Source organism: Physcomitrium patens, chromosome 18 (assembly GCF_059467195.1).
Source record: "Physcomitrium patens ecotype Gransden chromosome 18, ASM5946719v1, whole genome shotgun sequence".
Taxonomy (NCBI): Eukaryota; Viridiplantae; Streptophyta; class Bryopsida; order Funariales; family Funariaceae; genus Physcomitrium; species Physcomitrium patens.
The window spans coordinates 2,214,349-2,285,613 of NC_143427.1; the positions used below are offsets into that span (position 1 = coordinate 2,214,349).

The following is a 71,265-nucleotide window of genomic DNA, read 5'->3' on the forward strand; positions in this document are numbered from 1 at the left end:
TTATGAAGATTGATCTATGAGGTGCTTATAATTTGGTATGCATTAAAGAAGGAGATGAATGAAAGATAGCATTTCACACTAGGTATGGACATTTTGAATACAATATCATGGCTTTTGGACTTACCAATGTACCAGTCATATTCCAATATTTAATGAATGTCATATTTTGCAAGCATCTCAATGACTTTTTTGTGATCTATTTGGATGATATTCTAATCTTTTCCAAGAATCTGAAAGACCACAAAAAACATTTCCGTCTTATGCTGAAAAAGCTATAAAATATTGGACTATATGTAAAATTGGAGAAGTATGTATTTTATGTATCTCAAGTCAAATTTATTGGATATATTATTTCTAAAAAAAGCCTTTTTATAGATCCAAAGAAGGTACAAGCAATCATCAATTGGGAAAAGCCAAAAATTGTAAGTGATAGCCAATGCTTTCTTAGATTTGTAAACTTCTACATGATTTTTGTTAGAAATTACTCCAAAATTACTACTCTATTTATGCGTTTAACATACAAAGACAAGCTCAATTGGAGCCCCAAAGCAAAGAAAGCTTTTTAAAGCTTAAAAGATGCTTTCACAACAACTCTAATTTTGATACATTAAGATTTCAATAAGCCCTATTTTATAGAGATTGATGCCTCAGATTTTTGCATTAAGAGCAATATAATTGCAATATGGAAAAGATGACAAAATTCATCTAATTGCATTCCATTCTAAAAAAAATTCAATTTCAGAAAATAATTACAAAATCCACAATAAGAGTTGCCTATTATTATAGATTCTTTCCAAGAATGGTGCCACTTTTTTGAAAGTACCTTTCATCAAGTGATTGTATATACACATCACAAGAATCTTGAATACTTCATCTTAACTTGAGTCTTGAACTATCATCAAGTGCGTTGGAGTATATCTTTATATCACAATTTAACTTTTGTATCTCGTATGGATCCGAGAGTCAAGAAAGGTTATCACATGTATTATCAAGATATTCCTACCTTACACCAAAAGAAGGCAAGGCAACATATGTTCAATAATGGATAATCTTGTTAAAATCTATGAAATTTCATCTTCAAGCAACCAATGTATCAATGCTTGTGGATTTATCATTTTTTGATCGAGTTCTTAAAGCCTCAAATATGAATATTCTTGTTCTTAATATCAAGTGTCTTATCAAAAATCTTCATGAAGAATCTTCTAAATTCAAGTATGAAGACAACCTCTTATTCTTTGAAGAACATTTGTTCATTTCTGAAGAACCAACTCGCTTGCGTGTTCTTCAAACATGCTATGATTTCCTTGCAATCGGACATTTCAGATTCAACAAGACCTTGGAACTTCTATCTAAAGATTTTTGGTGGTTTAAAATATGGAAGGACATTAAGGAATTTGTACTATCATATGATACTTATTCAAGATCAAAGAATCTTCAACATCGGCCATTTAAACTTCTTCAACCCCTTCTTATTCCAAGACAACCATCATCATCTATCTCTATGGATTTCATTACAGATTTTCCACCATCAAGCTCATTTCATACCATCTTCATACTTAATGATCAATTGACCAAGATGGCACATTTTATACCTTACAAGAAGTCAATTACTTGTGAAGAGATGGCAAGACTTTTTATTGACAATGTCTATTGTTATCATAAATTACCAGATGAAATTATGTCAAATCATGGACCATAATTTATATTAAGATTTTAGAAGATACTTTTGATGATTCTTAAGGTTGATATCAACCTTTTTTTTGCCTTCCATCCTCAAATTGATGGCCAAATGGAGCAGGTCAATAAAATTCTTGGGCAATATTTGAGGTGCATCATCAACTATCAACAAGATGATTCGACTTCCTACTTTTCATTGGCAGAGTTTACATATAACAATACAATCTATGCATCTATACAGCAAACACCATTCTATTCAAACTACAATCATTATTCAAAGTTGGATATGATAGAGCTTTCAAAGTTGACAAATCTAGAAGCAGGGAAATTTGCTATGAAGATGGCTAAACTTCAAGCAACCATGAAAACTCACCTAAAAAGGGCTCAACAATGTTATAAGCTATTGGTAGATGAATTGAGGAAAGAACATCCTCCATTCCAATTTGGTGACAAAGTGTGTCTTCTTTGACACAATATAAAAACCAACAGGGCATGTGATAAGTTGGACTACCAAAGGTTGGGACCATTTATAATTCAAAAATAAATTAATAACATAACTTATTGCTTGGAATTACCTTCATCCTTGAAGATTCATCCAGTCTTTTATATTTCACTTTTGGAAAGGTATAAAGAATCGAATATATCAAGTCAAAGACAACCTCCACTTCTTATGGTTGAAATCAATGATCATATTGAATTTGAGATAGAAGATGTATTAGATTCAAAGATAAGACATGGAAGGCTTAAATATCTAGTCCATTGGCATGGATATGATATCAACAATTGCATGTGGGAATCAACTAACAACCTTATAAATAGACAAATGAAGATTCAAAGGTTCCATCAACAACATCCATCTAGACCAAAAGCGGCAAAATGAAGAATAGTAGCTTGGTAAGATGGCTTCACCATGAAGATTCTTAGTTCTTAGCGTCATAAAGAAGGAGAGGAGGGTTGAAAACAAAGCAAGTCTAAGATCCTTCTTCCGCAACTTCTTAAATCATCCAAAGCCTCTAAAAACCTTCTAGGATCTCCTATGACCTTTTAGAACTTTTTTAGAATCTACTTGAATCTTTTAGAATCTTTTTAGAATCCATTAGAATCTTTTGGAATCATTTAGAATCTTCTAGAACCTCTTAGAATTTTTTGGAGCCTTCTCAAACCTTCTTTAGTTGGATGTCTATGACATCACCTCTTCTTCTTGCTTTGAGGTCTCCGAGAAGTAATGTTGTAGCAAATTAGTATATGCGCAAGAAATTGAAGATCTGTTGTATAATATCCATTATATATTTCAGTTGTTTTTTGCAAGATAAATGATTCACAGGCCCTTGTAGCCATCGATAGTAGCCCAAGCCTTCTTCTCATTATAAAAAAGCTTAACAAAATGAAGAGTGCAATGGCACAAATACAAGAATAATTGAAAGAATTAATACTTATTGTGTATCAACTAAATTTACCACCACAAAGAAAAACAAGAATGATAGAAAAAAGAGATATAAAAATGATTAGAGTTGCTTCAACATCTACACCAAATCATATACCAACTCTTATAGTGGAATATCATTGAAGCACTAAAAAATCAAGAATTGCCTTATTTGAGAAGTTTAATAGTATAAGATTAAAGTTTTGAGGATTTATCAATCAAGTACAACTAGCAATTGAACTTCAATTCCAAAGTTATCTAAGTCTAGGATCACAAATCATATTTATTAGAACACTAATTTTTAGTTTTGCATTATCATGGTTTTCATTTTTTTTTAAATGACATGATCCAATATTGGACAATTTGGAAGCTTTGTTGGTAAAGTTTTGATCTATGTATAGAAAACATAATATAATTCATGTTACAACAAATAAGATCCGTATTTTGCAAAAAAAAATCAATCAATAATATTATATGCTTTACGAATTCAAAAACTCATAATTAATATTAACTAAGATGATGCAGCACTCATTAATCAATTTCTTTATAAATTACAATATGAAGTAAAGAATTTGATACTCAATTTATTTGATCCTCAAGTCAAGTACTTAATTTTGCTGTAAAGTATGACAATCAACTTCTTGAATTTTGCTCTAAGAATTACATAAGGATTAATATTAAGTAGGATGATGTTGCACTCATTAGCTAATTTTTTTATGGACTATAATATAAAATAAAGAAATTAATATTCAATTTTTAAATATTAAATTAAATAATTGATTTTATTATTAAGTATAACAATCAACTTTTTGAATTTTGATCTAAGAATTATATAAATAGACCTCAATATTATTATAATTCAATGGCAACATTAATATCTTTTTAACACATATCTTTAAAAATAGAAGATATATAAATTTATGTCTTATATTTTAAATTTTTATTCAACAAGAAAAGACTTGTCATTGTCAAAAAGGATTGTATTTATATTATGGAAAATTAAACTACATTGCTCAATATCATTCAAAAAAGTGTCACAATCATAAAATAAAAAGTATAATTGTCAAAAAAGATAATATGTCAGAAGGTGAGTTTGTCTAGCTACAATAGAGACTTTGCAATTGGAACCTTGCACAACACCTCATGAAGGTCATATCTTTTCTTCAAAATCCTTTCTCTATTTTATAATAGATATTAGTTTAAGACCTAAACATCTCAAAGTCTCTATCTTGTTAGATTTAAGAGTCTTAACTTGTTTTTTATATAAAGAGTTTGTTAAAAGATATAATATACTTTTAATTATATATATATATATATATATATATATATATATATATATATATATATATATAGAAGTCATAGATGGTTGTTTGTTATCTTTTGGAAATATTATTCATGAAACATATATTCTAAAAATAATGACTAATGATCATAGTAGCTTTGTGGTATTTAATATCATTGGATTTTTTTCTAATCTAATCATTCTAGGTTTATTATAGTTAAAAATATATAATCTTCAAATAGATTAGATTTTATAAAGTCTTGATGTTTTTAAAAGAATAACTAAGAGTATAATTAATCAAGTACAAAGTCATAAGTTTAGTACAATCAAACTTCTATTTGTAGATACAAGAGCTTTCTTATATATTGCAAAAGAAGGATCACCATGTGTCATTTATGCTACATGTGTTTCTAATGGTAGAAAGACTTCAAATGGCATTCCTACTGATATCAAAATTTTCAAGATGTATTTGAGAAGAAAAATACAAATATTCTTCTAAAACATCATCCTTATAACTACTCAATTGACTTTTAAAAAGAAATTCAACTACCATTTGAATCAATCTATAGTTTATCACAAAACTCAAGGAATATAATGAAGAAAATTTGGCTAAAAACTTCATCAGATATTCCAAATCTCTAATAGAAGCTCCAATTTTTTTGTAAAAAAAAAAAAGATTGATCATTGCAGATGTATGTCAATTATTGAGGACTTAACAAGGTTACCATCAAGAATAAGTACTCTCCATCTTTGATATTTGGACTTCAAAATCAATTGAATAAAACTAAGAATTATATAAAAATAGATCTATGAAAGATATACAATTTGGTACACATCAAAGAAGAAGATGAATGAAAGACTACATTTTAAATCATATACAAATATTTTGAATATAATATTATGCCTTTTGGACTTATAAATACACTAGTAGCTTTTCAACATGTAATGAATGATATCTTTTGAGAGTTTTTAGATAATTTTGTTGTCTATTATTTAGACAATATCTTAATCTATTCTAAAAAGACAAAAAAATATAATCTTCATGTTTGTCATATATTAAAAAAATTAAGAAATATAGGAATCTATGCCAAGTTAAAATATATATATATATATATATATATATATATATATATATATATATATATATATTTCATACTATTCAAGTTAACTTCTTAAAATATTTGATTTCAAATGATAGACTTATGATGGATCTTAAGAAAGTTCAAACTCTTGTAGATTGAAAGATCTCAAAAATAATTATAGATGTCCAATGTTTTTTGAAATTTTTCAACTATTATCAAATCTTTATCAAAGACTTCTTTCAAGTTACAGCTTGACTTATATATTTCACTTATAAAGACAAACTTCAATGGAATTCAGAAGCAGAAGTAATATTTGAAGCTTTAAAGACAACCTTTGTTATTATACAAATCTTCTATTGTCTCAAATCTTCTATCTACGACAAAAAACTTCTTATAATCATGGATTTGTTTCAAAAATAGTACTATTATTTAAAAGATATTTTTAGTATAATCACTATATATACAAATTATAAGAATCTTGAGTATTTTATGTCAATATTCATTTTGAATTATTACAAAGTCTACTAAAGCATGTCCTTATCAAGATTCAAACTCAAGATTACTTATTGACCAAAAAAATAATAAGCTTTGCTGGATGCACTCTCTAGATGATTATATCAAATGAAAGAGATGCCGCTTTTGATGAATAATGGCCAATTTTCTTGAAACTAGAGCATCTTTAATTTTAAGCAATAAAATCAATAATAACTATTGATTCAATTTTTATTTTCTAATAATCTTTTTAAAAATATATTATAAAATTAATCTACTTTTATTTGCTTGTATCTAATCATTTAGATAATTAATGGAATAAATATATATGTCTATGATATAAATCAATCGAAAAATATTTTCTACTATAAATATGAGGCATATAAGGATTAATATATTTAAAACATTTGATGAAACAAAGTCAAAATTATAAGTATTTCTTCAATAAGTTAAGTTTTATCTAAGGTTATATTATTTTTCATGTCTTGATGGATTTACTTAAGTTGGATTTATATACACACTCTTATGTAAAAATATTCTCTCTTGGTTTGTATCTTTCATAGAAAAGGATTCATGACTCTTATATAATGTCAAAGACATAAATCTTGAAGAAAGAGAATCCTCAATACACTCTTTTATCACTAAAGAAAACTAGAAAGTCACTCAAAAGGTGATATAATATTAACTAGAATGGCTATTGCTAAAAATAAGAAGACTAGAAAGACTTGAAACAAGATTAAGACTAGAAAGGCGTTGACAAGAGTGAAGAAGGCTTCATTCTTGCCTCCATATATACTATCTAATTAAGAGTCATGTGGCAATGTTCTATAGGACCTCCAACATGTCTTGACTTTGCTAGCCAGATGTCTTATCTTACAAGGCAAGTTATCTATGTATGTGCCACATAGTTGACTTGTTCCACAAGCTACTACATGGAGGTAACTTGTTCCACAAGCTACCAATATATGGTTAGCTTTTTGGCCAAGTTTTTAACCTACAAACACATCTAAAGTCAAAATCATATCTATGAAGCTTCTAGGAAGCTTCTCTAAAAGACTTTATGAAATTATTCTACTTTACCTACTTCTACTTAATCATATAAGTAACTATTGAGATAAATATATATGTCCATGATATTACCCCCCCCCCTTCTAAGGATGAGTTCCACGAAGAGCGGTCTTCATATGTTGAAGAAGTCCAAGATGCAACGAATTATATTTGCTACATACTCTTATCTTTGCTCTCTTTGAAGATAGTTGATAGGTCCTCTCAACCATCTATAGTGTCCCATACCAAGGCGAAAAGACCATCCTATTATTTGGTCATTGTTAAGGCCTTCATAACTTCCTTCAAATAAAACATTTGGAACACCATCAAGACTTCTTCTTACTTCTAATAAAATCACTAAACATCGGGATTCTCTTCCAAGGTCATGATATCAAACACGTTGTATCTTGCCATCTATTCGAAGAAGGACATGTCATTCTTGAGGATCTTCATCTCGATTTTGTCGTCTTGAAGGTTGTGACAATCACAATGTCTCATCTAGTAAGTCCGCAAATGAAAGATAGAAGGTATAATATTATTTTCCTTTGATCTTGTTTCTTTTATAGCAAAAGTTTGTTATTTTTCATCTTCGTTTTGATGGATGTCGTTGATGAAAGACTTGAACTTTCTTTCTTGCATTTGCAAGATCCTTTGATGGCTCTCATGTGCGTTCACTAATATCATATCCATGCCAATGAACAATATATTCCAACCTATTTTGGCACCACCTTGAGTCTAAGACTTCTTCCACCTCAAACTGTTGGTTATTATCCACTTCTATAGGAGGAGGTGGCATTTGTCTTCTTCCTAAGATATTCACTGTCTTATACAATTTCAAAAGAGACACATAAAATACAAGGTGGATCTTCATAGACTCCAGTAGATGTAATCAATAGGCAACACGATTGATTTATTCACAAATAGGAAAAGGTCCCACCCTACGATAATCTAATTTATCACAAGGACGGGTAGTCTTGATATTACGACGAAGTAACCATACCTTGTCACCCATATTATATTATGGTTGTTACTTGTGATAGGCATCTGCATTGGTCCTTTGTCGTTCTTGAGCTTCCTTTAATTGTATCTTCATTGTTATATATAGGTCTAACAAGCGATTTTTTAAATCTTTCGTCATACGATTATCAACTTTAGAAAATTCAAAAGTATCAAGACATGGATGATAACCATAATTGACAAAGAAAGGTGTTTGTTGAGTGGAAGAATGTACCGAATTATTATATGTAAACTCTTCTAATGGTAAAAAAGTTGTCCAATCATCTTAATGATAGTTGATGGTTCATCTCAAATATTGCTCCAAAACTTGATTTACCCGTTCTGTTTGTCCATCAATTTGAAGATGAAAAGCTGAAGAAAGTTTTATATCCATCTTTAGAATCTTGAATATGGTTCTCCAAAATCTTCATACAAATTGAGTCCCCCTATCTAATATAATATCCTTTGGCAATCCATGATAGCAATAGATATTGTTAATGAAAAGCTTAGCTATTTTTTTACTTGTGATAAATTTTGTACATAGTACAAAATGTGCCATCTTAGTAAAACGATCTAATATCATGAATATAGAGTCATAAGAATCAGAGATTAGAAGATCCGCGATGAAATCCATAGAAACAGAAGACCATGGTTGTTCTGAAATGGGTAATGGTTGAAGAAGTCCATAAGGTCGATGATGAGGAGTTTTTGATCTTGAGCAAATATCACAAGATTATACAAAAACTTTGACTGCCTTTCACATTTGCGACTACCAAAAATCCTTGGATATTAGTTCCAAAGTTTTATTATACCCAAAATGTCTTGCTGTTGGAAAGTCATAATAAGCTTGAAAAATACGTAATTGAGTTTCATCTTCTAGAACATATAGGCGTCCTTCAAAATATAATAAATTATTCTTTAATTCAAACTTAGAAATATCATGGAACTTAGAGGGAGTATCCTTGATATCCCAAACAAGAGGATCAGAGGACATGCTTGATTGAATTTGCTTCACAAATGTTGATTTTATAGCTCGAAGATGAAAATGCTCAAACTTCAAGAGAATTGATCTTTGTTGATCAAAAGATGCATCTCCTTTTTTTGGTGCAAGATAAGAACATCTAGAAAAAGCATCCAATAGACCTTGTTGTTTTTTGAATTGATAAATGATCTTGAAATTGAATCTAGATAAAGACATACTTCAACGGCCTTGATAATAATTCAAGACACATGCTAACATAAAGTACTCAAGGTTCTTATGGTCTGTATATACAGTAACTAGACTTGAGGTGTTTTTTAGATAATGATGCCATTCTTGAAATAAATCCATGATTGCAAGGAGCTCTTTGTCATGGATTTTATAATTAATCTTTGCTACTGAAAATTTCCTTGAATGGAAAGCTATTGGATGGAATTTGTCATCTGTTCCTATTTATGATAAGACAGCACCTATAGCAAAATCTGACGCGTTTGTTTCCATAAAAAATACCTTGGAGAAGTCAATGGAATATAAGATTGGTGCAGAAATAAATTTCTTTTTTAAAGCATCAAATGATACTTCTGCTTCTTTATTCCACTCAAGTTTGTCTTCACAAGTCAAACATACAAGTGGAGCTGCAACTTGAAAAAAATTCTTGATGAAGATTTGATAGTAATTAGCAAAGCTCAAAAAGCATTGTACATCTCCTATTGTTCTTGGATTCTTCTAAACTATGATAGTTTGAACCTTCTTGGGATCCATCATAAGGCCTTCGTTGGAAATGATGTATCCTAAGAAATCAACTGGAGTAGTGTGGAATATATACTATTCTAATTTGGTATATAATCCTACATCTCTAAGTTTCTATAACACGCAACGAATATGAAGCTCATGTTCTTCTGTTTTCTTAGAGTAGATTAGAATGTCGTCTAAATAGCAAACAACAAAATCATCTAAAAACTCACGAAAAACATCATTCATAAGATATTGAGAAGCGGCTAGTGCATTTGTGAGTCCAAAAGATATGACATTATATTCAAAACGTCCATACCTAGTTCGAAAAGTAATCTTCCATTCATCTCCTTCTTTGATACGAACTAAGTTGTATGCTCCTAATAGATCTATTTTGGTATAGATCTTTGCTTGATTGAGATAGTCAAGAAGTCTTGAAATCAAAGGCAAAGGATAACTATTTTTGATGGTAATCTTGTTGAGTCCTCGATAATCCACACACATTCGTAGAGATTCGTCTTTCTTCTTTACAAATAAGATAGGAACCCCGGCTAGAGATTTAGAATGGCGTATGAAGTTTTTTGCCAAATTCTCATCAATGTACTCCTTTAATGCAGCCAATTCATTTTGCGATAAGCTACAGATCAATCCAAATGGTGGTTGAGCTCCTTCTTGCAGATCAATTGAACAATCATAAGGTCAATGTTCGGAAAGAATATCTCCATTCTTCTTTTCAAAAATATCTTGGAATTCTTGATATTGCTTAGGAATACTACTCGATGTTGTTTCACCATTAGAAATGGATGTAGCATATATAGCAAAAGATGATCCTTCTTTTGCAGCATGCATGAAAGCTTTTGCACCTACTAGTAAAGATTTGGATGTACTGGACTTACATACTTCTACTTTGCTAATGCAATCTTTGATTATAATATCATGAAAATTAAGGTTACGGGAAATCCAATCTATTTGAGGATTATATTTTTCTAGCCATGATAATCCTAAAATAACCGGATTAGAGGGAGATTTTATTACATTAAATACTACTACGCTGTTATGATCTTTAATTGCTATATCTAAAGGAATAGTTTCATAGATAACATTTCCAAAAGACAACGAACGACCATCTATGACTTCTACATGTACGGATTTAATTTTCTTCACTAAAGGTATTTTTTTATTTTTGGTAAAATCTTCGTCTATGAAATATGTTGAGGCTCCTGAATCTAGTAAGGCAAAGACTTTGTGATTATTAGGTCCTAAATATACTTCTATTATAAAACAAGGTGAGGGATCTGAGGAGAGGATAGGACCTTTACTAGGTGTTGCACATGATTCCAGCCGCACAGTCCCTATTGTAGTTGGAGAAACTTGTTTTCTGACACACTATCTTCTTTGGTAATTGTATTCTTCATTTTGTAATTATATTGCTTCTTTGGACAATATTAAGCAGTGTGCTTAGCTTCTCCACAATATAAATATAATCCCTCTTGGTGACGTCGAGTCTTTTCTTGCTTCGTGAGAGGTTTAAAACATATCATATCAATTTACATTGGTTCCAACTTTGACGAATACGTTTCAGAAAACTGAGGAGCTGCTACCATTACGTGATTTGTTTCTCTTCAGCTAAATCTTTGTTCTTGATGCCTTTTAAATAAATGATTATCACATGCAATGGCTTGAGTAATAAATTGTTCCAAAGATTCTACTTTCGGCATTGTTAATAACAAATCTTTGATGCTATCTTTCAATCCATATCGAAATTAGTTGATAAGTGCTTTGTCGTTCCAGTCCACATCACAAGCAAGATTTTGGAATTTGCTAGTATATGTAGTGGCTGATCATGATCCTTGCCGTAAGGATAGAAGCTTAGTCTCTGTTATTCATTCTTGATCACTTTCTCCAAATGTAGCCGTAAACACTTCTGGAAATGAATTCAAATTGTAAAGGAGTCGTGAATCTTTTTCCATAAAAGGTGCAAACCAAGAGAGAGCACATCCTGATAGTAGTGCGCCTATAAATCTGACTTGGATAAATCTATCAAGATATTGGAAAGGGTGCAACATTAGATAGAGCTTGACTTGTTATAAAAATCCTCAAAATTTTGACCTTGTTCCATCAAACTTCTCAAGCATATTAATCATTGTCTCTGTCATACTTGTAGAAGCAAAATTCCCTGGATTTGGTTGTGATGTTGATCTACTTGCTTCTTTCAACTGCACAACTTCTTGTCGCAAACTCTAAACTTCTTCTATTGGCGTAGGTATAGTACTTCTATGATTTACATTGAAAATACGTGACATTTTTACTCTTAGAGTATTGACGAGCTCATGAAGATCTGCTACAGTTGTAAATCCATTCTCACTTCCATTGAGAGTAGCATCCACAATCTTTCCTTCCATAGACAACTCAAATGAATTCAAAAGTTAAATTAGAGGAAGATAATCCGCAACCTCTAAAAACAAATCCCATAAAGATGGATAATCCACTCTCTTTAAAGAATAGATCAATATTTAAAAATAAGATTTTTTGTTTAAAGGTGAATAGACTGCAATCTTCAAAATATAGTAATAGAAGTGGAGTAATCCACTCACTTCTACAACAAGATAGAAATAATATGTTAGCACTCTTATCAAACTATCAAGGACATAAATCTCAAAGAAAGAGAATCCTCAATACACTCTTCTATCACTGAAAAAAACTAGAAAGTCACTCAAAAGGTGATGTAATATTAACTAGAATGGTTATTGCCAAAAACAAGAAGACTAGAAAGACTTGAAACAAGATTAAGACTAGAAAGGCGTTGACAAGAGTGAAGAAGGCTTCATTCTTGCCTCCATATATACTATCTAACTAAGAGCCATGTGGCAATGTTCTATAGGACCTCCAACATGTGTTGACTTTGGTAGCCACATGTCTTATCTTACAAGGCAAGTTATCTATGTATGCGCCACGTAGTTGGCTTGTTCCACAAGCTACTACATGGAGGTAACTTGTTCCACAAGCTATCAATACATGGTTAGCTTTTTGGCCAAGTTTTTAATCTACAAACACATCTAAAGTCAAAACTGCGTCTATAAAGCTTCTAGGAAGCTTCTCTAGAAGACTTTATGAAATTATTCTATTTTACCTACTTCTACTTAATCATATAAGTAACTATTGAGGTAAATATATATGTCCGTGACATATAATTTAAATTCATTCTTAGAAGTATTTACAACTACATTTGAAAAAATGATCTTAAAAGAATAATAGAAATAAAATTCATATCTTTACAACAAAGATTATAATTAGCTATCATATACATTGTTGAATTTGAAAAGCTTATTTGTAGCATGAATTAAAAGAATAAAGCTCCTATCAATTAATTTTCATATGAATCAAAAGATAATGTTAAAAAGTTATTATTAATAATATCAAAAATAAATTCATTGGAATAATTTATTTCTCAAGTCACTTCATGTGATAATTAATTTTTTAAAAGATGCTAAGAATCAAGATTTGATTGGAGAGAAATAAGTCAAGTTATAATGTCAACTTTTAAGAAGTAAAAAATGATAAAGACTTTGAGATAGAAGAAGACTTAAACTTAAGGCATCACCAAAATAGATTAGAATATCTTGTCCATTGGCACAATTATCATATTAGTGAATAGACATGAAAGCTATCAAGGAATCTTATAAATATAATAGAAAAAGTTGATATTTTTTTTATTAATAATATCTATTAAAATCAAGATAAAGAATCAAGCAATTTTTTGTTATAAATCAAATAAGATTTAATGAAGATTGAATTATATCTTTTATAATCATTTTTTATTTCTATACATTTGTAGCATTAAAAAAATAGAGATTTAATAACTTATAAATTTAACTTAAAAGCTATTATTTGTTGACTTATTAAACAAGGTATTGAAATTGTCACAACCCTCAAGACAACACAATAGAGATAAAGATCCTTAAAAATAACATATTATTTTTTAAATAGATGGTAAAATACATCCCATTTGGTATCACACTCTTACAAGAGACTGTCAATGTTTGGTGATATTATTGAAAATAAGAACCATTCTTGGTGTTATTTCAAATGTTTTATTTGAAGAAAGTTTAGAAGGTCTTAGCAATGATCAAATAACATGGTCATCTTCTTATTATAGTATAAAATATTATCAATGATTAAAAGAACCTATTAATTACCTTCAAAAAAAATAAAGATTAAAGTATGCAGTAAATATAATTTATTGAATCCTAGACATTTTTAATATATGATCATTGTTCATTGTAGAACTTATCTCCAAAAGGAAGGAAAGAGGGAGGAAATAATATCACAAACATAATCAATATCATTAATTACCTAGATAAGAAGAATTAAATAAAAATAAATAAAAGTGGATAAAGTTGATAATATCTTTTGGTGAAGCTTTTATAAATTTGGAATTGACATCATACATTTTTATAGGTGATTGGTAGGTTAAAAATTTAGCAAACAAGTTTGCCACGTATTACATATATTGATAACTTGTGATATAAGTTGGTCATATGGCAAAAATATAATAAATAAATAGAATATATAATCAGATTTATTTTATTTTATAAAAAATTTATTTATTTTTAAAAATAAATAAATACATATTATTTTGTCTTATATATTTAATGTGTATTATTTTATATCTCTTTTCTTTAATACATTACTAGGTTGCTCACTAACTTATTATAAATCTTATTATTACTTAATAATTGTATGGATCCATCACTTTTCCTCAAAAATTTCTATGTATATATCCTCTTTAATTATGTTATTTAAAAATATTATTGCAACATTCATTTGTTTAAATTTCTATTTATTTTAGGTCTTGCCAATAACTACATGGTTTCTTTGATTTCTACTCTTTTAATTCTAAAGATTCACTTTGCATTGATGGTTTCTACCAAAACAAATTTTTTTATTTCCTATGTTTTCTCTTTTAATACCAAATTCTTTTCTTTGTCTATTGCTTCAAACAACCTTTTTTTTCAATTGCATTTAGATAATTGAATGATTTTTCTAAAATTTTGGACATTAAAATCCAATAATCACAAAGTATAGTTGACATGTGTCTATTGCAATAAACATATCTATTATTAATTGGACTTGATCACTTATAAGGTAATAAAAGAATTATTTAGCTATATTATAGAGATATTGTTTCTTAAAATAAAAAATATGATTCTAATCTTTATCATATTTGAATGAGTGTCCTAATGTTATATGCTATAGACATTGATTCTTATAGATATAAAAAATTATTCTCAACATTACTTTTGCAAAGTTTGATTTATGATAAATTATAGGACATACATAGTTCTGCACAGAAAAGTCGCAAATGATGTAAACTGATTGGTTCCACGCCATACCGACATTGACGAGCAATTTTGTAATGAAAAACTCAAGTGCATGAACAGAATCCATTATTATGAGCGTTTTTGTCAACATGTCAAATTTCAGGGAAATCTAATTCAGATAAAATCACATATGCAACCACAAGTCATGATTCTGTGAGTTGGTGAAGATGGAGATCGAGCAGGAAAAAGAGCAACCGAGTATAAGAATCCTTACCACGTCGTATTCGATTAAAGCTGGGAATCCGTGGCCGGCGAGTAAACTCAACAACTACATTGAAGATCTTGCAGCACAGAATGAAGTTGCCTCCAGAGTTTGTGGGGGGAGATGGGAGGGGAGGAATAATGAACACGAAGAAAAAAACAAGTGGCGTCCTGTTTGCTGGTTTTGACATCACTTAAACAAACGTTTTCAGGTGAGTTGTGCGTCGATCAACTTGCTGCTCAGTAACTTCTCCGCGATACAACTTGACTGATGCCAAGTTGTACTGTGTAAGGTCCATTGCGGGCTATTTCAGTTCAGACATTCACAGGCATTCGCATGTGGAATCAAGATGCCGTGGCAGATTGATAAGTCTACAACTTCCTCTTATAAGAGAAGCAATCCTTTTAAATTTGTGGTAACATCTCCAGTTGTAACCAGACCACCTGTAAAGTAAGCAGAACTTATATACAAGGTCTACATAGAGCGTGTAATATCCACTTTGAAGAATTTATGACGATCCACTTGTAATCCGTTTTAACTGCCCTTTTCACACTAACAAAAGTACTTGTTCACAATGTACATGTGAACTTTTAATTGCTTGACTACACCGACAGTGATTCATGTAGCTCTAAATAATGAGACGAAAACCCTTGGAGGACGATCAAAGAGAAAGTTCTTCGAAAGAAGTGGCGCCAATTAGAGAAATAGAATGTAGGAATGATTCCATGCAACTCTTTAATGCATCAGATTCCTAGCTCAAATTATGCTCATTGCGGTGCAAGGAATCTGATGCATTAAAACATGTTCAGCTGTGGGCCCCGACGGAATGAGAAGCGTAGGGATATACAGAAATGAGAACAGTAATTTAGGACTTTCCGCACCAGTTAGTCCAATTCATAACTGGGTATATCTAATGGGACCAGAGCTCTCCCCACTTCAAGCTTCTCCTGGACGTATGTTCTCCTGCGTAAATTAGGAAAGACACTGATTAGTATAGCTTTTAAGCCATCAAAACGAGCCCACACTAATCAACACAGGGTACATGTCAGTAGCTCTTTCTTGAGATGACCAAAGCTCAGGGGATTCAGCTTCTACAGCAGCCAGGAGAAACCACTCAGCTCTCGCTTGCCAATGCGGTACTCTGAAAATTTACTGCAATGCGTGATTTGCATGCACTGAGAACAAGGTTAACTTAAAAACCATCAAGTCAGAAGGAGCGTTCTAAACAATTTCTCTACATCCCGTGCTGTCGTCCACTCGTGCAGGTTGGCTTTTACAGAGCCAATGTTCGCCTTCAAGAATTTCAAGAGAGGAAACCTGCAGAAGATTAAGGAAGAATTAGCTATACATGCGAAAGTGCCCAAGGAAGCTCTTATTCTCCCGGGGAAAAACATGTAGGCTCAGAGTACTAGAGGTTTACCCGTGTCTGGCTAGAATATGGTCTCCATGTATCAGTTTCAAGGAAGGACAATAGTCTCCACCGCCGTCCCCAATGTAAATTACCCGTTTGTTCAGGTTTTCCGACGATCCCAGTCTCACGCTGTCTAAAATCAAACCCTACATAATCAAGCATAGGGGAAATAAGGAGCATAAAAAAGAACAAATGATTCCGGACTCATCTTGATTTCTAAACCAACAAGGCAGAAGGGAAAAAAAGAAAAAAGAAAAAAGAAAGACGGTACTGAATGCATTGTATTGCACGCCTCGGATGCTCAATAAAATACGTTATGGATCGGCAAATTTTGTTCAAGCAGGTTAGGCTCCGTAAAAACCCCGAAGACAAACCTTAGATTTCCCCGTGAAAGGCTTCTCAACGATCATTAAAATTCAACTTGTAATCTGCTAAATCAGAATACATGGACGGGCACCATACCTTACACATATTGGGTGGACAGAGTTTGCACCCGTGCGGTGGGTTGTTTTCCGGATGAGAAGGGAGAACACGCAGCGCTCCATTCTCAGCTACAAGCGCTGGGTTGGTATGAACCTTCGTGAAATACGATTGCAGGCAATGCTTCTCCAAGATCACTTTGATAAAGTGAGAATTAGCGTCACTAATGATTTGGAGTTCGCACCTATAAAATCACCATCTTATTTCAGTGTAAGCCCTAATGCACGTAAAATTCAACAACCTAGAGGAAGCAAGAAAAAACTTTAAACCATACATAACAAAACCATAAATAAATAAAAATGTTAACGCTGTGGAAGATGCAACAGTAATGGAGGAAGAATAAAAAACAAAACCTCCAAGTCGCTCACAAATCTGGTGGGCACGAGAATCACCCAAGTTCAGCTGCAAATTTGACACTCGTCACCATTTCTTGCTCCATTGGGGCCATTTGCAGGCACATATCAATATCCTTCAGTGTTCGTCCGTCGCTATACAGCTCCATCATCATCGTGTCCTACACGCGACACGGTCATGAAGCAATTGCCAAACGAACCAGAGGGGCATAGCAAAAGAACTTCAACTCCATTTCCACGTTGGTAGTAATTCCGCTGAGCCTCACACTCAAATGGAATATACACAGCCAAAACACCAAGCCTTAAAATAATCCTAAGATAACCCAACATAAACACACCACAAGTCCTAGATGCAAACCCCACACTGATACTTCTCCATCAAGGGAAAACGAGGATTGCGGAAACCCGATTGAAGGATTACCATGAGTTGAGTCCAAGGAAGAACCTCCATCAACGGCTTCATACGCTCCATTGCCCCCAGCTTGTCAACCACCCATGTATCGCTATTGCAATCGATCAAGCTCCAATCGAAGTCGAATATAATGAGAGTATCCATGGCAGGGTTCAACGCAGTGACCTAACCCGAGACACTCGTGAAATTACAGATGATCGTGACGGAGATCCTACACAAAACCATGGCCACGTCGAATTTCTTCCAGCAATCGTGCATCTCCTAGAATTGCTGCAGCACCTGCTAACTGTGTCGCCCTTCAACTCCAAATTTCAAGTTCCCACAGAAGATGAATGTCGTTGGACGAAATACCATGGCATTGCCGATGTCGTTGTCGAAAACCCTCCCAAGCAGGTTTCCAGAATCTTCCGGAGATTCGGTTAATCCACCTCTTTTAGACTGCTGCACCTCCTCATCACTGCTCCCCAAATCGCTGGAAGAGTTGACAACGATCGCAGTGTGTGCTTCCGGCATAGTATTCTCACTCCACTGAATATCAGAACCCAATATCTGCAATCTGCAATCGGGTTAAGTGGGTTAGTTCAAGTGGGATTAGGGTTAAGGGGCGAGGGAGGGGGGAGGCTTGGGTTTTAACTACAATGTGAAAGTAGCCATTTCCTAGGTGCATTTGTACGAGGAGAAAGGCAGCTCTTGCATCACTGTGCCCCTTGCGAGGATGTGAGAGGTTTCAGTGATGCCTGCGCACAAGTACTACTGCGATTACTGCGACAAGCAATTCTACGACACTCCTGCATCGCGCAAGCGCCACTTGCAGGGAATCGCGCACCAGCGGGCCAAGAAACAATGGTTTGATTCCTTCAGAGGTGAGTTCAGTGTCTCTCTTCGTTGCCAATCGTGAGAGTGGGATACCGAAACTGATCAACGCTGTGTTTATGAAACACTACACTCGTGGTCTCAGGTTCGACAGAACAAGAGCCAATTGTTCAAATGATTACAGAAGTTCATTTACGTCAGATATTGCTCTCGATGGTTTCGTTACGCTGAATCGAAGGATAGGGAAGTTTGGGTCCTGACAATGATTCTCCATGATGCATTTCTGTTGACGCAAAGTCTGCTATGTTCAGACCAGGAATCTGGATTACCCCAGGATGCGAAACGACCGCCGTGCACATTCTTCTTGCGCACGGTAAGCCTAGCATTTTCTTTTTATCCTGCGAATCGAAGACCACGGGTTCCTGTCTTTTTGGTTTTCGAAAACTTTCGAATATCTGGTGACGTGATTCAACTATATTGAATTTTTCTCTGTTGACAGGGAACATGTCAATACGGAAGTGAATGTAGATTCGAGCACCCGGTGCAACCACCAGCTCCATCAGCGCCTGGTCCTTTCGGTGAGTGCACAGAAGGTTTTCTTCATTAGAATTTGTGTATTTCTTTGTGAAGAGGGAGATTCCGGTTGGGATTGATGTTTTTCTTTGCAATGGAAAAACTGAGTGGTGCTCTCGTTGTGGCAGAGGCTTTGAACGTGGCACCTGAATCATCAGCACTGCCAAACTTACTCATGAAGGATCTGCCACTCTCTCTTCGCCCCCCACCAGAAGGGGGTTATCCTCCACTCCCCCCTGTAGAATGGGGATGAGCATCCTTGTCAAAGGGTATTAGTTGCATTATTCACCTCCTCATTATTGATGTCGTGTGATAGCAATACTTGCATAATGATGAAGTGTGAGAAGAAATTGGACACTTATTGACATCCAACCACGTACAGAAACAGTCATCGTTTGAAATCAACCCGGCATTTTAGCCTATTATTTTAGCATGTAGATATTGCTGTTATCTAATAATTGACGGATTCGACGACTACCTGTTGCAAAACAACTTTGGGAATTTTAATAGGGCACTGAAACAATCGTATGTTAGCACTTTTCACTTCTTCGGCAGAACAGGTATGGGCCAATGGCGGCAAGCAACCCTATGCATCAGGTTAGAGCCACGAGATTATCAGATCATTGAACATGGCTCTACGAATTCATCTCCATATTGATTTCATTCGGACGTGATAATAGAGAAGAAAACCATCTTGGAAGAAGACAGCATATCGTATACATGGTTCAACACTCATCTACCTCCTCTCTGTAACGAATTTTGCTAATCAAACACATGATGCCCCAAATTCTGTTCCAGAGACAACACCCTTGCGTGAATCTATACATCCATTCATCTAAGATGGATTCGTGAAGTAGTGATCAAAACTGGGAGACAACACATTATAAAACCTCGTAGAGTTATGAGCTTTGAATAGGTGGGCACTTGTAAAGTATAGAACATGATACATATACAGTGAGCATATTCATACTTCATCAACGCATGAGAGTTTAGTCATTCCAACAATACTTTAAAGAATGCAAACTCTAAATGTTACCAAAGCCCTGAAGTTATGGATGTGTTTGGCGACTGTCACAAGCATTTTGGTGTCCGTACGTAAAATTAACGCATACAGTACAAAAAGTGAGGTCAATTACAATTAACAGTACAGTACAGTGCATTTGCCCAGAAAGGGGGAAAAAAAAGGCCAGACCTACCAGCAGTTTTATTTCGCTTTGCTTTAGTTCATGTAAAGTAGCGGGTTCTGGTAGACACAATGATAATGCACATAAACACTGAATGTGTTATCAGAGGTACGACTGAGAAAGGATACAATGTAGTTCTCTCGTAATTAAAACCAATGGAATAAGCTTATTGGTTGGGGAAAAAGAAAAGGTAACGCAGTACGAACCAAGGTATGCTATGTTCCAGAACACAAAAAGCCCTCTTCAAACCAACGAATACACTAGCCCTTGACCCCTCGTATTCTTCACATGCTCTGAGCTGGTGAACCTCATGTAATAAACAATTTCAAGACTGGAAAGCTACAGGATTAAGATTCAGTGCCCTCACAGTACTCTATCAGCTGTCAAGAAAACTACGCGAGTCATTTGATGTGCAAGAAAACTTCGAATGTTCCTCTCTCCGGAGATGCCAGGCTCCAACTTGTTTCAGCGATGCTTAGCCTGCAATTCAAAGGAACCCACGGACGCTGACTACCATAAGGTATGATTCCGTGTAAGAAAGGAACGCAAACCCATACCCACGCACGCAAGCACACACGTAGATAGAGAGATAGATAGATAGATAGAGTGTGCTTTCCACCCAGACAAAGTAAAGCCAAAATCACAAAAAATAACTAGCTCCACTACCCGAATATATTTGCAACCTCAGGAGAAAAGGACAGCTCACCTCTTCATGTTCATTGTGTCCACCGTGCCCATGACCCTCCCAAGGATGACGCCATCCCTGAAAATATGAAATCAAGTCAGAATATCCTTCTGATAAAGTAATAACAAGCTCATTCATTCATAGTCCCTCCAAAGAATAAATCAGAGCTTCACCACAGGCAAAAACCACAATGACGATCGCGTGAAAGGATTAATTATACTCATACTTCATCTTTTACTTGTGTCAACAATGTCCTTCAAGTAAGAACTCGTACCATCAACACTGCACCGTCTTGTTTCGCTCTGTACAAAACCCAGAGCCTGAACCAGCAACGAACCCCACAAATACCTCAAATTAGTACTCAAAAACACCATATATAAACCACATTAAACTTCCACCATAATTTTGCCAACGCAAAAGAAATGATTCAATCCATCTGACAACAGATTTCAACCCTAAGAGCAAATCTCTCCAATACTTTACACAACTAGAGGAATTTCAACACGATACGCACAACCTTACTGTCGAGTCACCCAATTCGCAACAAGTCTTAAAGAAACACAGTCCAAATGAAATCCAGGAGGGAACGAAACCCTAATTCGGTGCGATTCACATTCTATCAAAATTAGCTCAACAGGGACAGAACCGAACAAATCTAGACAAGCTGCCTAGAAACGGAAATGAAAACTCGAAAAAACCGAACTGCATTAAACCCCACCGCGATACAAAAAGCTAGCAAATATGCAGAGTAGCAGAGCAGAGACCCGAGGATTTACCACATGACGGCGCACATGCCTTGGCCGACGCGCGAATGCCATCCTTTCGTGGCGTGGAGGGACAGTCCACCGTGAGTGATGTTGTGAGCGCCGTGCCCTCCTCCTCCTGCCATGGCTCCCGAATTGGCTCCAACCGCTCCCCTGATTTCCAACCCAATGCACCAGGAACACAATGCAAAAGTGCCGAGGCAACCTCGTCGGAGAACCGTCGAGCTGTGTTGCAAGCGAGAGGGAGAGAGACGCTGCCCTTCTAAAACTTTCTCGCCTGCCCGACCTGTACTGCCCGTCATGCCCAAAACAAAACAAATATATATGTATATCGTGCTAGATTTGGGATGCTATATAATGGTATATTCGGGTAAATTCGTTATACTCAGTTCATATTCCGCACATTATATAATACATTGTACAGTTACGGGCTTGAGATTCATTATTTAAGATTGGGTATGTTCGTAATTTAAATTTTATGATTAATCAAATGATTTTATTTTCATTTTTCTACGTTCCTTATGATTTGCTTCGATATATATTATATTTTTCCTTATTTATTTATTTATTTATTTATTTATTTTTATGGTGTATTATTATAATTTATTCATGTATTCTTGTTTAACCAAACGAACAAATTAATGATTAAATTGATAATTAATTTTAAATATTTTAGCACTATATGAAGTCTATAAATAGAATTGAGTGAATTGTTGGTGCTGATTTGGAATGAAAACCTCATACACAATAATGTACTGAATATCTGTGACATTCAATACAATTCATGTGTATGTATGTATGTATGTATGTATGTATGTGTGGGTGTATGTATGTATCTGTGTGCCTTTTTTTATCTTGTGTATTATTAAAATTTAGGAATCTTATCTTTACTTGTCAATGTGGACAATCTCATTCTTTCACAGACGTTAAAACAATTGTTCTTTGTTAAATATTTCTGTAGGGAAATGGGTACAATTTAAAATGCAGGGTATGAGATATGCTTATTGATTGGACCAATATATTTTCAATTTGTATACAATTGAAAATAACAATAACAACATTAAAACTACTTCACTTTACACTCAAAAAGTCAAACTCATCATAGCAATTAAATTAAGAAAGGACCAACATAAATCCTTGTTATGTAAATGTATAAATCATTTAAAGGAAACTGCAAAACAAGTGTTACTTAAATTGTCTTTTGTTTGTTCCACCACATTTTAAAGTAGTTTGTAAACATTTATATTAACTTAAATCACCCTGTGATGACTAAAATCAGATTTTGCACTATTTCTTTCTATCTTTATTTATATTTAAAACCTGTAAATGATAATTTGTGCATCTTAACTGACTTGCATTTTCCACTGCCTACACTATATTCTCCATGAAAGAACAAAACGATTGTCAGTATGATCTTAATGGACTTTCACATGGACATAGAAAACTACCTTAAGAACAAATAATTATTAGAAAAATTCATAGCTTAAATGAGTACATTGGTAAGTATCAGGCTTTGAATTTAGAAAGTTTTAAAACAGTTATGTTCATACAAGACTTTGGATATGAAATGTGACTCTATTACAACTCCTTTTTTTCTTTATTATTCACAGAATATAAATTAATAAGTAAAATTAAGAAAATAATCAATTTCAGTAGGAAATAAATTCTAAGCATGCGCATCACCAAATTACAAAATGAAAAGATATATGGCAACACTGAAGAGTGTGTGTGAATATATATATATATATATATATATATTATAATTATCTTCTGTGATATTTTTAAATACATCTATAGTTTTCTACTATGCAACTTATATGTTTGATGATATATATATATATATATATATATATATATAATGATGGATTTGCACATTTGGTGGTATCTCCTACTTCTTCTTTAAAATAATTAATCAATCACACGTATTTATTAATATTTATTTTCTAAGAGTACCATATGTTTATGTAAAATGAATTTTGGTTTAGCTAGATTTCATCTGTTTATTATGGCTATCATTTTTCAATCTCTCAAAAACAAAAACATTATGTTTTCTACTTGGAGAATGCCCTAAATGACCAACACAAGAGGAGTTTATTCCCTTTTTTGTAGAAGTTTTATTTTTTAATGATATGAGGTAGTCTTCTAAGACAACCATTGTGTGGGACATTTCCTGCAAGTGAATTGCATAAGTACATTGTTAAATTTAACATAAAGTAAATTCACTGTAGTTGTTGGATTGGTCTACATCAATTATCCACTTTGTATTTTCTCCACTAATGGATCCATCAGCATCTTTTTGACATCTTTTTCAGGTTTTCTGTGCCCCCCGGGCGATGGAGAAAGCCTCAGATGCTCTTCCTGCATTTTCTCTCAATCGATTCCGGTAACGTACAAACCGAGTCAGTCTAATTTGCATGGAACCAAAGCCTTGCTTTCTGTAAGACATTCTAGCTTTAAAACTTTAGAGACAACCATTGTGTTGTGTGCAAAATATATGAAAAACAAAAAAACAAAAAACAATGGACGTTGTTATCTCGCTTACATGGAGAGTCAGTAGCGGTTTGACCTTCGAGGAGTTTGATAAGCTCAAAAAAATGAGAGTTGGTTGGCACAGAAAAATTGGCTCCGTGTTGGTGCCGAGAGATTGAAGAGATTGAAAAGAAATCATCCTCACATCTCAATACGAGTCAGTGATCGGAATAACGAACCCGTCCACAATCATGTGAGCGATTCCTCACAGTACCTCACAATCGTTTGTTAAAGTTGTCGTCTTTAATTGTGGGTTTCATGGTGACGCCCTCCCTTGGCCTTGAATCACCCCTGTCGCTCATTTTCATTCAAATCCTCGATCTGGATCCTTCCTTTTTTTCTCTCCAACTAGTAAAAGGCCCAGTCTCATTAATTGGTCTGAAATCATGGCGTCTGTCTCGCCATTGCTGTTTATTTGCTTTCACAGAATATGGTAGAACGTGTCACAGAATTGATTTAATAATTCGGCTGAATTGAATACACCTCCTGAATTTACACTTCGGTGAAGAAGGAAATGTCACGAACATCACAAGGGTGTAGTTCTCTGCGTTACAGAAATCATGCCTCAAAAGCAGAGATCCATGGGATTATCCTATTTTGTGCCTGCATTGCAGAGGAGCTGAAGAGGTGTCCCACTAAATGCCAATTGGGAGGAACATTTAAGGTTTAGCAAGTTGGAACTCTGCGCGGTGTTTACTTGCTCAACGCCTACAATAGCACAGGCTGAGTGGATAAGGACCATGACTCTGTTGTGCTCAGATTTCGTTTCAGCAGGGCAGGCCAGTTATATCTGGCTTGATGATCAAATCGAACAGCCATACTCCAAAGTAGAATAATTCAACCAAAAGTGAAAATGCTCCATAACTTCTATCCCTTTGCTGAGCTTTACAACCATTAATTGCATGAAATACATCATCCATGAAGATGAGAAGAAGTCCAACAGACGTGGAAAACATGGTCACCTCCCAAAATGTGACATTATTAGTGTTCTCTCCAAATAGCCGGCCCACATGCAACGAATACGAAATAGACGGCGACATATGTTCGTGACATTAAGTTCAGGCAGAAAATTGACTGACACACAACGAACCAGATAGATACACCTCTACGCTTCTCTTTCCTGGCTATAGCGTCCTTTGTCTTGAACCCCGGAGTAGGGTTACTGTGCCTGGTCTAATGCAAGGGCAAGGCAATGCAGAATCCGGCCCCGGTCGGTGCCTCCACCACGATTATGCAGCAACTCTGCTGCTCATGCCGAAAACCAGCCTTCAGCTATTCTGGAAAAGTACCCCACCCCAGGTAAACACTAAACCTAAATCTATCATGGGTACACCCGGCATGCTTCTGTTCTCGTCGCTAATATCTCTGTGCAATAGCTTCAAAATTTTAGTTTGAATTTGATGCATGCTTCAGCATTTCATGCTCCATTGATATCTTTAGCCATCAATGTTGTACTGAGAATTGTGCTGCTTCAACTTGCAATGTAAAAACAGCTAATTTACATATATTGTAGTATGCTAGATTTTGATGATTGCATGCATATATATATATATATATATATGTTATAACACAATGAATCCCAATAGAATGGAAATATTTTTCTTACTGTAGGAAGGGAATATGAAGGGAGTACAAATGTGAGCTGTGTTTTTTTTCCTCCCCCAGTGATTATTTTTATAATGAAAATAGGGATTGCATCATAGTTACTTGATTTATCGTTATAACTATTATAAGCACAAAGTTAATGATAAATAGTTTGTGATGAAATGCATTAAGATAGAAGAGTACAAATTTAGTGGTGTAGATGCTAGGATGCTAACTAAATCCAGGATAGATGCTAGATGACTCTTTTTATTACGAGGATTAACCTCCCCTTATTTCTGTAGGAAGCAGCATTTTTATGAGAATAGTTATTTGATGCTAAAAAGGTTTATGAAAGTTTATTCTCCAAGATTTGAATGTGCAATGCAAGGGCCTTAAAAAGAATGGATTCCACAATTGAGTCTTGTTGTAGTGTAAGATAGTTAGGTGACAGTTGTTATGTGATATATAGAATGAGTTATATGGTGGTGCAATAGAGGCATTATAAAATTGTATAAATTAAATTATAAGATTATGTAATGGTATCCCATATCCTTAAATTGTATCCCTAATACAGTAAATACAACAGGAACGGTGTCCTGAAAAATTTAGAAGTTATGCCATTTTCTTTAGTAAAATGAATAAATTCTTTCAAAATTAATCTGTGCCTCAACGATGGTGTTTATTAAAATGTTGTTATAATTAAATGGAATAAGTATATTTTTTATAATACACAGTGTAGAAGTGATAATTACATTAAATCACGAATTTTATTTTTGTGGTTTTTGTAAGCTAACATTTACAAACCTAAATTGTGTCATTGATGAACATTGACTACCAAAAAACTGACTGTTATGCACATATTATAATGTTATTAAAAAACATAGGTTGTTATTATATTATATCCTCAACCGGAACTGTAAAAATTCCAAGCAACTCAATCCGATTTCCCCCCCCCCTTTATTGAAGATTCACTGTTGTTTCTTCGAGGCCGCGGCGTGATTTGAAGGTGTGGCGATGGCGTGGCCCGACCGCCCGAGACGAGTTAACGACCTTCTTTAGGAATCAGCACTCACGCACACAAACACGCACACACGCACAACTCCTGCACAACACAAATTTGATGAGTGCGTGACACACTCTCCTTCGTCCTCCTCCGCAGTTCCAGGTGAATAATTGCGGTAAGAGAGTTGACGACGGGTCAATTCCTAATTTAGGAAGCTCGGGGACGTCACGCTTCAAGAATGTGTCAGAGAATTAACACGCCCATAACAATCCTAAAAGGTGATTTGCTTGCTTTCTAGTTCCATGACGGACCCAAAGGTCGTGACAACTGGACCCTCGGTGGCAAACCCACAACGGGCGCCCGTTGATCCTCGCCTTTGGTTTCAATAAGTGTTGCCAGTATCTCGCGAGGAGGGCGGAAACCCAATCAGTCTGTCAGAAAGGATAGGAAACAAAACACACGGCGTGGTCCGAGAGTTGCACGAGTTGGGCTGCAGAGAGAGTGAGCGTGTTTGACTTGTGGTGTACACTTTGCGTGTTATAGATCCTTCTGGAGCCGATAGAGTTGAGAGAGAGAGTTGTGAGTGTAGCTCGTCGTACTGCGTATCATCGTCTCAGGGTGGATTGTCAGGTGGATACCTCTCCAGGTGAGAGAGAGTCGAATGGTGCACTCACTTGGGTCCCACGTGACGTGCCGTGGTAGCGAAGCTATCAGTCAATTTCACAGGTTGTTGTTGTAGAGTCTGCTGTACGTCCATGTTGTAGCGAAAATGTTGGTGGTAGCAACACTTCAGGCATGTTTATCTGCCTGTGCTGTAAGGCTCGCGCGCATGTGAACCTCCTGGTGGGCTTCGGTGGCCCCATGACTGTGAACCAGTAATGTTGCCATGGGATGAATGAATGCTGTGTCAGTGTAGCTGGCTCAATGCCGATATTTCCCATGGATTGGAGGTGGAAGGTTGGAGGTGGGAGGTTGGAGGTGGGAGGTTGGAGGTGGTTGTGCCTGTTGTGGGTTGGTTCCGAAGATCATTTTAATTTTCGGTCGCAGCGAATTTCGTGTCTCGCAGTCTGTGTAGCCGTGAACCCCTTTGCCCCGCTATGGTTACCAGAATCTGTCGAGTGGAGTGAAAAGCTGAGTGAGTCTTCTGTGGCTTGGGTATTACCATGGTTCGGGTTGGGCTGCATTTGCGTTTGCTGTCAATACTCAGCATGATCAGCTTGTGTTATTTTGGTTGACAGGCTTTTAATGTGATCAATCGGATCATCTTCTTGGTGGACCGCTGTACAATACCTCGAACGCTGGTGAAAAGCACAAGTTTTAGAGTTGCAGAGATTGTAAGAGAACTAGGGGCGTAGTTGTAGCACATCAGTGGAAATACTCGGGAGACATACCCGTGCTCACGAAGTTATTCCATTGCACTTTTCCTTGGTCAACGGTTGGCCTACATCAAACAACGGAGAAGACACGGGGTTATTACTGGAGGTGTGAATTGTAGCCGGGAAGTTCAAATGAACGAATAGAGAGCTTTGCTTGGAAGTAGGAGGATAGATTAAGCTTGGATTCTTGAAATCCTGAAGTATGGCTCAGGTGTGTGCGAAATGGCTGAAACAGTCGCCGCCTGTGAATCAGATCTATCCCATTTACACGAACCCGGTACGCGTTTCATCTCCCGATACTCATCTTTCCTTGTGCATCACAGTTTCACCCACCCTTCATCAGAGCTGCAGCTTATCCGATTTCGCTCGGAAACGGAATTCTGCACTATGTGTCCTCGATGATGTGCATTCACCTACCGAAAGCACCAGTTACCATAGATTCCGCCCGCGCATTCCCTGGTCAAGAATACTGTCATTATTTGAACTTGCTTTGTTCCCGCCGCTGAACTGAATTCTTTGTGTTTTGAAAATAGTTGCAGCGGTTTTGAGAACACTGAATTCTGTTCCGAATTTGTTATTGATGATGGTGTCTTCTCGATGCTGCAGGCATCAGGGAAACAATTGGTCTTCAACCATAAGTTGCAGAAAATTTTCAGATGCACAAAGATCTTTTACCTGGCTGCAGTGCTGATTGGGTTTTCTTTCCTTGCCTGCGTTGTGATTTTCAATGAGAAAAGCTTCAGAAGAAGTTTTGTGGAGGTGATATCAGGACCTTTGGAAGTAAGTGTGAGCTGTTTCTCTGTTGTTAGGATGATGCACTGAAGATGTGATGTGTACGGCTAAACATTTTGCCAATCTTTTAGGTTTTCATTCCGTGTCACACTCATGTAATAGTTTGTGTTACTCTGATTTGTGGCTTTATTTTCTTGCACAGGTCGAAGCGTGTCGCTTAACCAAAACACACTGCAGCAGAGGTGGTGGCAAGGCTCTGCCGAAGGGAATAATTGTAGAGACAAGCGACTTGCATATGCGATCTCTTGGTTTTGAAGAAAAGGACAAGGTAACCCGTCTTACAGTACATGCCTTGGTTATTGTGCGGCAGTTCCGGGTGGCGACCCGTGTGGGTGCAATTGTATTTCTCTTTGGTGTGACCTTTTACCTGAATATTAATGACAAACTGTGGAGGTAGATACGAGCAAGCACAGTCTGACTATGTTCTTTGCTGTTCATGCACTTAAACTGAGGTTGTAATGTTTCGGTTTTTCCAGGTCCAGACACCAATGACAAAGAATCTTCTCGCTATGGCAGTGGGTATCAAGCAGAAGAAAGTTGCCGACGAAATTGTTCAGAAAGTAAGTTTAATCCTGTGCTGATGGGGAGTGATACTAAAATGGTTTTCACAGTTGCGGCTGGCGTATTTGTGTTGATTTGGTGATGTGCTTCAGATCCTGAGTTCTGGAAGTCTAATCCAGCTTGCTTGTATGTGTCCAGTTTCCACTGGCCAATTACACAATCATGCTCTTCCACTATGACGGTGTGGTCGACCAGTGGCATGATCTCCCATGGAGTAACTATTCCATCCACATTGTTGCCTTGCATCAAACCAAATGGTACATACTTCACTCATTCTCTTCACGTCAGAGCTTTCACACTGACAAGTTCATCTTGCGTCCCTAACTGTTTTCACTAACTTAAATTCCGTCGTTAAAAGTATACCTATCTTAATCTTGTGCTCTGGCAATGATTCAGGTGGTTTGCGAAACGGTTCATGCATCCAGACATTGTTGCGCAATACAACTACGTCTTCTTGTGGGATGAGGACTTGGGGGTTGAAAACTTCCATGCGGACAAGTGCGATTATCTTCCTGGCTCAGTAAATGTTTTCAAATCAATAGCTATTTTAACATAATTGCTCGTTCAGAATAAGATCCTAAGTTTTTTCAAAGAATTCTTTAGTAGCTTGGAGTTTTTTTCTTCAATTTGGAAAAATTAACGATATAATGATCTTTCAGGTACATAGAGATCATGGAGACCGAAGGACTTGAGATTTCTCAGCCTGCACTAGATGGTGCTTCTCTCGATATTCACCATGTTATTACTAGACGACAACCCTCGAAAAGAGTACACAAGTATGAACTTCCTTTCGTTTGTTAATCGTCGCAGAATTATGAATAAAATTACTCCATTACCCACGCCTGCGCGTAGAACCAGAGTTTAGGACCAACATTTTCTTGCTGACGCGGTTATTTATCTACCTGGAGCAGGAACATTTTGTTAAATCGTGGCTCAACGGTGTGCACCAACGAAAGCAATGGCCCTCCATGTGCAGGGTAAGCGTTTCCGTCATGAATGATGTGAAGGATACATATCACTATATATGGTGGGGGTCCATACCAATCCGGGTTTAGTTAACGAACATTATTAGGATCGTGCCCTCTCCCATTCCCGGTGATATCTTAACAAATTGGACAATATCGTAGACATGCATAACGATACAGGAGTTGGATGTAGGTACGTAGAGGTGATGGCGCCAGTTTTCTCCAAGGCTGCTTGGCGTTGTGTTTGGTACATGATTCAGGTGTGTACGACGTAACCACCCTACGTACTTGACTATAATTCAAAGTCCTAAGTTATCAATTTGCATTGAATGTGTGTACTTTAGCAGATCATTCGATTTTTTCACTGTTTCCATTTGTTAACTTGTTGATCGAAAGCATGATTTTCACGATGGTACATGTTAGTGGTTTCCCTCAACTGAGCTTGGTATTTTTGAAGAGAGCTTGTTGCGAGTGTTGGAGAAATTGTATTGCTTCCCAATGAAATGTTTCTCACTTGGTTGTGCCTGTGCAGAATGATTTGGTTCATGGGTGGGGTATCGACTTCAAAGTTGGTTATTGCTCACAGGTATGAATGCAAACTCTCGACTTGAATTCCTAATCCGTGAATGCGTTTTTAATGCTTTATTGTGATTCTTCATATCTGGGATATTAGGTTGTATGTGGCTCTGAGAGAACATTTTATGTTCAAATCTGACATAATTATGTACAACCATTGCTTGGCACCAGGGTCTCCGCAGTGAAAAAGTGGGCATTATTGATGCTGAGTACGTTCTGCACAAGGGAATCCCGTCTCTTGGTGGCCCTCTTTCAAATAATGTAAGTTGAATTGCGGCTGATGTGGAAGGAATTTTAATTCAATGAAGGTTTACATTGTCAGTTTTCATCCTCGTGCTTTGATTGATCATCACTTCGAAAATCGCATCCCATACGACGTTGGTGAAGCATCCGTGACTAAGTACGCTTCTTGATTGACCATTTAGTCTGTACGCTTAAAATCGTTTCTGAGTGCATTCAACGATTCCTTGATGTCTCAGACACTCGACAGTGAGAGCCAAGGGACAGGCGTCGAGAAACCACATTCTCTTCGTCGACAAGTGAGTGCTCCACCTCATTCATATGCCTATTATTCGCCCATTTTCATATACTGTGACTAATTTTATCCTAAAGAAAAAAAATCTGTTTAATCCAGCTATTTATTCTAAACCTGAATTTTCAATTCGTCAGGTCCGGAAACGATCTGGAGAAGAGATGACCACTTTCTTGAAACGGTGGAAGAGAGCTGTAAAGGAAGATTCCACGTGGTCTGATCCTTACAAAGCTGTCAACGATTCATCTGCAAATTATCACATTGTGAGGTGATAATATGCCCTTGAGGCAGGAACTCTCATTCCCGAAAGCTTCAGGGAGATCTGGGCAATGTGGTAGTAGGTTAAGATTTTGCCGCCACCTGCTTTCGCTGATTTGTTGAACTATTTTTCCCAATTCTTGGGTGTTAACTGTACATAATTACCGATACCCCCCTTATTTCGTGCATATGTCCAACTACCATGTTGAGTGTCTAAATTCTTTATCGCAATATAAAAGGATAGATTGGGTACGAAGCCATGCAGATGTGCTACTGCTTTCTGTATTTGATAAACTCTGTTGCGCCTGTCTTACATTTTGTTTACTGTCAGACTTTTTATAATGTTACAGGGTGCATCAAAGGTCATGGCTTTTTATAAATGTTATATTTGTGTGAAAAGTGTCAACAAATAACCAACTAAAAGATAATTCTATTCTTTACTCCATTTGCACACATGCTAGCATAAGTGTTGCAGCTATAAGGTAACTATCTCAACCTCAACGGAAGGAAGACTTTCCTAAAAATAAGCGAAAGTAGAAGCATAAACTCTAGAATACATGTGTACAGTATAATAGTCATGCTAAAGAGCCCGTGAAAACTGATCATATAGCATGTGATGTTGGCTATGGACATTGTGCAAGGTAAATGCTAAATATGAACGTGCCCTCTTTACAACGTGATGATCTGGTACACTTAAATTTGGATAAGGAGAATTAGCCTGGATCCGCAAAAGAAAAAGAAAAAGAAAAAGAAAGTTCTTTAACATAGATAACCCATTTCCAATCACTTAAGTATTTTAGCATATATCCAGTATGTCTAAAAATAGAAATATTCCCATGTAGTGAAATAGAAATCAGAAGGATTCCAAGTGTTTTCGAAAAGTGTGGCCTATAAACAAAATTTATACAAATCTTTTAGCTGAAATTTCTCTTCAACTCATTTTGGACATATAGGCCTATTTAACTCCAACAAGTGGTGGATTACAAAACCTAGAATTACAAACTGTGATGTGTGGCACCTATTAATACTGTCAAGAGAAGTGTGACACATAATTATACTATTATTTTACCCCAACAAATCAACAACTGGCACCTTTTGATAATTCATGTATACTCATTTCTAATACAATGAATTTTATTTATTGCTCACAGCTTAATATCATTTTAACTACCCATTGACTTATTTCCAATCCATAAAATGTCAGACGTAGTGGCTGGACCAACAAAATTAGGTGGAACTATATGTTGAAAATGGGGGGTGGTGGACAATGGGTTGGCTACATTAGGACGCAACAAAAATACCAGAAGTGAAGATTAAAAATAAGCAGTGGTGGTAAGCTGAGATAACAATCCCTTCCAAAAGTGTACACTTTGTAATTTTTAAGTAGTTTTGCTGCCTCAGCTGAAATCACAACATGTGATTGCTGTGGGAGTTGAATAAGTGTTAGCTTCTCTGAAATCCTCGCATCTGTCCCGACGATGTCACTACTTCCGCAAATATAAGCAAATTAACATCTTGCCATCTTCCACGTTGTTAATTGCACCATGAAGCTCCTTTTCTTGTCGCTGCTTGTCAGCACCTGCAAAAGATACATAATTTAAAAGAATGGTAGGAACTGGAAATGGCGGTTGGGCATGGTAAGTAATGCATATGTCGCATAATACAAACCGGGGTGTTGAAATCAGTGCTCACTGTACGAGAATCGTATCCCTGTGTTTGAATGCCACACGGGATCCATTTAAAACGTGACTTTATATTGGAAGAGGCTTAACAGAAGAGAAATTTCACTTCAAGTACCTATTCTGCATATTTAGGTGGGTTAAGTACTGATTGGACAAAAAAAGGACACACTCAGATATTATGGAGGTGGTTTCTCGCCGCTAAACCAAACGACCAGATATAGACATTTAAACGATCTCGAAGATGCCTTGGAGTCTAATCAAGGGTTAAATAATGATGTTCCTCTTTATTCTTTCCGTATATATAACTGAAAGTTCGGGACGTTAACAGTAGGGGAAAATTCTGCATAAGATTTGTGCCTATTTTTGCACAAGTGAAGCCCATTTCAAATTCCCTGAATGTTGCCGCTAGCGATGAGAACTTTCGCTGGGGCAAGGAAAAGAAGGGATTGTCTTCTGAGTATGTTACAAGCGTTTTAGAAAGCGCCGTTGAACGTTGGAGCAGCTTCACACTCGTCCCACTCAAATTCTGAATCTTCGTTGTTTGACTCTGGCAGCCCTGGGGTGAGACTCACAGGGACTTGAAAGAGGGGGTGGTATCTGTAGCACAAAGAATCGAATCAGCACAAAGCAGATGTGTCGTTCAGATCAGGCGAACTGACACAGTGGTGAACATCTGAACAGAGAACCCTAAATCTGGGTTCGGTTGTAAGCACAGAGCGAAGCAAATGTTTACTACCGCACGCACTTCGTATTCAAGCAAATTATGAGAGTAATGACACGAGATCTGTAAGGAAGCATTAGAAACTTGCACATACCATGTTGCGTATAAGAGGCCAATTGATGTCTTGAAAGAATGGATGGTTCTTGATGTCACTTGCACCACGACGAGACCCAAGTCTCTTCATTGTCTCTGTTCAAGAGCTCTCGGATCAACAGCTTTGCTTCCAAGCTCACCTGCAAACTCATTCTTGTCAACTGCGTGTAACTATATTGTTTCACATTACACATTGCCAGTGAAGATTTGATACAAATTTCGATAGCATTTTGGAACTAGCGATAAGCACCATGGGAAGCTCACATGAATATTTGACGGGAAGACAAGCTCCTTCTCCAGAATATTGTCGAAGGTGGTTTGTCGGTCTTGCTCTTTGAATGGCGTGCATCCAAACAGCATCTCGTATAGCAATATGCCTAAAGCCCACCAATCCACGGCGCTACCATGGCCCGAAATAATCTCCTGCAAGTTAAGTTGAACGTTATACTCACTTCAAATGACAGAAATCCAGGGATTGACTGGCTTGATCTGGTTTACAATCTCAACATGTAAAGAGCTGATGTCGTTGTCTAGTTTGCAAGCTTCCAGGGTAGAAATGGGGTGGAATTCTCACAGGGACAATGTAATCCTCAGTTCCCATAAAAGAGTTAGACTTCATCACTGGCTGTGCAAAGATCAAGGGCGGAGGCACCTCCTTCGACTTTTTGCACTTCTTTTTCAGGTCTACATGAGTTATCATCTGTATGACAATCCTCGAAGTAACTCTACCTCAGTTTGTAAAGAGCGCGAAGTGATCTGGTGAAAATTATAGACATGTAACACAAATGAGCAAGATAATAACTAGAACTAACTTGATTCATACATACAAGATTCGGAAATGGAACAAACCTCCACTTGCGGCGAGGATATCAAGGACAGGTCAAAATCAGTAAGTTGTACATGTCCACTAGCTGTGACTAAGATGTTTTCTGGCTTCAAGCCCCTGTAGACCACTCCTGGTATTGGAATATTCATGAGTGGATCAGAATCGAGAAAAAATCACCCGCTTTTTCAAAACAACACAAAACTTCCATGCTAAAAAATTAAGGCAAGAATTGTGAGGAGGATATCGAGAGTAGGTTGTACTTACCTATACAGTGAAGATATTCTAGCGCAAGCACTACCTCAGCAGTGTAGAACCTACCACAATGCAAGAGCACTTATGGTTAACTCTATTTGCAAGAGAAGCACCTGTCTCTCTACAATTACTAGTTGCAAATTATCTCCACGGTCTGCATGCCATATCCCTGCAAGCCATGCATCCCCACCTGGCTGAGTCTTCCCGAAAATGTTTGTCGGGCTGTGTTTCGAGCACCACGAACAGCTCCCCACCGGAACAGAAATCCGTAATCAAATACACATGTGTCATGGTCTGCACATTCAAATTGAACACCTAGATCAGAAAACTACCCAACCAATAATAACTTGCTCTTTTCAATTGCACCGAAGATGAAGAAAATCAAGCATTCTTGAGTCGAAGGTCGGTAAGGGAGGAGTAGGAAATTTCGAACCTGGAAAGATGCATACAGAGTGGGCAAGAAAGGATGATCCACGAGGTTCAAAATCTGCCTCTCAGTGCGAACTCGGTGCACCTTATTGCGATCCAACATGGCCATCTTGTCTATTGCCTTCATGGCAAAAACGTAACCAGTTCCACGTAATTCTACGAGGTGTACACTTCCAGTATCGCCGCATCCCAGAGGTTTAAGGGGTTTGAAGTGCTTCAACCCTAGCTTTTGTCCACTGTTCCGAACCTACTCAATACGATGAATCAACATGCAAAACCTCATGAAAACCATGTCCCGAACTGTTCACTTTCTGAGGAAGAGATCAGAAAAGCGACGAAGATCTCCAGAATAAGGTTCAATAAGGACCTTGAACAAAGCGTTGCATGCTGGAGTTCCACCCGTGTGCGGCTTGGGGTTCACTAAATTCGAATGGTTTGCCCACAGGTCATCCGGTGTCTGCAATTGTCATGATTTGCATTAAGAGCCACTTCTAGGTTCTGTTTTGATGGATTCAGGGCTAGATAATAATGGCAATTCAACTCTAAATTCTAAACCTCGGTCAAATTTGACATCTTCTTTGCATGACTGCATAAGCTAGAAGTTATCAATCTCACCGTATTTCCATCTGGCAGCTCACGAACTGCTACATCAATGCTCCGTGCAGTCTCTTGCATCTGAAATTAGGAATGGAGTGAGGTTGGCAAACTCCAGATGGGACAATCCAAAATTAGCCAGAAGCATGATTTTGCAGGTTCAAGCTCTGCAGGAACTAAGTTGGTGAATGAAGGGAAGTTCATGCAGCTCCCACCAGCATGGTGCTTACTCTCTCCGTTTTTTCGGATAGGCAATGAGTTGCCCCATCCACGTACAGGCTCGAATCGAGCTGCACTCCGATGAAGTACTGCAACTCTCCCTCAAATCAAGTATTAGTACCACCTGTTAGAAATCACCTTAAAGTCTCAAACACTCACAATTCAACTCAGTAAGTTTACCGTTAGGAGGACGACAGAACTACCTTCTGATCGCGCATAGCCTGCAGATGGAAGAGGTTCCAAAACGGTTTTCCTGCAATTGCCACCAGTTATCAGTCATGCATGAATGTGATCAGTTTTTACTGTGATAGCAAAGCACTGGGAATGGTTTTGCATGTTATTGTGTGACGCAGAGGAGATGACTACTAGACGCAGACGTTTGGATAGTCTGAGTTATTTACCGCTCTTTGTGTAGTTCAGCAATTGCACTGTGATGTCTCTGTTCTCCCTAATTGAGTCTCGAATCTGTTGCACTGTATTTTGATCTTTGTCTCGCCCTTGCAAAAATCTGTAAAACTCCCATAACTCGATAACTTCAGCACACAAGTGCTTCCTCTCAGATACACGGCTCACAGATGGCTCAAGGAAATTATTATTCATCGATAGAAGTATACGAGTCTGACCTGCAGTTGTGGCCAAGGATCTCCTCACGGCTGTACTCGGTTAACTCCAAGAAATCGTCGGAGGCAAAGATCTGCATATCACACGGACAAAGATTTAGCTCCGCCACAGTTGATTCCAAGTACCTCCATCAGCGATTTATTGAATTTACAATAGCAACTGTCAGTCGAAACTTACAATGGGATTGTCGGGAAGCCGGGGATCGGTAATGACAAAGTTCCTGTCAATTCGTTCAATCGTAGTAGCCAGATCAATTCCTCTACGCATGCCGAGCATGCGATTAAGAACGTCTTGGGTCTCGGGTTGCTCATGTCCAAGCATCACCACTCCTGGAGATAACTCAAACTTGGTAGTATCTTCTTGCAGACGTTGTGACTTCCCTATTCCAACGAGGGACTGAAACTCTGACAACTGCATGCTGCAACTAGTGGGCGATTCATCATGCTGAATCACTCCAGACATCTTTTTGTAGTCGCAGGCTACGATGAGGTTCACTGGAGCGACGGAGGCTGTAAGCTTTGGTTCTCGAGAACGTGGGGGGATTTATTGGTTGTAGACCCGGGCGCGGAGTTGTAACCAGGTCTGCTGGGATCATCTGGCTTGGGAGTGATACCGGCTTCTTTAAAACTTTCACGAGCTGCGTCACCGACTCAGTTGCCATCTCTTTCTGCCGTGCAGAAATATTAACATAACGTAGACACACGAGCAAACATTTGATCAGGAACGTATATCTCATCCACCCTTTACTCTAGTATCAGAGTGTAACATCCAACTCCCGAACTTCTCGAGGGTTAAAATGCCACAGACAGATCGCGACGGCGCAGTCTATCAAGAGTCTTGCGCAAGTTGCACGTACCGTCGTATCGAATGAGCGACTCGGGCAGACCATTGGGACATCGAGCCACAGATTTCACGCCCTCCGTGTACTTGCTCATTTCCACCTGCATTCTATAACCATCAACATCTCCACAATCAGTACACAACCAGCGAATCCATCACAATCTGACTAAATACTCATCAACAAATTATGAGAAAGGCTGAGACGTTCTGGTCGTACATTTCGAAGTGTGCGGAATCCTCACCCAATGCATTTGATGACCCTGTCGTTTTCGTCCTTGATAGGAGTGATGGTCAGTATGTTCCAGAATGGTGTTCTGTTTTTTCTATAGTTCAGCAGTCGGCCACAGAAAGGCTTCCCCGCCTTCAAACCGTGTCGGATCTTTTCGACTTCCTTGGGGTCCGTGTCAGGGCCCTGCAGGAACCGACAATTCTGGCCAATGACCTCTTCGGGACTGTATCCAGTCATGGTGAAGAACCCCCTACTAGCAAACACGATAGGGTGGTCCAGCCTCATTGCGTCAGTTATCACAAATGTTTGCTTGAAGGAGGTTAGTGCTTCCAGCAGACCCTTCGTCACTCGCTCAGGCATCACGTCCGAGACCTCTGTGATTGGATTTTGACCTGTTCTCGAGTGCAAAACATATTTCGACGTCTGGTACTCTTCCGAGGATCTGCAACAGGAGCCGAAAAGTCCCTGGCAAGTATCTTTGGATTCTATATTTTGGATTCCCGCCGACCTTGGGGTGGTTTCTCTCTGCAATTGCCCAGCCTACGCAGAATTAAGCGCTGGTCTCCACTCGGCAACTCTCTCAGCCATGAATTCCTGCGACAACGAGCTTTCCTTTTCGACCTTCATCAGATTTCTTTCGCTGGCCTGTTGATTGCCGCGTGAAGTTTTGATTTTGCAGCTGGAGCTTCTGGGCGAATTTTGTTTTGATTCCACTCCTCCTGTCTCCAATTTTCTTTCTAAGAGATATTTCTCGGCCTCTGCCAGCTTGCGAAAGCTCTGCGCCAGAGACGGAACTGTCGAGGTCACCTTCCTCTCGAAAGGCCATTGAGAGTTAGTGTCCACACCGGCCCAGTGACCGGATGACTCATAGACGCTCTGCAGAAGGTTAGTACTGCCTCCTGGCGGCGCATCCTGGTCTGGAAACGCTGGTCCACCATAGAGGCCAGCTTGCATCAGTATTGGGGTCCCGCCGAACACTTCCAGGGAGACTCTGTTTTGTTTGATCAAGGGCTTCCTATCGCAAGAATACATTTGCAGCGCTGAGAAAGTCGTCGAAGGCTCCAATGACGACATCCTGCGATCCTCACAGTATTCCTGTCGTTTTCTAATTCCGCCTCGAATCGCGAATACACTCAATCAGAATTCGTCCATCGGTTAGCGACCTGGAATTTTCGCGGACGAGTGCACCGTGATTGTGCTCTAGATATTGTCGAATCTCGATGGCAAATCAAACTGTGCTATAGTTCAATCAATATTCTTTGTTACCTTACCAATCTCGAAACGACCTCTCAATTGCTATGTTTGGTCTCTTAGCTCTATGCTTCCGACAGCTTATTACTCTCCGAATGACATTTCTATCGGCAATACGAATGGCAAAAAGCTACTCAAATAATTTTAGTTTGATGCGTGATGGTATAGGTCAGGTTCTGCTGGTGTTGGCATTGAAAACGCCCACTCTCGAGTTCCTTCAGTATTCACCCCTCAGCCACAGCACGCACTTGTAAAGAATCGTGTTGAAGCAATGCTGTGAGTTTCCATCTTCGAACTACTCACCCACTAAATGCAGTGTACTGTGCGATTATGAAAGACATCTGAAAGGTTAACTTTTCTCAGGGCCTGGAACAGGAAAGACGGATTACACAAAGAGACCTTCGAAATGAGAATGGGAAATAGAAGGGGGAGAAAGCCAGAACATAACATGAATTACAGGTTTGCTTAGTTCAAGTCCAGCATTGGCAGAACTCTGTACCTACCAGAATGTTTATCACGTCAAAGGAAGAGAAAATTACATGCTGAGTCGCACCCAAACATCTGAGCGCACAAGCAACCAATTTCAAAAACGTTCAGAGAGAACCAGAGAATTGAACTCTACCGTTGACAGCGTTTGAAAGCAATGATCGAAAGCCGAATCTTGCAGGAGTGGCCGAAGTTTTAGAGGAAGAGTAAAATTGATTTACGAGGGAGACACAGTAGTGCTGACCAATGGTATTGATGGAGCAGCCACCGGAAGAAATTTAGACGACGGGGAGGAGAAGCCAGAGGAGTGCGTGAGGAAAGTGTCGAGAGCAGCAAGTGAGATGACATCAGATACAACAGACAGTTTCTTCGCTTTTACAGAGCTCGACACAGCTGAACGCTAGTAGACGACCGCACCAGGTAACAAGTCTCAAGGGGATGAGGTCATCAGAGACTGAGAAACTGGCTCTGTTTGCTTTCCCCACTTACCTCGTGACAAAAAGATTCCACGCACGACACTCCCTTTCCTACAAGAGCACACTCAACACCACCTCTAACTTTCCATCTCAAGCACACCCGCGTAATATTCAAGGTTGGTGACGAAGTTAATCATCCAATCTCTCACCACAGTGTACAGCAGTGATTGATGGCAGAAAGGCTTCGATGCAGCATCACACAACTGATGGACCTGGTTAATATATTGATTGTGGGGGTGCGGGAAGTTGAAAGGGGAAATACAACAAAAAACGACAATAATCCCGAGTCATCATTTTAGTGCAGCCTTGGTCCGGTGGATGTAATATCTTCATTTCGATTTCCTGCGCATGGCAGATTGGAAGTAGCGCCATCTAGCAAAAGTGCGTCTGATGCCACGAGGGGAGTTCAATTGTGCATCCTGCTCCTTGTCATCCTTTTCCACGATGCTCCAGTACCATGCCTACATTGCCTCGGAAATAGGTCAGACGGTGTTGGTGCCTCATGATTTGAGCTTTATTCGTCCTCCCTAGTGTTGAAAGCAGCCCCAGTACAAGTATTGATGACAGACGTGCTAAGCCAATGCCTAAGCTCCCCCTCGCGTCATTAATTCTGAACTACCGATGTCATGCAATGTCGGATTTAAACACTTCCTGAAGCTAGTCAGGACTCCTAACCGTGCGTTTTGGAATTAAGATCTTGTCACTCATTTTTTGCCTACCTCACTTGGTATTCTCATCATACACATCACATTTGGTTTCGCACATTCTATTTCGATTTCGCGCTGATCGTAGTAACAAGAGATCTTTCTTAAAACAAAACACGAGACGGTTTCAAGATTACATTACTGTGGAGCAATTCACTATACCTTGGTTGATCGTTGATGGGGGTCAAGTCTGTGAATAGATCTGAGCGAAAGTAAACTTGCATGGAAGAGTAATAGATGTTGTACTGGTGACGTTGTGAACGGACTGCAACCTTGATATTTCTTGTGCATTAGCTCTTGGACGACTACTTGATCAGGAATCGCGGTATCTTACAAGTTATTCATATAATAAGGATTTCCAGCAGCAAGTCCCACAACTTTCTGGGTAGTTGTTATGCGAATCGGTAAAGTAAATTTAGGTGGCCATGGCAAAACCCTGCTGATCTCAAACTTCGATGAAAGCAGATGTGAACAATGCCAAGCTCACAAAGACACCATGTTTTTAAGAAAACTAAAACAAAATAGGCGAGCAGTTGCAGCTTCACCAAGATGTGGATGAAGAGTCTATTCTCCATCAGCCAACATTAAACAGCTCTGATCTCCCCACAATAGTGTCCCTTCTCTGTCCCCTTCATCTGCAGCCGTCACTTAGTCAGAGCCGAAAAAGTCCTTCACCTGATTGGAACAGTATGCTCTCACAGGAAAAGTTAAAACCAGATTACAATATTCAGTTATCATTTTACTCTTTTTGAAAAGAAAAAGAGAATTCCTTAAATGTGTATTTTCTCAGGCTTCAAAAGTAGTTAGATGTAGCATTGTCTGACTCCTGGGGTTGATAATATACATATATATATATATATATATATACATATATATATTTTTTTGTTGTTTAGAAGTATTTATTCAGGGAGATCTTTTACGATATATTTTGAGGGTAAAGATGAAAGACATATTTTGGTGGATCCTCGGGGAGATGGCAGTCCAGGTAATATTTCAGGACAAAAATACCAGGCATGCTGAAGTGTACAGCATCCCACGGCGTGGCCCCTCAGCAGTCTCATGCCGTTCAGGTTCACATGTTTCGACCTTACACTCGAATCCTATTCATTATTGGGATGAAAAACCAATGCCTATTGTTATGGAAGCAATTGACGGCACGAATTTTGTAAATGGGGTGCATGGTGAGGGTACCAGTGGAAAAGTGCTTCTCAAGGTGCCAGTCGCATGTCCTGTGCCGAGAAAGTGCTTACGATGCAAATGTGCTGCCAATGATAGCAAAGAAAACAGCTTTATTGTTCACCTATTAATAGTGTGTGTTTTTTTCCTGCCTTACTTATCGATCATTTGAGAACCTCAGAACAAGCAGTGACCATCGAATGAAAAACACTTTGTACTGCCGAGAAGCACCCCAATGTCATCGAATCTCCTTTGCGTCCATAACATAAAGAGTCCGTAGTCAGATTATTGGGAGAATTATACTGTATAGTACTAGTCTCCTGTGTAGAATACTATCTACTCTATCACCAAGAGTTGTGACTCTTGGTGTCACCGTGGTACACACAATATATATATATTGTGTGTCAATTGATCATATTAATAATAATGACGTTTTCAACATGGTATCAGAGCTATAGAAATATTTGATCCTCAGAATAAGCTTTGGTGAATGCTTTATTAAGAAAATAATTGCTGAAATTACAAAAATAGTTTATAATGAAAATAATATCCATACAATTCATTATAACAACAAAGGTTGATGGAGAACTTGAAGTTCATCAAACCATGCAAAGTAATTCGAGACCTGAAAATGGCAGCATACAAACTATAAGCAAAGATAAAATTGAATGATCAAAAACAAATTTATAAATAATTACAATTCAATTTCAAATTAAGAATATTGAAGATGACACAAAAAGTGGACATTAATCATGTTCCAAAATTCGATGGTTCATATTTTAACATATGGAAACATAGACTAACATTAGTTTTCAAGGCTGAAAAGTTATGGCCCATAGTAAGTGGTGAAGAACTCTTACCAGTGGAACCAACGGAAGCTAAAATTGCTGCCGGAATCCCAACTTTACTTGCCACAAGAGTAGAGAGTATAAGCGCATGGGTAGACAAGGATACCTTGTCTTTAACTATAATTAATAATTACTTAGAAAATAATATTGTTTCACATATACAATCTTGCACATCAACAAATTCAGCCTGGCAAGAATTAGTAAAAATATTTGAATCATATGATGTAGTAACTAAGATGTATTTAAAAGACAAATTATACACCTTAAAAATGAGGGAAGGTGATAGTGTTATTAAATACATACATACCTTTAGAGCATATATGTAACAATTGTTGGCAGCAGAATCAACAATTCCAGATAATGAAGCAATTCTCACTTTAATAAGAAGTTTGCCTCTAAGTTATAGATCCTTCATTAGCTCCTTAAGAAGGCAGCCTGAGATTACATTAACATCCTTGATAACAGGTTTTGATCCAAGAAGAAACACTCATGAAAAACATGAATTTAACATCTGATAATAATTCATCCTTTTATGTAGGTAAGAAATTTCAGAATAATAATAAAAAAATTTATTTTAATAAGAATTTCAGGAGGAGTTCACAAGAAGAGAGTAGTACCTCCAAACCACATGAAAAGAACAATTTTGCTATTAAAAAATACTTTTTGTGCAAGAAAACAACTCACTTGATCAAAGATTGCAGAACAAGAATAGCAACTGAAAATTGTAATAAAAGAAAAGAAACAAATGTTATTACTAAAATAAATAAACTTTATGTGGCAGCACTTATAGTTAAAGAAAATCCAAATTCAATGTAATATGTGGACTTAGGAGTAACTCAACATATGTGTCATGAATTAGAAGGATTTGTTAAATACATCAAAAGTGAAGACAAACAAGTTATCTACTTAGGAGATGATACTACATCATATATAATAAAAGGACATGGTGATGTAAATATGAAACTTACAAATGGTGATGAGAAGATCATATCTAATGTATTCCATATACTTGGACTTGTAAAGAATTTATTCTCTACCAAACAATTAGATAAGGCAGGAGGAGAAATTCTCATAAGAGTTGGCACCACTATAGTTATAAATAAATTTGGTCAAACCATTGCAATATGCAAATTAAATCCTGATTTATATGAATTAGGTATAACTATACTTTCAAACAAGCTTCAAATTGCTATTCCAGCAATAATACAATTAAATAAAGCTGATTTGTGGTACCTAAGACTAAGACATATAAATCCTCAAAGATTCAAACAAATATAAACCATGGCAAAGGGAATTGATCCCTTTGATGAAAGAAAAATTACCTTATGCCAACCTTGCATAGAAGGTAAATAACATAAAAAAAAGTTTCTTACTTAAGATGCACAAAGAGCTACCCAATTGTTAGAACTTATACACTCTGATATTTGTGGACCTATGCAAGTAGGCACACATTCAAGATGTACTTACTTCATCACAGTTATTGATGATCTAACAAGATATTGCCAAGTGTATTTGATGAAACACAAATTTGAAGCATTTGAAAAATTCACCTTATACAAAAAATTTGTAAAAAAATAAATAAGTTTCAAAATTAAAACCTTAAGATCTGATCATGGAGGTAAATATACATCCAATGATTTTAAACAAGAATATATTGCAGCTTATATACCACAACAAAATGGTGTTTCTGAAAGAAATAATAGAACATTAATAGGAGCAGTACTTGCAATGCTATCCTATTCAAACTTATGTAAAACTTTTTGATGTGAAGCACTCCAAACAACAAATTACCTCCAAAATACGAGCCCTACAAAATTTGTACAAGTTACCAAAACATCATTTGAATTATGGTACAAACAACAACTAAATTTATCCTAACTTAAAATATTTGGTTGCAAAGCTCATGTATTCATTCTTAAAGAAACAAGAAAGAAGTTAGACTCTCATTCATAAGAGGCTATCTTTTTAGGCTATAGTGAAGAATCTAAAGCCTATAGACTTATGAATATACAAAGTCAACAAATTCTTATTTCAAGAGATGTTCTCTTCAATGAAAATCTACATGATCCATAAACAACTCCATACTTGCAAAAGGACAATGAAGAACTCTTACTAGATTTATAATTATTAAAACACCCTTCAATAACTAAAAGAATTAATGAAAAAATCCTCCCTTCTATTCAAGGCATGTCTTCCACATTAATGTCACTACCACAAGAAATACATGTATTTGATCAATCACCAATACATAGTATTCCTTCAAATGTGGGAGAACAATCCCTTCTCACATTGATGTCATAGAAGACTTCTTTCAACTATCATTACCAAATGATCAAGAGATCTTACTTCTTACAAATGATGAAGTACATTTCACATTGAAGGCTCGAAATCTTCCTACTAGTTCTAGACCAACAAGAATTATTCAACCAACCACAAGATTGTTGGAGTCTATACAAGGTAGAAAAGAATATAAACGACAATATAATTGACATCACCAAGCCCACCTTGTTTCTACTCACATAGAAGCTCCAAACTCCATTCAAGAAGCAATGGAAAGGGTTGATGCTCAAGAATGGCAACAAGCAATCAATGCTAAAATTACATCCCTAAACAAGAATAATACATAGCACATGACAAATTTACCTCCTAATAAAAAACCAATCAGTTCAAAGTAGATTTTTAAAATCAAAACTAAAGCTGATGGAAGTGTTGACAAATATAAAGTAAGGCTAGTTGCTAGAGGTTTCATCTAAGTTCAAGGTATTGATTATACATAGGCATACTCTCCTCTAGTCAAACTTAACTCTATTAAAGTTCTTCTTGCTTTAACTGCTCAACATAATTTGGAAATACATCAACTAGATGTTAAAATAGCCTTTTTAAATGATTTTATAGAAAAAATATCTATATGACTATTTTTGAAGGATTACCCTCTATACATACTAATAAGGTATGTAAATTAAATAAATCCCCATATGGTCTTAAACAATCATCTAGAGTATGGTATCAACGATTAGATCAATACTTAATCCTTTACAAATACCAACGTCTCAAATCAGATGCAAACATATACATCAAAAAGAACATAATCAAGATTTTACCATAATTACAGTTTATATTGATGATTGTATTCTTATCAACAACAAGCTTTCTTTAATTCAACAAGTTAAAGACATTTTCCAGCAAGAATTTGACATGTCCAATGAAGGAGAAATCTATTATACTTTAGCCAATGCTATATTAAAAAATAAAAAAGAAGGATGGATCATCCTCCATCAAGCCAAATACTTAACAAGTAAACTTAATAAATTCAATATATTGAATTCCAATCCATTAAGTACTCTAATACAGCCAGGAATTTGTTTAAGTAATGAAGACCATTTTACTTTATCTGATTACCTCTATTCTCAAGTTGTTGGTAGTTTAATGCATGCCATTGTTAATTCTAGATCCAATTGTACTTATGCTATCAGTAATTTAGCATAATATCTCTCTAAACTAGGACCTACATATATTCAAACTTTGAAAAGAACTATGAGATATATAAAAGGCACATTATCGTTTGGAATAAAATATCAACACTTACCTCAAGGTGATATTTTCTATGGTTATTTTGATGCTGACTAGGCACATAATAAAGATACCTGTCGCTCTACCTCTGGCTTTTTCTTCTTACTAGCTGGAGGAATTATCTCTTGGGGCAGCAAGAAACAACAATCTGTTGCTTTGTCATCCATAGAATTAGAATACATGGCTTTAATAAAAGCAACCATTGAAGCCATATGGTTGAAAAAATTATTACATAAACTTGGATTCCCTCAATATACACCAACCATCATATACTCAGACAGTTAAAGTGCAATTGCTCTCAATAAAAATCCAAAATATCACTCCAAAAATAAACATGTAGACATACAATATCATTTCATAAGAGAAAAGATACTTGCCATGGAAATTAAATTACAATATGTGCCAACCATACATATGATAGCAGATGTATTTGCAAAATCTCTTCCCAAAGAGAAACATTTTTAGTGCCTATCTCATCTAGGCATGTATTCTATTCCTCTCAATTCAAAACAAGAAACCTATTCTACAACAATTCAAGTATTGTTGGTCTACTCAAAATCACCAAACCTTCTACAACAACCATATTTTGATACATCATGGAATGGAAGAACACATAGTAAGCCACATCACTCCAAATCCATGAAATATCAAAATATACAAATTGATGCTACTGCAAGAGCAGAGCCTGCCACAGCAATAATAGAGCTTGCCATGGTCGACTCCACTGTAGTAGCGGAGCTCGCCATGGCGGATCCTGCATCGATAGTGGATTCTATCGCAAAGCTTGTCAAAGCGTCTATATTGACAGCCAATCCTCCATCAATGTATACACAAGCAGTGGAGTCGATCTTCATGGCGACAATAATCTTCAATAGCAGCAGCGCATCCAATAACAATAGCAAAAACATCTTCACAATAAAAAGAGAGTGTACATGAAGTAATCATGAAACACATGCTAACACTACTTCAAAATCAACAAAGAAACATATACCTTCTGAGATTTGAAGAAGCAGTGGAAGAGTTGCGAGAGAGCTCTACATCAACCCAACACCCAAAAAAGAGATTAAAATATTATATTTCTCATAATAGATGAACATCTGTAATAGATGAAATCCAATTCGATGATGAAGATTAGTATATTAATGGAAGTATTGGAAGAATTATATTATATAATATACTAGTCTCTTGTGTAGAATACTATCTATTCTATATTGACCTTACATCAAGAGTTGTAACTCTTGGTGTCACCGTGATATACACAATATATATATATTGTATGTCAATTGATCATATTAATAATAATGATGTTTTCAATACAGTTAGTCATAGAGATTGCTACTATGGTAAAGAACTTTTACTAATAAGTGTCAACACATACACCATCACTTTGCTGCACAGTACAACCAGGTCTTCAATCTCAAGTCCGTCGTTGCCTTCTAGGCTCGTGTTGAGCAACAATCTGCTAGCTAGGGGAATGTGGAATAGACAATTACAGTAGCAAGCACATCCATCGAGCAATTTTTGCACCCCAATTCATCAAGCCTTGCACGTTGATCTAATGTGAGGCAGATTACGAGATCAAAGTAACATCTTGAGGTCTACCAGAATAGGCTATGCTGCTAACTTGCAATAGTCATGAGATTGAAATGCAGCAGAACGTGATGACTTGCTTGAATTCAATCACGATGAATAGAGACGTACATCAGTATGAACATCGTTGATATCATAAAGCTGCGTGATTTATGATATATCTACTTTGTTTTTTTAAAATTGGTGTGGATGTGTGTAGTTTGGCTATGATTGTGGTACAGATAGAATCTTGCAACTCGAGTCCACGCTTCTAGCCCACACCACGGCACAAGATCCACATTCTTTAATGGAGGAAAGTGGAGCTTGTGCACACACTTCCACACTGTGGAGCTGATGCCAAAAGCCTGCTTGTTTGCTTGCTTGCTTGTAGGTCTATCTCATCATCTGAACTAGCTGGCTTCGTATTTGTCTTATTCACTTCACTTCACTACATCCTCTATGCACTCTTGCTATCCACACTTTATTCAGAGTGAGCGGTAGCAATGGACAATAAATACTTTGTATTAATAATATTTGTTAATTTGGGTCCAACTTAAGAATTTGAGGTCTTACCACCCACACTTTATCCAGAGTGAGTCGTAGCAATGGACGATGAATACTTTGTATTACTAATATTTGTTAACTTGGGTACAAGTTAAGAATTTGGGTAGCGCATAATGCTTTGATGCTCTTGATTTGTTTTGATAGTTGAGAAAAAATTACAATAGGTCAAGGATGATAAGGGTGTTATATTTCAACAAATAATTTAATATTTATGAAAAATTATTAGTGAAGGAAGGTGATTGCCATGTGTCAAAACAACTAAGTTTGAATTATGTTTCTTATGTGTTAAAATTCTCTATTACCATATATATTAAACTTTTGGATACATGCTTAATTCTTAAAATCTAATAATACATATTCAACAAAAAATAATATTTTTTTGCTTGTTATTTATATAACATTCCTAAATCTTATCAAAAATATCTTTTGAACATTTTTAGATGATTTTGTCATCTGTAATTTAGACAACAACTTTATCTATTCTAAAAATATAGAAAAGTATGAACTTCATATTTGTTGTGTGTTACAAAAATTTAAAGATGCAAGATTATATATTAAAATTAAAAAATTATATATTTTATACTATTCAAGTTGATTTCTTCAGATATATCATTTCATATAAAAGTTTTATAATAGATTCTAAAAAAATTCAAATTATCATAGATTAAAAAATTTTAAAAATAATAAGAAATGTTTGATATTTTTTGACATTTGGCGATTACTTTTAAATCTTCATCAAGAATTTTTTTCAAGCTACAACTCCCCTTATACATTTGACATGTAAAAACAAACTTGAGTAGAGCAAAAAATCTAAAGTATCTTTTGAAGCCTTAAAGTTAACATTTATTTTTACATTAATCTTGTATCATATTTGACTTGACACTCCTTATAAAAATAGATACATCAAACTTTGCCTTAGATGTCATATTTTTACAAATAGGAAAAGATTACAAACTCCATTATATAACTTTCTATTTTAAAAAAAATTTAGCAATCAAAATAAACTATAAGATTCATAATAAAGAATTTTTTGCAATCATTGAAGAGGTTTTTTTATCTTTGAAAAGTAAAAGCAACATTGACTATTGATTCAATTTTTCTTAAGCAAGTTCAATCAAATATATTTTCTACTCTACTTATTTATGATATTAAGAATAATTATTCTAAATTTCATGATACTTCAAAGTTTTAGTTAAAAAATAATCTATTCTATTTCAAAAATTACTTATATATTCTAAAAGATAAAGTATAATTATGTATTCTTTAAGCTTGTAATAACTTCTCAATAATCAGATATTTTGGATACAATAAAACTTTGGAGTTAATATCTAGAGATTTTTGGTGGCATCAAATTTGGAAGATAGTCAAAAAAATTGTAAAATCATGTAATAGTTGTTTAAAATAAAAATTTCCTTATCATTGATCTTATGGATTTTTTCAACCATTATTTATTTCAAAACAACTATGATCTTTTGTTTCTATGGATTTATTATAGATCTTTCAATCTAAGGTTCTTATGATTTTATATTTCTAATAATAGATTATTATATCAAGATGGCATATTTTGTATCATATATAAAATTTATTATAAGTGAAGAAATAATTAATTTTTTTTATTGATAACATCTATCTCTATCATAGATTATTTAAAGATATTATATTGATTATAAGAAATCAATTTGTATTAAGATTTTAGAGAATTTTTATTAATATTTTAAATATAGAGATAAGATTATCTTTAATTTTTTATTTTTAAATTAATGAACAAATGGAGTACATGAATCAAGTTTTGAAGTAATATTTGAGGAATATCATCAGCTACCAATAAAATGATTAGACTACTTTTTTGCCATTGACAAAGTTCGCTTATAATAATATGATATATTTTTCTACTCAAAAAATACCTTTATTTATTAATTAATATTATCATTTTGATTTAATACTTTTAATTTTTTAAAATTTAATAATCTTATGGCAAAAAATTTAAAAATTATTTATTTAAGTCATATATAATAATGAAGGCATAATTAAAAGAAGCTCAAGAACAACAAAAGATCAAAGCAGATGCCTATTGTAAGGAACTACTTTAATTTTATATTGGCAATAAGGTATGATTATATTGTTATAATATTAAGACTATTTGTCTTTGTGACAAATTGGATTATTATAGATTTTGACCATTTTCTACATATGAATAAATCAATTCAATTGCTAACTGATTATATCTATTGAAGATTATGAAGATCCATCTCATATTTCATATATCTCTTCTTAAGCCATATAAAACAATGAATATCTTGGAAAGAAGATAAATGCCACTGCCTCCTATGAATGTGGATAATAATTAAGAATTTGACATAGAAGTTTTAGACTCAAAGTGGTATCAACTTAGGTTCGAATATCTTGTTCATTGGTATGAATATAATAATAATGAATGTACATGGGAGCCAACAAAGAATCTTAAAATTCAATAAAGAAGATCAAAGTTTTTTATTAATAACATCCATCAAAATCAAGATGAAGAACCAAACAAATATTTGCTATAAAAGAAAGGATGTTCAATGAAGATTTTATTCTATCTTTTATTGTATATTTTGATTTTTTTAAATTAATAGTACTAACAAGATAGAAAAAAAATGGCCAACAAATTAATTCAAGAGCTATTAGTTGTTGACTTATCAAACAAGACATTGCAAATGTCATAGCGTTTAAGACAACGTAATAGAGATGAAGACCTTTAAGAACAACATGTTACTATTTGAATAGATGACAAGATACAATTTTTACAATATCACAACTTTAAAAGAGACTTCTATTATTTGGTGAATTTATTAAAAGTAAAAACAATTAATTAAGGTAATATGAATATTTTATTTGAAGGAAGTTACAAAGGCTTCAACAATGATCAAATATCAAATTAGTCTTCTTGTCTTTAAATAGGACATTATTGATAGCTAAAAAGATCTATCAGTTACCTTCAAAGAAAATAAAGATCAAAGTATGTAGCAAATACAAATTGTTGCATTTTAGACTTCATCAACATGTGATCACTTCTCCTTATGAAACTTATTTTTAAAAGAGAGGATAATATTATCAACATACATATTTACTTGAATAATTACTTAAATTATATAAATAAATAAAAATAAATAAATTTATAATATCTTATAAAGATACTTTTTAAAAACTTCATAGATATAATTTTATTTTTGTATGTATTTGTAGGTGATTAATAAATTAAATATTTATCCAACAAATTAGCCATGTATTGAGAGTTTGTAGTATAAGTTAATTATATGGCATACATATATAAAACTTATCTTATAAGTTAAGATACATGTTTTACAAATTAAACATGTATTAGGGATCCTATAGAATGTTTTCATATAGCTCTTAGTTAGATAGTATATACAAAGGCAAGAGTGAAGCCTTCTTCACTCTTATCAATTCTTTTCTTTCTTTTAATCTAATTTTAAGGATCTTTAAATTTTTTATCTTTTGGCAATATATATTATAATTTCTTTTTAAATATACATACTTTCTTTTTTATTTTTTTATTTTTTTTAAAAAAAATTTCACTTATTTATTTGTCTTCATCAAGTTTTTGTCCTTAACAAGTACTTTTTTTTAGTTGTAGATATTGTTTCTAGAGGTCTTTGATATTTTACCATTATATATTATAAATAATTTATATTTATAGCTATATTGTAGGAATGAGGTTGGATTTATAACAAGCAAGATCCTTTTATTTGCATCAGGTAGATAATTTATATTAATCATCTAGTCACTCAATGATAATTACATGTAAATTATAAAAATTAGTAGTAATTTCAAGTACAAGTAGAAGTTGTTGTTAAGCCATTAGATAGTTGAAAGTATCCTAATAGTTTTTTTTTATAATACATATTAAGATTTAATATTATTGATTTTCCTTGTGAAATTACTTAAAAAATAACCACATTGAGAACTTTAAGCCAATGAAGATATCAACAAGGTTTTTTAGCTTATTTTAGCCTTAGATCTCACCAAGAAGCTTTGGATCTACAATATCAATACATTTAAAAAGTTAGAAGACAATCTTCATAGTACAATGAAAGAGAGGTTTTTGGAACAAGCTAGAATAGAGGTATTGCTACTTTTTTTTAATAAAACATTCTATAAAGACTAATTAGAATTTTTATCAAGTTATTTGTGCTCTTTTTATTTCAAGTTAATAAAATTACAAGTCATTATTATGATAAATGTATATTTAAAAAAACTCTTATTATTTCTTACATACATAATCAAAATTTAATCAAAACTTTTATTCTTAAATTTCAATCTTGTATTAATTAATATCTAATATTTTTATTAACTTTTTAATTAAATAATATTGATAAAAGAAAAAATATGTGGATTTTATATATTTTATAATTTATATTTTATATTTACTATATCATTTTGAAATAATAAATTAAAATATCTTATTTTAGTATATATACATATATGGATTATAAAAAAAAGTTTTGCATGCTTTATAATTAATATAGATTTTATTACAATTTTAAATTTTTATAAAAATATTGATATTAAATCAAATAGTATTAATTTTAATATAAAAATAATGCAATAATTTTTTTATATTTTATTATTATTTATATTTTGAAGAAAAATAATATATAAATAAATATCCATATAAATCTTATTTTTTTGATTTGTTATATTTTAATAACTACAAATAAATCATAAAATAGTAATATTTAGATTTAATATAAAATAATATTAATGGTAATAATATGAGCATGTATAATATTATATTATGTTTTTAAATATAAATATAATAATTTATTATCTTATACATAATTTTTAATTGTATATAGTCACATATTATATGTAGTCACATGTTTTACATATTTTATTATTTATATGACTTAAAAACTTACGAACTAAATTATAAGAGATTACTAATTAGTTATTTATAATATTTTTTTAGACCAAATACATAATATGTATAAAATAAATATTTTAATTTTTTTATTAATAGATAATAAAGATATAATTAATTAATTTTTATCATAAATTTTTTTATATCTTTATAATTTTATGTTTATGGATATGGAATTAAAATTTTATGTATTTTTTATTTTCATAAAATAAAAATTATGAATATTCAATTTTAATTTTTAAAATAAATTAAGTTTTAAAATAACTTTAAAAATTGAAATCAAATTCAAAATTTAATTCTTTTTTGAAATTTAGAATATTTATTGTATATGAATTTTTTTTATTAAAAATCAAAATATTTACGTTTTATTTTATATATTATAAATTATAAGAATAATTATAATAAAATAAATAATTATTATAATATTAGATTTTTTATCATATATTTTTTTAATTTTGATTAAGATTTTTTTCTTATATATATATATATATATATATATATATATATATAAAAACACATACATATATAATTCATTATTTATAAAATATTTTTTTGAAGGTTTCTTGAATTTTGTGGTGTGTGTACAAGTAAATTTTGGATAATGTATTGGTATACTAGTTATAAATGTGTGTGCAAATTTTGAGATCAATTAAATAATTAGATCGAAGTGTATGAAGGTTTTTATGGATTGAGGTCTTAAAAATTGGAGTTTGAGGGTTTGTGAGTATTTCTAAAATTTTCAGTGATTTATCAATTGGATTGAAGTAAAAAAAACATTATATGAATACTAGACTTGATTAACATGATTTTAGGTGAAATTTGAAAGCAATTCAACCATTCAAGAAGGAAATATTGGCACTTGAAGTTCAGCATTCAAATTGGAGTAGGAAGCCACCTAATATCTAATTGGATTATCTTACATTTCTCTCGATTATTAAGTTCTATTCATTTCATCTTTCTTATGCAGGTTTCTAAGTAAGACATTAAAATGTATTCAAATTTTGAATTGATGTCAACAATTTGATCAATAGTTGTTGAGATTCTATTTTGCTATAGGATTTGTTAAGAACTTGTTTAAGATCCAAGATTTGATTAGGATTTAGTTTGAGATTTGGTCTAAGATTTGGTTAGGATTAGGATATGCCTAGGATTTGGTTCAGAACTTATCTAAGATTTATCTAGGATTTAGGAATTTATTAGGATTTCATTAGGATTTGACCTAGAATTTGATTAAGATTTAATTAAGATTTCAATTAGAATTTGATTTAGGATTTGATTTAGGATTTTGTTAAGATTTAATTAAAGTTTTAATTAGGATTATATTAGGATTTTGACTTATAATATTTTTAAAGAATATTTATATTTCTTTTATGACTTCTTTTAAATTTATTTCAGTGAGTTAAAGTTTGATTTGGTTATTAGGGATAACTTAAAGTTTATTTAAGGCTCTATTAGACTTGGTAGGATTGTTGTTACATTGTTATTTATCTTCCATAGCTAGGTGCCTAATGTCATGTGATAACACAATTATATAGTAAAAAATAAAAATATGGATATTATTATAAAAGAACCTAGTAGAAAGATGTAATAAAAAAATAGGATACATGATAGAAAGGAAGTAAAAGATTTGGTCTTAATGTTGTCTTTTTAAGGAAGGTACTTCTATTTATTTTGTAAAAGCATAAATGATCCAAATCAAGGAAATAAAATTAAAAAAATAATATAGTCATGTGTAGGCAAGAATTAAGAGTATATTTTAGCAAATTGTTTTTCAAGAAACCAAGAATTGATATCTAGAAAGGACCAATTGTCAACCTAAGTCGAAATCAGATCTTGAGGCACAAAATTACACACCCATAGTGACTTTAAAGTTCTTTGGTAGATTGGAGAGCAAGATTTGACACCAAACTTGAGAAAAGATTTTTGGGCATTAGTTTTATATCAATTGAGTCTATATTGAGTTTTTGAGGGATTTTCAAAGTTAGTGATGTTCTTGGTTGGTTTAGATTTTGAGAAATAAAAATATGTTTATAAATTTGAGGGTTTCATGAGTTCTATGGTATTTATACAAGTGAACTTGGAAAAAGTATTGATGTACTAGTTGTAAATGTATGTGCAAATTTTGAAGTCAATCATATTATTAGATCAAAGTGTGTGAAGGTTTTTGTGGGTTGAGGTCTCAAAAATTGGAGTTTGAAGGTCAATGTGTATTTTTAAGTTATTCAACAACATGTCAATTGTATTAAAGTTTAAATTTTTTTTGTTGATATTAGACTCGACTTCCAATATTTTAGATGAAATTTGAGAGCAATTCAATAGTTCAAGAAGGAGATATTGGCATTGGAAGTTTAGTATTCAGATTGGAGTAGGAGGTTGTATAACACCTAATTAGATTATCTTATATTTCTCTCAATTAATAAGTGCAATTGATTTCAACTTTCTTATATTTGTTTTTAACTAGGATATTAAGAAGTGTGCAAATTTTGAGTTGATATTAAAGATTTAATTATTAGATGTTGAGATTCCAACTTGCTATAGGATTTGGTTTAAGGTTTGTCTACGATTTGGTTAGGACTTAGGATTTGGTTTAAGATTTAATTTTGGATTTGTTTAGAATTAAGATTTCCTTGGGATTTGGTTTAAAACTTGACTAGAGGTTGATTAAGGTTTGTTTAAGATTTATTTAGGATTTAGGACTTTATTAGGATTTCATTGGAATTTGACATACGATTTGGTTAAGGTTCACTTAGGATTTTAATTAAGATTTGACCTAAAGTTTGGTTAAGATTTAATTAAGGTTTCAATTAGAATTACATTAGGATTTTTATTTTTAATATATTTTTAGAATTCTTTATTATTTCTTTAATGGTTTTATTTTTAATATATTTTTATAATTATTGTTATTTTTTTAAAATTTTTTTTTATATTTTTGTAAAAAAATTATTATTTTTCTATGAAATTAGTTTGGGACTTCTTTGTGTTTCTTTTATAACTTCTTTTAAATTTATTTTGGATTGGTTGAGGTTCAATGAAGATTATTAAAGTCTACTTAAGCTAATTTAAGTTTCTATTAGATTTGGTAGAATTGTTCTTGCATTCCTACTTACCTTCTATTGCTAGGCACCACATGCGTCCTCAAGCAAGAACACACGTAATACAACACTAGTGCATTTTCAAGCAAGAATACATGTAATATGACAATAGCATCTATCTAGAATCAACCATGTTCTTTTAAAGACAATCCCAGCAAGGCTAGAATCCTACAAGGCCAAAGATCCAACATCATTCAAAGTCCTTACAAATGCATGTCTATTTATCAATTAGTCAAGGAATCAATCAATAGATAGAAAAATCTATAAATCTAGCAATGGATGGCATTTTCAAGGTTCTAAGATACAAATTTGCCTTTGCAATGACCAAACTATTCAAAGTCGAGGAAGCTCCAATGATGCTGCTCTCCCTCCTTTGGATAGGCCTTTCTTTTATGTACATTGAGAGTGCCCATCAAATAGATGAATAATTTTGTGTATTTATTCTTTAGGTGAATGTTCATTGAATGACTTATGGTAGATAAACGAACATCTTTGGTGATTAAAATCACCATTAAACCATTGAAAATAATTTTGTGCTAATTAAAAATTTTATTTGCTAAAAGACAAGATAAGAAAGTTTGGTTATAAGTCAAAAAGTTGAAGAAGTCTTTTAATTGACCAATTGCTTGAGACAAAAAAGTTTTCTTATTAGCTATATTGTCTTTTTATAATGTAAAAATTAATATTATCCTTTTGTAATGTAATTTTTTAAAATACAATCAAGATTTTTTATTTAAAAATATTAAATTCCAAAAAAATCACAACAAATGTAGTTTATTCTAAAACCCTATTAAATTAATTATTTTAGCTATTGAAATAAATAAAATTTATCTTTGCCAATAACACTAAAGAAATGTAAATGGTTCCATTGTTATTTGATTTGATTTTTGATTTTTGATTTTTTTCTAAAGAATTCTTTTAATTTAGCTATTAAGGTGTTGTTGAAATTAAGAATTATATTAATCAATAATACTGAAGGAATATAAATAATTCCCTTATTGTACATATGCTATTTTTTCTTTTCTTTTCTTTTCTTTTTCTTGGTCAATATTTCTTTAAGAGTGGTTGATTTTCAACTTAACAACCACAATTTAAAATTTGCAACTTTTTTGTGCCCAATGCCACAAGTTTCTACTAGTATATATATATATATATATATATATCTATATATACACACACACCCCACCAATTCCATAATCATCTCAATTTTAAAATTCAAGATAACATTTCCTTGTTTTAGTTTCTTCTTTGTTCTTGAACTAAAGATCTGTTATGATAAACCTTGCACATTTAAATCTTCCATGAACACCATGGTGCACACTCACTATTCAAATCACCTCATTCTCACTCTTACAAATTCACACATGCATGCATTCATCTGTACACACACATGCATTTATTCATTGATTTACACATGCATGCATTCATCTGTACACACCCCTGCATGCTAAAGGAATCCAATACCACCAAACAAACAAACAAAGCGGGTAACACTGCAAGCACTTCGAGAGAGGCGCCATGAAAACACCCACCTTGCACAGCATTTCGTGGACACTTGCACCGATCCCCCCAGGAAAGGGGGAGAGGGGGGGGGGGCACCCAAAACCGCCACATTTACCGGGTGTCGGCACTGTGTCGGCCGCCCATCACACACTCACACACAAACAGTCACAATACAGACATGAACGGACGCTGCAAGGGCAACGGAAGCCCGAGCCCAAGAATGACAAGCTCAGCAACCACACCCCTCCCCAACAGCCCTGAACGCAACAAAGCCAAAACATAAAAGAGGCCTGACAAATAGCAGAGCATTGAATACAACTACAAAACAAATTACAGAGAGCGAGAGCGAGAGAGATGTTTCGGAACCTTCAAAGTCCAGGATGGGAACAGGTCCCCCAGGAAGTGAGCGGGGGTTCCCAAGCGGAGTTCCCGAGTTCCCTAGGGATAGCAAAGGGAGGAAGCATGAGCAGCAGGAGCAGCAGCAGCGCAAGGGGAATAGGGAGCGTGATGTCGTCGTCGTCGAATTAGCGGCGAGCACATCGGCGATGCTGGTGTTCGCGGATTTTGCTTGCTCGGTCGGATTTCAAATCCGGAGGAGGATGGATATGTGTTGAGAGGCGCAGGATCATCGTCGTCTTTCTGCCTTGCCTTCCGCTGCTGCCCACGCTTTCGCACGCCCCACCCCCACCTCGCCATTCCCAAGGACAAGTCTTGCAGCACCGATTTTGCCCAATTTTTGGCCTCCGTTGTTAGCTGTTGCCTCGAGCTGGCCAGTTAGCTCGGTGACGCGGAGATTCGGTAGGTTTTTTTTTTTGTGTTTGTGTTCGTTTTAGATTTGAGGTTGGTGGGTGATGGGATTAGAGGCCGTGGAGGTGGACTGGTGGAGGCGGACTGGCGTTGTGGCTTTAGTGGAGGTGGGCATGGTTCCTGTGTGGGCTGAATGAAGCAAGCGCGGCTTTCTGTTTCGGTGAGTGGATTCTGCGGATGCCTGTCTTCTAGTTCCCGGTGAATTTTGTGTTTCAGCGAGGTGGTTCGTGGCGAAAAGCTTGTAGATTTCTGTCCATGTTTGTGGGTTTTCCAGAGCTTTTGGTTCATGCCGCGGACAGGTTTGGGCGGAGAAATGGTAGGTTGTTGAGGGGCACGAAATGTTGGAGTTGAAAACGGAATTGAGTCTTGTTTCGATTGTGGAGGAACTGTGCAATTGCTGCCGGTTGGCTCCACGCGTAGTGGATTTTGGCTAGAATGTTGTGGTTATGCTTCTTCCTAACTTTTTGAACGAGGAATTGGGTGGCAATCTTGTTGTTTTCCTTCTCCTGTTAGATTGAGTGGGTTATTGTCTGGAGCGATGAATTTTTTGGATGATGTATACGAAGAATTATTAGTTGAATGGAAATTCGAGCATGAATTGACGATAATGATGACAAATCAGAGGAGCTGCACCGCAATTAGTGTCGACTAGCTTTCTCTTTTCCCGTGTGATAACCCCTCAATGGGATGGAACTATCTTTCCTGCGAATCTGATAACAGAGTTTGATTCAATTCTGCAGGAACACGCCTCTGGAGAATCACCACTCGATTGATATGACCATCACACAATGAGGTCTATGCCTGTGGAAACTGAAAATTTGTGGCTTAGGGGACTGAGTGGGAATGAGCTGGGCTTTTGATCTGCCCCTTCCGTGGTGAGTGAGCAACGGACAATGGCAACAGCAGTGTACAACATTGTTCTCGGTTTACCTCAGACGGATGTCCCCCGCAGAGCCTGTGGAGTGAGGTGGGACAGAAATCACAGCCATGGCAGGGGCTCCTCTACTTGGCTTCGGCGGCTGGAGCGTGGATTTATGTCCTGTAATGCAAATAAAATTGGGTCACCACCGCCAAAGGCAAGATGGCCAGTGGACGCTATCTCAAACGAGGCATTGTCGGCTGAATGGACGCCGTCTCTTTCCATCGAAGAAGTTGTCCAGCTCCAAGCACAGGAGGAGGAATCTCGACTCTTTCGCAATGGGCCGCCGCCGGGAGATCTCGCGGAGGTGGAAGCGTACTGTCGCATTCACAGGTTGGCGGAAGTCTTGCACGCGGCTGTGATGTCCTCGTTACGTACTTTGACATTGGTGCAGGCTGGCTATGCAAATGACAGGGATATCCCTGTTCTAGAGGAAAAAGTTGTTGCTGGGCTTGCTCGCATAGGGGCCATCTTGCAGCAGGGCCGTCTGGAGGTCGTTGGAAGCCGACAGTTCGTCAACATGGTGAATTCTCCTGGATTTGTTCCTCCGCTGGCACGGTTGCGGGCGGAGCTTAAGGAGTCGTGTGAATCACTTCAAAAGGCACTCGAAACATGTCTATATCCCTCTCTCATTCCTGAAAGCATTTACAGGCCGCTACAACGCCTACATAACATATGCTACGATGCTGGTTTTCCAAGGTTGCCAGGCTCCCCAGACCATGCTGACATACCGAACCTTGCTGCCGTTAAGTTATGCCCTTTCCAAGGTGGAAACCCTAACCTTAATCAGAATGAAGAGATTGCATTCTGGCGAGGAGGACAGGTCACGGAGGAGGGTGTGGAGTGGCTTCTGCAACAAGGATTTAAGGTTGTGGTGGACATGCGGGCTGAGCAATCCGGTAGTCCGTTTGTGCAATCTATGCTTGAAACTGCAGAGAAGACGGGAAAGCTGAGGATAATCAAAATGCCCGTGCCTTTTCGCACGGCTCCCACGGCAGAGCAAGTCGAGGAGTTTGCTAAATTGGTAGCTGTCCCTGAGAATAAACCACTGTATCTGCACAGTCAAGGTGGAGTGGGGCGTGCCTGTGCCATGGTGTCTAGGTGGCGGGAGTACGTACTTCAGCTTAGTGGAGAAGGGATGCGTAACCCAACCAAGGGCTCGTTAGATAGCAGTAACTTCTCAAGTGATGGAAATACCAGTGATGATGTAGGTGCAGCTTTGCGTTTCCCTACAGATGATTCAGCTGATGAAGGCGCCTCTGATTACAGCAACTCCAGATCACTTGACGCAGGAGACCGGGATGCTAAGGATTCCATCACTCCTATGGAGATATCTTCCAGTGGTGACGAGGATGACCAGCGCATGATTACAGCAGTTAAAAGCTCCTTTGAGGCTCAACGTCCTGGTCCAAATGTATTCAATAAAAGTTCAATGTCCCAATTCATGAAACGGCGGAAGACAACCCCTCAGGGAGCAGGGCCTGTAATTGGAATTAGCGATCTAGCTGAAAGCACAGCAAGGAGGGATCAAATAGGTGGGATTGCCGGGCCGGCTGGACAATGGAGATTAGCAGAACCAGGTATTCCTCGAGCAAACGCAGGTAATGATTCGTTAGTGACAGAGCCAAGGGGATTTCCTGAAACTTCAGAAGAGAATGGAAGACTAAATCAACAGACTGGTGCACATAGTGATGTAGCTGGCGAGGAAATTAGAAATGAAAGTAGTAATGGCGCTGCGGTGGACGGAGAAGTGTCTTCCAGATCTGAACAACCAGTTGTGCGGAATGGAGGATTGGTTAGGGTAGACCCTGCCGAAAGTCAGGGTAGATCTGAAGTTGAGAACGCCCCAATAGTCGAAGGGGATATGTGTGCAAGCACCACTGGAGTTGTAAGAGTTCAATCTAGACGCAAAGCAGAGATGTATTTGGTGCGAACAGATGGCTTCTCTTGCACCCGTGAGCGGGTGAAAGAATCCACTCTTGCTTTCACACACCCTAGCACGCAGCAACAGATGCTCATGTGGAAAACGCCACCTAAGACTGTTCTACTGCTGAAAAAGCTTGGGATGGAGCTCATGGACCAAGCACAGACTGTGGCATCTTACTTGTTTCACCAGGAAGGCATGAACGTGATGGTTGAGCCAGATGTGCACGATGTGTTTGCCAGGATACCCGGGTATGGGTTCGTGCAGACATTCTACAACCAGGATACGAGTGAACTACACGAGATGGTAGATTTTGTGGTGTGCCTCGGCGGGGACGGTGTGATCCTCCATGCATCTAATCTGTTTCGTGAAGCTGTTCCTCCAGTCATCTCTTTCAACTTGGGCTCGTTGGGGTTTTTGACATCGCATGCTTTCGAGGCCTTCAAGGGGGACTTGAAATCTATTATTCACGGCAGCGGGGTTTACATCACTCTGCGCATGAGACTCCGGTGTGAGCTCTTTCGCAATGGGAAACCCATTCCTGGCAAAGTGTTTGAAGTGCTCAACGAGGTGGTAGTGGATCGCGGCTCCAACCCTTATCTCTGCAAGATCGAGTGCTACGAGCGATCCCGACTCATCACGAAGGTGCAAGCGGATGGAGTGATCGTGGCCACCCCAACGGGCAGTACCGCATACTCCACCGCAGCAGGAGGTTCCATGGTCCACCCCAACGTGCCGTGCATGCTATTCACACCCATTTGCCCACACTCGCTCTCCTTCCGGCCGGTTATCCTGCCTGACTCGGCACTTCTGGAGCTGAAGGTGCCGGATGAAGCCAGAAGCAACGCCTGGGTGTCATTTGACGGCAAAAAACGCCAGCAATTGTGCAAGGGGGAATCGATGCAGATCTCTATGAGTGAATACCCCATGCCCACTGTGAACAAGCTTGACCAAACGGAGGATTGGTTTGCCAGTCTGTCGCGGTGCTTCGGCTGGAACCAGCGAATTGAGCAGCGCTCCATAACTTTCTACCAGGAATAGCTTCATGTACAGGTACATACTCGTCCACTAAGACGACTTTCAGAATGATGAATGTCGTCACATGTATCACTACTCGCGTTTGACGCCTACACATAAAACTCCGATTTTTCCTTTCCTGTTTGTAATGTAGTGCAGGAAACTCTGGCACAGACAGCATGGTTGGACCCGCCGATAGAAACCTGTTACATCGGTACTGTGGTGATATTCTCTTGTCTGCTCTTGTCTATAGCGTAGTAATCAACCCTTTGTCTACAGATTCAGTCCATAATTTGGGCTTTTGAGTGTAATAGAGCATGGGCCCTTCCAACCCACATGCACATGTGCACATGACGGCTTCAGTGAGTGATTTAGAAACTCAGAACATGGTGAGTGTGTCTCAATGGTGCTTTTTGTTACAACTGAGAGCTTCTTCTAGTCCTGTATGGTCCAGTCTGATCTTCGCCACCTTCATGGTCTGCCTTTGTATGCAACATATCCCAAGTGGTTTGAATTCGACCTTTGTTATGGACTTACTGCTTTTTGTATTAAGGTTCTGAAGTTCACGCAAAAGTGGTTTTTTCATGAATCTGTGATTGTTTTCCAAACGCCACCAATGTCAAGCCATGTCCTTCATTCACTAATATTTTTTTTAAAATCAATGATTTCTGAATGGATGGGATCTTTTGGAATTTTTTTCTATGAAGTCTTGGATTTGATATGTGAGGCAAGTATTAGTTTTATAACCAATGCAACCAATGAAAAGAAGAAAAATGTTGAATATGTTTAGTTAGCAAGAATTACAAATTCACATTGACAGGGGACCAATCTATCTTGAATGGAGGGGGTTTTCCAAGGATGAATAAATTGTAGCAGAAGCCTTGTTATCTATGAAATGTGTTCAAATTTGTTTCCTCTACAAGATTTGATCAAATCTCTATCATGTATCAAATGTGTCTAGGTTTTAAGATTTGGTTTAAATAACAATGTGAAAATTTTAGTTGTTCAATCATTTATTTAGTTTCAACCTTCTAACAATATTGTTTAGAAGTGTTGATTTTTTTTATTCATCTTTTTCTAATATTCAAGTTGTTCTAAACTTCTTAATGATGGACCATATTACTTTGTTCAACTATTGCTTTAAACTTTTGTTGCTATGTTGAGTTTTTTTTTATTAAAGCAATAAATGTTCTTCTCTCTCTCTCTCTCTCTCTCTATATATATATATATATATATATATATATGGTCTTTAACTATCATTCTTCGATTTATATATAAAAAGATTATCTATGAGGTTTTAAAATATATATATTTATATATATATGTATATATATATTAGATATAAATTAATATATATTTGTATTATTAATAACTAAATAGATTTACATTTAATGTCAAAATTTTAAATGAGTAATTTATCATTTTGAAAGTAATTTTGATTTTAGATAAGTATTTTAGAAGCACAATATAATATGATCAAATAAGAGAATGGCAAGATGGACATCATCTTTTATTATACATATACCTTCCTATGCTATACAAATAATACACTAATGTTGCAAGTTTTTCAACAAGCTTGACATTAATGAGGCTAAAATGTATAAAAATGATTTGGTAAAGTTTTAGGATTTCTTTACACACACTTGCATTCTTTGATACTCTCTTTGTGGTATAAGAGATAGCTTGACTTAGTGGTGTTAGATTTTCATCTTTCCTTGAAAATGTGTTGGTTGTGCATTTGTATTTGGTTTAGATCACATACTTGATAAGACAAAGTTCTATGAATTGTCTAGGATTAGTAATACTTATACCAATTAATAATAATAAACTTTATTTATTGCACATGCTTATAATACATGGCTTCCATCTTAGTGATACTCTACCACAAGTCAATTGTGTCTACTATCCACATGTGCTTTGCAATAATTCACATTTGCCTAATGCAGTGACTAATCCATCCTTAAGTAGTCTACCTTCTTTGTCCCAAACTCAAGTTGTTCCTCTGAGTTCAGTGACAACACTATGAGTGTCCCATTTATCTTCTCACTGCCATTGCTCTTGCACTTTAGTTGACCTCGTGTTATTGAGCTTATATATTTGTTTTAACAAGTAATAGATTGTCTACACAATAAAAAGAGATTGTGCATCTAGCTGTTGACTTTAAATAGTTAGAATAAGAGTGTATATATATATATATATATATATATATAATTTTTTTATTCTATTAAATATTTATTAATAATAAGTTGAAATTTCTATTAGAAGTATAAATATACTCTAAAAAATTAACCTCTTATGACATAAATCATATCTATATCTATTTATATATGTATTAATTATAAAGCTAACACAAGAACCATCATAATATTTGGTAAATAAACCAGTTAAGATCAGAAAGTCAAAAAATAAGCATTATATATGGATATGTGTTTTTATTTCTAAAGTTAATCACTTTATTTTAAAATATTCAGCTTTTAAACTGATGATTATTTTAAAATATAAAAATAAATATCTCAATATATGGATGTTTATTTATGTCTTCAATATAACACTAGTCTAAAAATCAAGAAGAAAGCAAAAAAAGTAGTGAAAGGCAAACTTGTTCAAAATTAAATCCTTTATAAATATTCAATCCTAATTACATATTATTATAATCTAGTTTGATTACTTTTTTATTACTATTAAAAAAAAGAAATACATACTCTTATAATCTTTGCAGTCATGAAATGCTAATAAATTACAACAATATGTATTTCTGTGGTAGAAAAGAACACAGAAGAGAATAAATAAATAAATAAAAACTTTGGTAACATGATTTGATTTAATTTGATTTTTCATTTTACTTTTTAGACTTTTAGAACGTGCAGATGACTTGCTTTGTTGTATTGTTGGTACTTTTCTTTCTTTTTGCACACTCTACTTTTGGAACTGTCTTGGGACCAAACCACAAAAAGAACACTGGAAAGTGGCAGGTTCAAAGTACACTAGAAATAAAGAGTGCACACATGAATTCTGGCATTCTTTTGAATATAAAATAATATAAAGTCACCTCATGCACAAGATGAGTGAAACTAATATAAGATTTCGCAGCAGACAAATTTAATACAGGAAAAATTCATTAAAAATAAATACTTAAAAATTCAAAAGAACTATTGAAGCTCAGTACAACCATGAAGTCTGCATGCAGAAATTTTGTGTTTGGTTTTTTATAAAACAAGTATCTGTTTTTCACAAATTAAATTGAAACACACGTTTTCCACCCAACTCAAAAAAAACATTAAATTTAAATATATATTTGTATATATATATATATATATATACACACATGATGATTATTATTATATTGCAATATCAACAATTCCATTTGGTAACTTTCACTCCAAAGTCAATTCCTTGATCCAATGATTGAAGCTTGAAAACTATAAATACAAACACTTAAAAATCTGTGTACCACCCAGAAAAGACTGGAACCCTTAATATATCCAATACAAACAAATAAAGTCGAGACATAAAAAGGTCTTTTTCAGTACATCTTCAGCACTTTGAGAAAAAGAACAAAATCAATGGTCAGAGCAGAGCCTCAAGAGCTGCAATAGAAAGTCCACACGGGCACGGGAAACCGAGGAGGGGGGATCCCAAGGGCGTGGCGGAGTCCCATGAGCGGGAGCCATGAGTGTAGAGCAGAGGGACTCCCGTGGCCGCGCCTCGCCTCCGGCACCAGCAGTGAGTGCCACACATCGAGCAGCATTTGCGTGGAATGGCGCGTGAGGGTGTGTTTGTATGTATGATGCTGGTGTCGTGGGCCCGCTCGAAATTGTGGTCGCATTTAGTGACGGAGCAGCACTGCACGAGTGGGATGATGAGAGCCACGACCAGGCTAGGCCAGGCCAGGCCAGTGTGTCGCGTCGTCTCGTCGTCGTCTCATTTGCCGTCCCCGTGGTGGACTTGCTTGCTTGCCCCGGACAATCGTTGAAGTTACGATGGAGGATTTGTCCATGCCGGATTCTCGGGTATGATTCTAATTCGGCCGTAACGGAGCTGACGTGAACACTGTGCATAGTGCTTGTTCACTATGCCTTTTCGGTGGTCTGTATTTCAGCACGATCATTGGCTGATTGCCGTCTTGCACGGGAGGCGGGGGACTTCTAAGACTTTCAACGCGGACGCAGGGTTTTCTTCTTCCTCCTCCTCCTCGTCTCCTACTTCGCTAGTCGATCTCATATGTCGGCTTTGGCGGCTGGTTGGAGTTATCCCTGATCTTGTCAAATTCGTTTAGGTTTGTTCTACGGGTTGACGCTTGCGTTTGTTAGTGTATTCTAGCGTGAGTTCACGAGTTGTAGGGTTTGGTTATCGGTCGGTAGAAATTCTTGAGCTACCCTGGTGACTCTAATTTGAAATGCTGTCGGCATGAGAAGGTTTTGTGTGTGTGTGTATGAGCTTTATTTATTTTTTTAATCTTGTTGAAGAGCTGGGTTGCAGCTACAACCACATTTAGCTTCTGGAGTAAAACACAGGGTTAGAACCTGGATCAGAGTGAACCTTGCCCGTAGAGTGTGAAATTGGTCACAGAAACGCGGAATGTAGGACACTAGCACCGCGAGCTGATGAAGACACTGACGTTCCAATTAAGTTTATTTCATTAATATCTCATTGAAGAGCTGGTACACACTAACTAATCTCGTGATCGATTTAGTTAAGTTTTGTTCCCGATTTCCAACGATCAAGGTGAGAGGGACAGATTTTTATATTCGTTCTTTTTTAACTCCACAGGGAACTAGAGTGGCTTGAGCTTCAAAAATATCGAGTAGAAGTAGCTCTGTGACGAGTGACATCACACATTTGTAGGATTTTTTCAATGCCATTGGTTTAAAGTTTCCGTACAAGGAAAGGACCATCGATCTTGGATAATACCGGCAGGTATAGTGACGGTGCCATTGATGGTCGAAGCTCTGGACCAAGGGAAGACGTTTTCTGCACAGAGCATTCAGAGGTCTTACGTCTGTAGGAATGATCGAATCTCCTCGATGGATCGGAGGTGGAAGACATGGCTCGGGAGGAAGAATTTCCACAAAGCTTTCCAGGGCAATCAACTTTGTTCTCATATTGGGCGCAGGAATGATGCTTGGCGTTTTCCTGACACTTCAGTTTCTGAGCTACTTGAGGCTGGGCATTCTGTCTCCCAGGGGAGCTAGAATTTCTCAGCGGCACGGTCGAGGCGTACTCGACTACGAAGATGCTAACCCTTATTATTTGAATGTGATGGAGGACGAGGAGCTCCTGTGGAGCGCATCCATGGTTCACCGTCGCCCCAAGCCTCCCGAAGTCGTTCGAATTCCTAAAATTGCATTCATGTTCCTGGCGGTGGGGCCTTTACCTCTGGCCCCACTCTGGGAGATGTACTTCAAAGGTAACGAGGATCGATACAACATTTACGTACATTCTCTTCCTGGATATAATTTGGAGGTTGAGCAAACATCTCCGTTCTTCGGCCGGCATGTTAGAAGCCAGGTTGGTCTACAAAACATTCATCCCCCTCAACTCCTACCATCTACCATTGTGGTGGTTTTTCGTTCTTTGGCTCTTTTTTACTTTTTTTCTTTTTTCTTTCCCTCTTAGAAGCTGGGTTTTGAAACACTTAGGCTGCAGTTCTCTGTTTCTGTCACTCCGTTTGTCGTCCAATTCTTGACTTTGTTGAGGTTCAGAACATCCGCGTAATAGGTTTAGGGCATCCCGCTATATTTTCTTTCATTTTTAAATGGGCGCAAGTGTTGGTCTATCATTGTGTCTCTGCATTGACAGTTCGGGTAACCGGAATATGGTTTAGACAGAAACTTAAGAAACATTGCAAGTTCATACGCATAAACTCGGGCTAAAATTGTTGAAAATATTCCAGGCCACAAAATGGGGTGACCTCTCAATGTGTGATGCTGAAAGACGATTGCTGGCAAATGCGCTACTCGACCAAGATAATGAGCGGTTCGTCCTGCTCTCAGAGACTTGTGTCCCTCTGTGGACTTTCAACTTCACGTACGACTATCTCATGAAGTCGAACCAGAGCTTTGTCGGAGCGTTTGACGATCCAGGGCCGGTGGGCAGGGGTCGCTATGACGAGAGGATGCTTCCGGAGGTGTCCATTGAACAGTGGAGGAAGGGATCTCAGTGGTTTGAAGTAGACAGAGAGCTCGCAACCTACATTGTCTCTGATGTTAAGTATTATCCCAAATTTCGGGATTTCTGTAAACCAATTTGCTACGTGGACGAGCATTACATTCCTACCATGTTGAATATCGAATTCCCAAAAAAAGTGGCCATGAGGAGTGTGACGGCAGTGGATTGGACCAAAGGAGGCGCCCATCCTGGCGAGTTTGGGAAGGATGACGCCGTGGAATTCTATCAGCGGATTCGAAGTGGCCATGATTGCACCTACAATGGCGAGTCGGGGCATCTCTGTTTTATATTTGCTAGAAAGTTTTTGCCCGAGAGCTTGGAGCCCTTGCTGGCCCGCAACATCAAGCATCGAGAATTCGGCTAGATGGTTCTTTCCTTTAAGTTACAAACTCTGGACAATTCTCCACGCTTGGTCAATGAGTATGCTCATGGAGGAGAGGACATTTTCAGACTGCAAGTCGAACAGAGTGTCTGTATCCCTGCTCCATTCAGGATATGCTTTGAGATTTTATCGTGTTATTTTTTCCTCTTCCCAACAGATGCTCGTATGGAGAGGCTGCAGGTTCTCTAGCAAACGGTTACTCGTGCCACCCTTCTGTCTGCGTGGAATGGTTTTGAAGGTTGTGTAGCGAGACATGCTGTCTGTGGACAGCAGATAAGATCACCTTCTGGAATATCAGTGCAAATTCGGAAATAAATTCTGTAGAAAGCTTGCGAATGGCTTTAGAGAACATCATGGCAATAGGCTGCAAGAGCGCAGTGTACACACACAACAATATTGTACGATACATCAGTGGGATCTGAGATGTAAGGTGAGTTTGACCGATCGCTGAATTCATTATTTGAGGGGTCTGTGTTAGATTATCTCTCCGTCATGCATCCCCAAAGTTTTCATGGATACATAATCCAAACTTGCAGGCAGTACGTTTCTAACTCACATGTCGGATTCTCCACTCCCCAGTTTTCAAGCGTCACCTCATATGTCCTAAATTTGTGTGATACGCAATCCACTGTACGGGCAGGAGATCATGCTCCAATTTCTCCTTCAGAAACTGGTACTAGAGAGTTATTTTCATGTGTCTATTACCTCGTATACTACTCGGGGGGTGTCAGGGATCTCTTTTCTTAAAATTCACGTCACACAGCTTCAAACCAACACTAAAACCCTGCTCCATCTTCGCACATTTCTCCACTCCACTCGCGTTACCCTGATACTAATGAGATTCTCGTGAATCTTCTCCCAACTATATCTACTATATTAATCCACCCGAACTTTAGCCTGCATACGCAGAGGTCGGAAGGAGGCAACTGAATTCGCTCTGAACAGCATACGCATACATGTCATGCGGCCACACTTCACCAGAATGATACCCAAAGAATCACAACGATCTGGACGCACATCCCAACGTCCAGCCTCCAGGAAGGTGCGACACAGACTCCACGCGTCTGAATTTGAAGCAAAGCAGTACAGCCAGACCAAGCTTATCTCCGAAGAAGGAGGATACGATAGCCCGAAGACATGTGTAAGGCTATGCTAGTTTCAAAGCACATCCACCAAGCCTGTCCTGCAGATCACCGGCGCTTCCAGTAACCCCGACCCCATTTTAGATGTCGAAG

The 71,265-nt window shown here is 36.2% G+C and overlaps 6 protein-coding genes, 2 long non-coding RNA genes and 1 pseudogene across 15 annotated transcripts; 5 read left to right on the forward strand and 4 right to left on the reverse strand.

The window, feature by feature from the left end:
* Positions 1–15,653: 15,653 nt before the first annotated feature.
* Positions 15,654–18,096, reverse strand: LOC112295379 (thiamine phosphate phosphatase-like protein). 3 transcript variants are annotated; one of them, XM_024546890.3, is made up of 6 exons: positions 17,959–18,096; positions 17,577–17,698; positions 17,167–17,368; positions 16,714–16,850; positions 16,494–16,610; positions 15,654–16,256 (listed from the first exon to the last, which is right to left on the reverse strand). In XM_024546890.3, the coding sequence occupies exons 1-5, from the start codon at positions 18,091–18,093 to the stop codon at positions 16,496–16,498; spliced, it is 711 nt and encodes a 236-aa protein (XP_024402658.1). In that variant the 5' UTR covers positions 18,094–18,096; the 3' UTR covers positions 15,654–16,256; positions 16,494–16,495. The 3 variants fall into 3 exon arrangements, with proteins under 3 accessions (XP_024402658.1, XP_024402659.1, XP_090100586.1); XM_024546891.3 differs by lacking the exon at positions 16,494–16,610; XM_090244460.1 differs by having other exon boundaries at positions 15,654–16,610.
* Positions 18,097–18,603: 507 nt separating this feature from the next.
* On the forward strand, positions 18,604–19,810 carry LOC112295380 (zinc finger CCCH domain-containing protein 3). Its single transcript, XM_024546892.3, has 4 exons — positions 18,604–18,812; positions 19,074–19,135; positions 19,262–19,340; positions 19,464–19,810. Exons 1-4 carry the CDS (start codon positions 18,683–18,685, stop codon positions 19,586–19,588), a joined length of 396 nt encoding a protein of 131 aa, XP_024402660.1. The 5' UTR covers positions 18,604–18,682; the 3' UTR covers positions 19,589–19,810.
* Positions 19,811–20,494: 684 nt separating this feature from the next.
* LOC112295381 (NADH dehydrogenase [ubiquinone] 1 beta subcomplex subunit 2) lies at positions 20,495–22,190 on the reverse strand. Its single transcript, XM_024546893.3, has 4 exons — positions 21,981–22,190; positions 21,479–21,524; positions 21,226–21,282; positions 20,495–20,999 (listed from the first exon to the last, which is right to left on the reverse strand). The coding sequence occupies exons 1-4, from the start codon at positions 22,091–22,093 to the stop codon at positions 20,985–20,987; spliced, it is 231 nt and encodes a 76-aa protein (XP_024402661.3). The 5' UTR covers positions 22,094–22,190; the 3' UTR covers positions 20,495–20,984.
* Positions 22,191–24,046: 1,856 nt separating this feature from the next.
* LOC149987423 (uncharacterized) lies at positions 24,047–26,175 on the reverse strand. Its single transcript, XR_016498403.1, has 2 exons — positions 24,511–26,175; positions 24,047–24,326 (listed from the first exon to the last, which is right to left on the reverse strand). It is a non-coding gene; the product is annotated as an uncharacterized LOC149987423 (long non-coding RNA).
* On the forward strand, positions 25,659–26,638 carry LOC141046501 (uncharacterized). Its single transcript, XR_012219537.1, has 2 exons — positions 25,659–25,796; positions 26,109–26,638. It is a non-coding gene; the product is annotated as an uncharacterized LOC141046501 (long non-coding RNA).
* A 757-nt stretch (positions 26,639–27,395) lies between these two features.
* On the forward strand, positions 27,396–32,332 carry LOC112295508 (uncharacterized). 5 transcript variants are annotated; one of them, XM_024547217.3, is made up of 14 exons: positions 27,396–27,730; positions 28,323–28,737; positions 29,067–29,240; positions 29,395–29,520; positions 29,729–29,812; positions 29,952–30,070; positions 30,210–30,311; positions 30,473–30,589; positions 30,725–30,790; positions 30,972–31,038; positions 31,311–31,364; positions 31,526–31,615; positions 31,834–31,893; positions 32,024–32,332. In XM_024547217.3, the coding sequence occupies exons 2-14, from the start codon at positions 28,663–28,665 to the stop codon at positions 32,156–32,158; spliced, it is 1,269 nt and encodes a 422-aa protein (XP_024402985.1). In that variant the 5' UTR covers positions 27,396–27,730; positions 28,323–28,662; the 3' UTR covers positions 32,159–32,332. The 5 variants fall into 5 exon arrangements, with proteins under 5 accessions (XP_024402985.1, XP_024402986.1, XP_024402987.1 ...); XM_024547218.3 differs by having other exon boundaries at positions 27,526–28,219; XM_024547219.3 differs by having other exon boundaries at positions 27,526–27,927.
* A 909-nt stretch (positions 32,333–33,241) lies between these two features.
* On the reverse strand, positions 33,242–39,784 carry LOC112295560 (phototropin-2-like; annotated as a pseudogene). Its single transcript, XR_016498414.1, has 17 exons — positions 38,664–39,784; positions 38,440–38,529; positions 37,759–38,258; positions 37,584–37,654; positions 37,362–37,468; positions 37,164–37,213; positions 36,972–37,049; positions 36,763–36,822; positions 36,515–36,604; positions 36,152–36,394; positions 35,909–36,012; positions 35,731–35,780; positions 35,490–35,596; positions 35,215–35,340; positions 34,905–35,063; positions 34,642–34,780; positions 33,242–34,423 (listed from the first exon to the last, which is right to left on the reverse strand). The product of XR_016498414.1 is annotated as a phototropin-2-like (transcript).
* A 19,528-nt stretch (positions 39,785–59,312) lies between these two features.
* Positions 59,313–63,829, forward strand: LOC112295308 (putative NAD kinase 2, chloroplastic). Its single transcript, XM_024546682.3, has 2 exons — positions 59,313–59,780; positions 60,361–63,829. Exon 2 carries the CDS (start codon positions 60,514–60,516, stop codon positions 63,502–63,504), a length of 2,991 nt encoding a protein of 996 aa, XP_024402450.1. The 5' UTR covers positions 59,313–59,780; positions 60,361–60,513; the 3' UTR covers positions 63,505–63,829.
* Positions 63,830–68,026: 4,197 nt separating this feature from the next.
* Positions 68,027–70,546, forward strand: LOC112295628 (glycosyltransferase BC10). The gene is made up of 2 exons (XM_024547459.3): positions 68,027–68,988; positions 69,374–70,546. Exons 1-2 carry the CDS (start codon positions 68,488–68,490, stop codon positions 70,010–70,012), a joined length of 1,140 nt encoding a protein of 379 aa, XP_024403227.1. The 5' UTR covers positions 68,027–68,487; the 3' UTR covers positions 70,013–70,546.
* The last annotated feature ends 719 nt before the right edge of the window (positions 70,547–71,265 follow it).

Coding starts and splice junctions, on each gene's coding strand:
- LOC112295379 (XM_024546890.3), bottom strand. CDS start 18,093: ATGGATACTCTCATTATATTCGACTTCGATTGGAGCTTGATCGATTGC. Junction 17,699..17,958: donor TTCCTTGGACTCAACTCATG/GTAATCCTTCAA, acceptor TGTCGCGTGTAG/GACACGATGATGATGGAGCT. Junction 16,851..17,166: donor GTCCACCCAATATGTGTAAG/GTATGGTGCCCG, acceptor TTGATTATGTAG/GGTTTGATTTTAGACAGCGT.
- LOC112295308 (XM_024546682.3), top strand. CDS start 60,514: ATGGCAACAGCAGTGTACAACATTGTTCTCGGTTTACCTCAGACGGAT.
- LOC112295508 (XM_024547217.3), top strand. CDS start 28,663: ATGGCTCAGGTGTGTGCGAAATGGCTGAAACAGTCGCCGCCTGTGAAT. Junction 28,738..29,066: donor ATCCCATTTACACGAACCCG/GTACGCGTTTCA, acceptor TCGATGCTGCAG/GCATCAGGGAAACAATTGGT. Junction 31,894..32,023: donor CACATTCTCTTCGTCGACAA/GTGAGTGCTCCA, acceptor TCAATTCGTCAG/GTCCGGAAACGATCTGGAGA.
- LOC112295381 (XM_024546893.3), bottom strand. CDS start 22,093: ATGGCAGGAGGAGGAGGGCACGGCGCTCACAACATCACTCACGGTGGA. Junction 21,525..21,980: donor GGCATGTGCGCCGTCATGTG/GTAAATCCTCGG, acceptor TTGCTGGTTCAG/GCTCTGGGTTTTGTACAGAG. Junction 21,283..21,478: donor AAGACGGTGCAGTGTTGATG/GTACGAGTTCTT, acceptor TCATATTTTCAG/GGATGGCGTCATCCTTGGGA.
- LOC112295380 (XM_024546892.3), top strand. CDS start 18,683: ATGCCTGCGCACAAGTACTACTGCGATTACTGCGACAAGCAATTCTAC. Junction 18,813..19,073: donor ATGGTTTGATTCCTTCAGAG/GTGAGTTCAGTG, acceptor TGCTATGTTCAG/ACCAGGAATCTGGATTACCC. Junction 19,341..19,463: donor ATCAGCGCCTGGTCCTTTCG/GTGAGTGCACAG, acceptor TCGTTGTGGCAG/AGGCTTTGAACGTGGCACCT.
- LOC112295628 (XM_024547459.3), top strand. CDS start 68,488: ATGATCGAATCTCCTCGATGGATCGGAGGTGGAAGACATGGCTCGGGA. Junction 68,989..69,373: donor GCCGGCATGTTAGAAGCCAG/GTTGGTCTACAA, acceptor AAAATATTCCAG/GCCACAAAATGGGGTGACCT.